General features: G+C 42.4%; 5 protein-coding genes across 7 annotated transcripts; 3 read left to right on the forward strand and 2 right to left on the reverse strand.

The window, feature by feature from the left end:
* Nucleotides 1–1,435: 1,435 nt before the first annotated feature.
* Nucleotides 1,436–5,567, forward strand: LOC124690206 (reticulon-like protein B23; the record flags this gene model as incomplete). The annotated part of the gene is given in 4 exon segments (XM_047223626.1): nucleotides 1,436–1,626; nucleotides 4,519–4,660; nucleotides 4,947–5,016; nucleotides 5,109–5,567. Coding segments are annotated over 4 exon segments (519 nt in total), but the record flags the coding sequence as incomplete, so codon positions are not given.
* Nucleotides 5,568–22,772: 17,205 nt separating this feature from the next.
* LOC124683168 (3-hydroxyacyl-[acyl-carrier-protein] dehydratase FabZ-like) lies at nucleotides 22,773–26,921 on the forward strand. The gene is made up of 4 exons (XM_047217733.1): nucleotides 22,773–22,962; nucleotides 23,040–23,100; nucleotides 25,532–25,676; nucleotides 26,405–26,921. The coding sequence occupies exons 1-4, from the start codon at nucleotides 22,788–22,790 to the stop codon at nucleotides 26,654–26,656; spliced, it is 633 nt and encodes a 210-aa protein (XP_047073689.1). The 5' UTR covers nucleotides 22,773–22,787; the 3' UTR covers nucleotides 26,657–26,921.
* Nucleotides 26,922–27,318: 397 nt separating this feature from the next.
* On the forward strand, nucleotides 27,319–28,825 carry LOC124683169. 2 transcript variants are annotated; one of them, XM_047217734.1, is made up of 3 exons: nucleotides 27,319–27,649; nucleotides 27,923–28,163; nucleotides 28,716–28,825. In XM_047217734.1, exons 1-3 carry the CDS (start codon nucleotides 27,539–27,541, stop codon nucleotides 28,724–28,726), a joined length of 363 nt encoding a protein of 120 aa, XP_047073690.1. In that variant the 5' UTR covers nucleotides 27,319–27,538; the 3' UTR covers nucleotides 28,727–28,825. The 2 variants fall into 2 exon arrangements, with proteins under 2 accessions (XP_047073690.1, XP_047073691.1); XM_047217735.1 differs by having other exon boundaries at nucleotides 28,687–28,775.
* Nucleotides 28,826–33,531: 4,706 nt separating this feature from the next.
* Nucleotides 33,532–37,896, reverse strand: LOC124690217 (ethanolamine-phosphate cytidylyltransferase-like). Its single transcript, XM_047223635.1, has 10 exons — nucleotides 37,775–37,896; nucleotides 36,327–36,731; nucleotides 35,664–35,899; nucleotides 35,336–35,472; nucleotides 34,998–35,069; nucleotides 34,815–34,882; nucleotides 34,523–34,640; nucleotides 34,323–34,382; nucleotides 34,110–34,232; nucleotides 33,532–33,989 (listed from the first exon to the last, which is right to left on the reverse strand). Exons 2-10 carry the CDS (start codon nucleotides 36,695–36,697, stop codon nucleotides 33,918–33,920), a joined length of 1,257 nt encoding a protein of 418 aa, XP_047079591.1. The 5' UTR covers nucleotides 36,698–36,731; nucleotides 37,775–37,896; the 3' UTR covers nucleotides 33,532–33,917.
* A 4,565-nt stretch (nucleotides 37,897–42,461) lies between these two features.
* On the reverse strand, nucleotides 42,462–47,584 carry LOC124690227 (26S proteasome non-ATPase regulatory subunit 1 homolog A-like). Of its 2 annotated transcripts, XM_047223649.1 has the most exons (12): nucleotides 47,418–47,584; nucleotides 46,342–46,511; nucleotides 46,137–46,248; nucleotides 45,889–46,057; nucleotides 45,630–45,764; nucleotides 45,212–45,528; nucleotides 44,989–45,124; nucleotides 44,639–44,887; nucleotides 44,325–44,545; nucleotides 43,948–44,206; nucleotides 43,120–43,848; nucleotides 42,462–43,010 (listed from the first exon to the last, which is right to left on the reverse strand). In XM_047223649.1, exons 1-12 carry the CDS (start codon nucleotides 47,567–47,569, stop codon nucleotides 42,699–42,701), a joined length of 2,961 nt encoding a protein of 986 aa, XP_047079605.1. In that variant the 5' UTR covers nucleotides 47,570–47,584; the 3' UTR covers nucleotides 42,462–42,698. The 2 variants fall into 2 exon arrangements, with proteins under 2 accessions (XP_047079605.1, XP_047079599.1); XM_047223643.1 differs by having other exon boundaries at nucleotides 44,325–44,887.
* Between the last annotated feature and the right edge of the window lie 9,093 nt (nucleotides 47,585–56,677).

A 56,677-nucleotide genomic window follows, 5' to 3' on the forward strand; every position in this document is an offset into this window, starting at 1 on the left:
CTCAACTCATACTTTCCGGATACTTAATCCCACCTTTATAGCCACCCATTTACGCAGTGGGTGTTTGATGTAATCAAAGTACCTTTCCAAGTATAAGTGATTTATATGATCTCATGGTCATAAGGACTAGGTAACTATGTAACGAAAGCTTATAGCAAATAACTTAATGACGAGATCTTATGCTACGCTTAATTGGGTGTGTCCATTACATCATTCATAATGACGAGATCTTATGCTACGCTTAATTGGGTGTGTCCATTACATCATTCATACAATGACATAACCTTGTTATTAATAACATCCAATGTTCATGATTATGAAACTAATCATCCATTAATCAACAAGCTAGTTAAGAGGCATACTAGGGACTCTTTGTTGTTTACATATCACACATGTATCAATGTTTCGGTTAATACAATTATAGCATGGTATATAAACATTTATCATAAATATAAAGATATATAATAACCACTTTTATTATTGCCTCTTGGGCATATCTCCAACAGCTGCCAGCGTCTGGCGCTTGGTGGAGAAGGTGCGGTGGCGGTGGCTGGGTGGCGGCGGTACTCCGGCCGGCCTGCTGCAGCTCGGCAGTGGGGGCTTTACAGGCCTATTTGGGCCCAGCTGGGCCAGTGTGGGCCTGGTTTGACCTCGCTGTCATGTTCGGTCGGCTACCGCGAAGGCGGTGGAGGTAGTTCCCTCCGGCGCGGCTGAGGTGCTGCTATCCCCGGCCCGGTTACTTCTCTCCTCTACCTCCAGGCCCTGCTCCGGGGACCACTGCGAGATGGTGAGGATGGCTTCAAGACCGCGGCGGCGTGTGCTGGTGGGCGGAAGTTAGGTGGAGCACATCGAATCGTCCGGGTTTGCGGGTTTGGTGGGCGGGAGAAATCCTTGTCGGCGTGCCCGACACCGACGCGGTGACGCCTACGGGTGTCGGCATGCCTTCTTGAAGGGTGTCCATTGTACCTTCTCCCCAATCCCTTCCGTGTATCGGGGGAAACCCTAGGACTAGTCCGGGCAGCGGCGGCGTCGCTTTGCTTGTTGAAGGTGTTGCTTGATATGCGGCGCTTCGGTATGCTAGGTGTGTGGTGGAACTATTTAGAGGGCGCAGCAGTTGCGAGTCGTCTTCGTTCTTGTCGAGCTTCTAGTACATTGTTTTCTCTTTTCTTTCTCTTTTGTTTCTTTTGGGTTTGGTTGTGCTGCGTGTTGTATCGGTTTGTTAATATAGCAGGGCGAAAGGCTATTTTGATGAGGAGTTCGCTAGGCCCAGTTTCAGAACTTGCTCACAGCACAGGTCACAGCCCAGAAAGGGGACAAAAGACACGGGACGACAGGTCTGCGCGTGAAAAACACGGCGACGGAATCCTCCGGTAGCCGTCTCCGTCCGTCCGTCCGCCCGCCCAATCCACCGACCGAGAAAGGAATGGAGGCCGCCACCACCGGCGGCGACGCGAGAGGAGCGGGAGGATCCGGGCGGTGGGCCGTGGGCGCGGTGTGCGGGGGCCTGGTCTACTACCACTGCGCGGTGCGGCGGGCCAGCGCGGTCTCCCTCGCCGCCGACGTGCTCCTCGTCCTCCTCTGCTCCCTCTCCATCCTCGGCCTCCTCTTCCGACACCTCCACATCTCGTGAGTGCCTGCCTCCCTCCCTTCTCCCGCCCGCCTTAGTGCCTCCGCTTCGCTTTATACTCGTGTTCCTGCGCTTCCTTTTCGTGATTATGATACTGGTAAATCTTCTGGCCCTGCCAGGATTCTTGGTTTCCTTGTTCGTGGAAGTAATATACAGTAGCGTGAATTAATGTTGAAGTATGTGGGTCTAAACTGCTGATGATGCATTGATGCTGGTGGCTCTAACCTGGCGAAGATTATGATTATCTGATTATTTTCTAAAGATGGCACGCATTTAGATCAGGATGCATGTCTGTTTCCTCGATTATTGCCATACTGATTTAGGACAGGCTCAGACTCGAAATTTTGGCATTTCGAGTTGAAAAGTAAAAGGGGGGTTTCGAGTTGAAAAGTACAAGGGGGTGGGTAGGGAAGTAAAGTAAAGTAGAGTGATTCAACTACAATCTGTATATCCAACTTTTAGTAGTTTTGGGAAGGGTTATTGGTATAACGTATCAATAAAGGCACCAGTGGTCAATCTTCTTCTTCATATAAATGGACTGGAAATGCACGATTTCCCTTTGTGTGTGTGGTTAGTTCAACTGACTTCTGTTGTGTAGAGGTCAACTTCAGTCTGGAGTGAAGAAGACACAAACTAAAAAAAATGAATAGTGCGCTAGCTTTTGCTTGCATCATCATACCGTATAATACAATCAGATATTCTTGAGTTTTGAGATACTTATTTCACCAATTCTACTTGGCATCTTGACTCTAGATAAACTGTTTTGGTTAACTTTGAGAGTTTACTTAGGGAATTAGATGGAAAAGCCATCCGAATTTTCTAAGTGACAGAAATATGGTTAGACCCACAGCTTATGTTATTGGCATACTTTCCAAAGGGCCATATAGAAGAATATGACTATGATACATCCCTGCTTCATGTGATTCAATGTCCTGGTATATGTTTCGCCGAAAGGAAACTGTCCTGAGAACTTCAAATGCAGCATTGATATGTTCACACCAAACCCATGCAGCACAAGTAGAAAGTTTGGAATAATTTGTGCAAGGATTAATTTCATATTAGTTTACTTTGTAAGATACCATTCTCCAAGCAACAATAGTCCGTAAATACCTACTCAGTAAGCTCTTCCACATCTTCGCATTGATATGTTCATACCAAACCCATGCAGCACAAGTAGAAAGTTTGGAATAATTTGTGCGAGGATTGATTTTATATTACTTTACTTTGTAAGATACCAGTCTCCAAGCAACAATAGTCCGTAAATACCTACTCAGTAAGCTCTTCCGTATCCTCTGAGGCATCATGTAGCAAGTTTGGAATAATTTGTGCATTTTTTGAAAGTCCCACCTTTTCTCTGTTACCTATTCACTAATGTGTTGATCTAAAGTCACACACAAAACATATCGACCATCAAGTACGTACTGTGTAGTTGGCATTTTGTTCGCACTGGCCACACAGATAGGTAAAGATTTATTTTGGTAAGAGATATTTTATCTATTTTGGATGGTAATGAGAATGTTGCTGTTATGTTCGTTTTTGTACATCTTAATTATCTGAGTTTTTCGATAACGAATCTTCATTATCTGGTTGATGATAGCAATCACACTGTTGATTTGGTGATTACTGCTGATGTGCATCTTGGGAGGGAATTGCAGATTCCACCACCTCCTACTCCATATGTTGCACAAAACACCATTTGGATAGATTTTTTGCGATTTTCACCATGTACTGCTCTAATTTGTTACAATTTTCACCAGTCGGTGATTTAATCAACCAATTAGCCTTGTTGACTACAAAACATTGTTGGATCTCACATCTTAATGCCTGAATAAATGCGCAAACAAATTAAAACTTAAAATATCCAAAAAAAATATTCTCAAAAATCATGTTTTTTATGCACTCTTGAATGTTATTGACTATATTCGATAAGTATCATCATTTTTTTAAATTTAAAACCCACTTATATATTTGAACACAAATACTTGTATCTCACTAAAATGATCATAGTAAAACAATTATACTTGTTAAAATTATGTTTTTTGTAGATGCTTTACAGGGTGTGATTTACCTATTCATAAATTGTATTATTCATACATAAGTTATACCCTATAAGTAATCGATAGAAAATTCATGAGTTTTGAATGAAAAATTATTTTTCTATGATTTGTTTAGCATGTCAGTAGTAATTGATTCTTAAAACTATATAGGCTATTTTAGAAACCATCGAAGCTTCATGTACTATTGTGGCCCTATACCGTGTCCAGCTCCCCGATGCCGTCTCTCAGGTAAAGGTGGAGCACATGCACTACTGTGACATGATGTTGAAAGAAATCGCCGACTGAATGGCGGCGTCTTTGGCATTGGCGTCAGCGTTGGGACCCTGTTCTTCTAGATTTATTTGTGCCCTGGTTCTGTAATATTCACAGTGATAGTGGGAACTTTGAACTATACCATTTAATCGTGACGAGCCTATTTTGATTTATATTTTTACTGCAAAAAATCTTTTTGGCGACATGTTTGGGAGCTGCGGACGCAGTCTCCCAATCGACATATCCAGTGCTTTTATCGCACGCTATTTGCGGGACACTACTAGAGATGCTCTTTTTTTTGGACTTTTTAAGGTCTAATTTCTTTGTACATTTATTCATGTATTGACAAGCGAGGCCCAACTACTGTTTTTCCATCAACTAGGCTAATTGGTTGATTAGATGATCAAGTGGTGAAAACCGCAACAGATTAGAGGAGTACGTGGTGGAAACCGTCCAAATGGTGTTTTGTGCAACGTATGGAGTAGAAGGTGGTGGAATATGCAATTCCCTCGCATCTTGGTGATGATTATTCCCACTTGTTTCAAAGTATCTCATTTTCCTTCCAACCGGTTCTGCGTGTAGGGTACCTGTGGATCCTCTTGAGTGGCAGATTTCTCAGGAGATGGCAAATAGTATAGTTGCATCCTTGGCTAACACCGTTGGAGCTGCAGAGTCTGTATTGAGGGTGGCTGCAACTGGACATGACAAGAAACTCTTGTTCAAGGTAATCTCAGAACTCTGACTCCAGATGTCTCTCTGAGGAACTATTGAGGCAGAGAGATAATGATCCTCTACTAGTTTTCATGCTAACAACTATTTCTTGTTACTTTATGGAAATTACAATTTAGCACATTTTCTAATGTATTCTCATAGAAAGGGCCCAGAGAAAAGAGATCACATTTCCTTTCTCTTATACCAATGCAGCTCCCGATGTTTGACCTACCAGCTGCATGCTATATAGGACTTTACTACATGTTCATCTTATGGAGGTCTGCATCTTTGCATTGCAGGTGGTTTTTACGCTGTATTTTCTGGCAGCTCTGGGAAGGGTTGTCTCAGGCGCGGCTGTTGCTTATGCTGGTAATTCCACCACACTGCTTGATATTATCTGTGTATGCTGACTTTAGATTTGGCGTAACACCTTTTCTACCCCATTCTTTTGTCATTACCAGCTCTATGCATCTTCTGCCTCTACATGTTTGCGCAAAGCACTGACCTGTTTGATCAGCTCCCTTCTTGGGTTCCTACGGGAAGAGACTCTCTAGGCGGTGCTCAGGATACCACATAGTCCCATGCTTTCATGATTTGGTGATCCTTTTTAACTCTTCGAAATTCTGTATATGGCCCTTTTGGGAGCCAATAGCTTGGACCATATCCATGTTCAGTAACTTTGTTGTAATGTCCAACTGTGCTACTTCTAACCGTTGTGAGCACGAGTGTCACATCCTAGGTTGTACTTAGGGTTCTTCGTACGGGATAGTGTCACAACTATGACTGTGCCTAGCACGAGTTTACTACCTCATTTGTCCCTGAATGTAAATGTAAATGGAAAGTATAGAAATGTTAGTTGGTTTGTCTTGCAGAGTTTTTTGGTAATAAAAAACCCACTCCTGTTTGTGGACGGAGATGCATGTATTAGTCTATTTCCTACTCACTATGTTTTCGATAATAAAGAAACATCTTCCATAATATATTAAGCATGAACACACGGAAAATGTTAATGGATATAATTAGGATTTTGTGTAAGCATCCATTGCAGAGTGTAGTACTGCCTCCGTCCACAAAAAGATATCGAATATTTGTCTAGATTTAGATGGATCTATACGCTAAAAAGTGTCTAGATACATCTAAATTTAGATAAAATTATGATATTTTGTATGGACATGGGTAATATAAATCTTGTCAGACGTCCTTGAACGCTGATGGGTAGGTAATTGTAATTCCTTTGATCAACGTCCGTGGAGATGGCACCTCTGTGCCGTGGCCCTGGAAAGGGCTAACACATCAGGAAACCGGTCTTCCTTTGCGAGACAAGACAATCGATAGAACAAGCGGAGTGTTTACTGTGGCACATCCGATTGCGTGACTAAAAGATTGATTGATGGGGTTCACCCCGGTGCACCTCCACAGCTAAGGGCAGCATGACCACTGCGTACCACACAAGGTGTGAATATTGTTGGTGCTCACCCTACATTACAAGACGTGTCTTTATAGAAACTGCATTGTTGTTGCGCGCCAATAACTTCCGTCACGAGGTAGGCGATTGTGTTCGTGTGTCAATGACGCATCAGGCCCGCCCCTCCTCGCCTCGCTTCGCGCTCTGTCTGGTACGCTTGAAGCGTCTCCAGTGGAGCGGTGACGGCCTCCGAGCGCTGGGCACCGTATTGAGCCGCGCCGGGTGAAAAGGTCCTTTGAGACGCGCGACTGGAACTGGTTAAATGTCCGGTGCCTCCCAAAAAGTTTTGGAAACGCTTTAGGGGACACGACTGAAGATGCTCTAACTAATATTATGCGGCTCAAGGCATTAGACCATCTCCAACGCGGGTGAGCAAATAGGACATTTTTTTATCCTATTGGGTTTGTTTTGGGAGTCCGCATGGACGTGGGCGGACAGAGCGGCGTTCGAGTGACCATTGGGTCGAGACGTAGCCCACCCATTTGGGCGCCAGGTGGCCTCGCCTTCTTGTCCGACGCTATCATGGCATACTTGACGGGACGAGCCATGGTAGACTATGCGAGCAAGCGGGCGCGGTACACGTTCCCGCCATGGATGCCTGCTATGAAATGTGGTCTCCTCCTATACAACCAGTCAACCACAGACGCCCGCTTCCCGATCTTCCTTCTCCGGCGCCCTCTCCTCCGCGCCTTGCCTTGCAAGCTCTAGACTACCTGGGCGAAGCTCACCCTGACAGCCCGTGAGAGGTACCCGATGACCGCCGAGCAGCGTGCGTTGGAGGAACGCAAGGTGGCGCTCGTGGCGGTGGCCGGGGGAGGCAGAGGACACGAAGCAGTGGGAGGTGGACCAGGGCGTCGACGAGGAGGACGACGATGGATGGTATGATGCTGCTGAGGACGCACCGCTGCCGGGCCAGCAAGCCGAGCTAGTTGCCTCATTCGAGACTGTGCATCACGAGTGCGAACTTGAGGAGGTTAACGCCGCCACGAGGCGCACGTGGCCGAGCTCTCTCGCGTTACCACCGAGCATGAGACCGCGCGACCGCCGGGTCATAGGCGACCTGATCACGCGGAGGGCCGAGCTGGTTGCCATAGCGGATGCATGCTACCTGCTCCAGCTCCCCTCACCCGAGCGGCGGGCATGCTAGCAGGAGGAGGAGGAGCGCAGCCGGGAGTGGCACGCGAATCACCAGCGGGGGAACAGGCATATCGCCCCCGATGGGTTGGTCCGGCTCCGCGCACGCCAGGAAGCCGAGTGATGTGGGCATTACCCTTTGGGTACCTAACATCGGCCTACCTTCTTCGGTCCAACAAGGGATTCATGAAGATCATTGCAGGCCATGATGGACCAGTACGTTAGTTGCGATGAAGGAAAGGCAGAAGGAGACGGATTCTTGATGGAAAAGACAAGGAAACGTCGAATAAGGAAAGATTAGATTAGATCTCATTGTAACATAGTCGAATCCGAGCAGGACTCCTGGGACCTGGCCTCCGATATAAAGGCCAGGAGAGGGCCTGCCGGGGACATCGAAATCATCCTACACAATCCCGCATACACCAAACTCTAGAAACCTTGCCTTCCGGCGAGGTCACCGCAATGCAGTCTATCGGCTGCTCCATTGTAACCTTTTTCATCGATAAATCAAGATCAGACAAGCAGGAGTAAGGGTTTTACCTCATCGAGGATACCGAACCTAGGTAAAATCTCGTCTTCTGTTCGTTTGGTATCTGATGTCTCGTGCTAACTTGCAGGATTCCGCCAACCCTAAGCCCCTCATGGTGGGCATTGCCGAGGAGCCCCCTCGTCCCGAGTTCACCGCAAGTGAGCCCATGTCCGTGAGGGAGAATGCGGAAATGCGCAAGGAGCAACGCCACCTCACGGAGGCCTCGGCAATGGGAGAGTGAGTGCTCGCGAGCTCGGCCTGGCACGTGTGGCGGAGAGAGCCGCCAGCGGCGTGGGGCCATCCAGCTGTGGAATCCTCACGTGCACCGCACCCCACCAGCGTCGAGTGGAATCCTCGGCCGCACCGGTAGTGCGGCAGCGAGCCGAACAGGGCTAGCCTATGTAGTAAAAATATTATAATATATATTTTTTTTTTTAAAAAAAAAAGGGTTTCCTATATGACTAGCAGGCTAGGGATGGATAGGGAAGGACGCGAGCCATTTATTTGGATTCTGAACAAGGTGTTTTGTTCAGATAACCCAATAGCCATTTGAGGTTCGCAACTTAGAGGCGGAGATTGATCCAGCAGTGGAGTCTCTAGCTATGGCTATTGATCAGCGTACCAACAAGCCGTTAGTGCTACTAGGTGGTTAGCCGTTAGGCATGTAAAGAATGTGTTATTAGACATTTCCTCCATTCTGATTTAATTTATATTTAAAAAATGAGATAAAATAGCGTTTTATTTATTTGTAGTACTACATAGATTAGATGTGTGAACAACCAATTCAAGCTACATTAAAAATAACAACGTCTAATAGAAAGAGAAAAATCGCTTCATTTTAAATGTTGTTGTTAACTAGAAGCTAGAATGCAAATTATTTTAAAGCAAATTTTAGGTTTAGAATGTAGACTATTTTAGAGCGGATGGAGTAACAAGTAATACCCAGTTCTTTCATCGCACAATGACAAATGGGTGACCAACAATGTTTTATCTCAGATCAAGGTAACGAAGAAGGTATAGCCCATCGGTGATCTCTCAAATGTGGTAAGCAGGCAAATTACACAGGAGGCGCAGCTCCTTCAGCAAGCGCGACGGCAGGGGCGGAAATGACAGGGGAATTACGTACGAGCTTCTTCTTTCTTTCGACAACACTGCTTCATGCAAGAAAGTATGCAGTTCAACAAACTGCAATTATCTTGAGCGTCCTACCGAGTGTTTGGGTTGTATTTTGTCAGTAAGGCATTGAGCCCAACTTTTTTTCGATAAAGAGAATATATTAATATTAAAAGATACCAATTACATCCAGCATCTGCAACAACGCAACACCATAATGGCAGTACGGATGCACACAGCTAAAAAAAAACTAAGAAACAAAAGTCCCGCTACAGTATTCTAGGCCTAGCAACAACAATACATCCACCACCAAGACACACCTGAAATACAGACTCTTCAAAAGCGACGCCTCCAAGAAAAAAACAGTGCACCAGCATCGTCGTTGTCCGACCAAAGATCTTAAGTTTTCACCATGAAGATAGTCTCCACTCTCAAAACAAAGCCTCCAACAAGGTCAGTGACAGGCACAACCAGACATTGAGCCCAACTAACGACCAACTCAAGCACAACGCAAGCGAACAAGATCGGGCTTTTCGCGCTTCTACCTTGACAAATCCAGCTAGCTCTTCTAGTTTGAAGACAAATGGTCGAGCATAGCCAACTCAGTAGTATCGCCGACCTTTAAATTCTCGGCGTCTGCAAAGAATACAGATGTACATATAAATATACTTGTAATAATGTATGATTATATTATGTCATCACCGGCCTCACTGATTTTTTTGTTTTACTAAAATGATGACATAGTGGGGTCGAAATATGTATTTAGATAGTGGAGCAATGTGCAAATTTCAGCCTCATGGGTTCAAAATTATTGGCCACACCCTTGTCTACTACTAAATCATATATGCCTTGACATGTTTCATGCTTACCTAATCGCTGAATATGGTGGCGTGAAAATTTCTGATGCATCCCAAACCTATCTTGTCATGTTGAAATTTACATAGAGGGATTTCCCGTAAATATTCCATAGACATATCTTAGCTTCAGTGTGGTATGGCTCTTCAGCCATGTGGTATTTATATTCGGTCATGGCTTATCGTAGTACTATGAATATTAAAAGCTCATCTAACGAAGGAAATCAAGTTTACAGTCCTTTCATGTTCTAGCTCTCTCACCACCTGCACTTGGTTGATGTTATTGCAGCTATGAGAGGTAGCTAGCTCAAAAATACAACGCATATGTTATTTGAGATGTATTTCCGGTGGTGTGTATTGGCTGGCTTTACAAGAAAATTCACTATTGCGAGCTTGTTGGCTAACTCATGTTTTCCTTACTGACATGGTGACATAGTATGTAATTCATAATCTTTTCCCTCTACAAAACATGGCAAAACCACACACGATCCATCTTTTATAAATTGTCCCAACAGCCAAGTTCAACTTGAAAGCATTTAAAATAAAGAAGTGATGGATGCTCGACCCTGAGTCAGTTGAGAACTGCCTCTCGCTACTAATGGAAGAGCTTGGGCCAATAATCACTATTGTCGCCTCAATGATCCATTGAGTGCTTCTCGTGTGGTGAAAGATCGCATGCCCGTCGTTCTTGCTGGTGGGGACTAGCGGCACTGGCACCCCACCCAAGTTGATCGCCCGACCTCTCGGCACCGACGCCTTCGGCGACGCGAGGATACCATGTGTGGAGAACTCGGTGGTCTCGTAGAAGGACATCATGCTCCTATCCATGGCAGCAGTGGTGAGTGAGAAGGAGAAGGGAGGTGGTAGCGCATGCAAGACTAGCAGATGTGGATCATCGGGAGGAGATATAATATGTGGTTGTTGTGTTGTACGTTTGTCGCCGGAGTTATTTCATCATAGGGAGACACACCAATGTTTTGGGAAGCTGCAACGCCGGTGTCTCAGAAACCGAGTAATTTTCTTTTAAGTTTACCTATCATTTGAAAATGGACAAAATGGCAAAAATCAGAAGAACAAACCAGATTAAATGAGGGTCGCCGTGGGATGATATGTCTTTGAACAAGCGGACATGGGTCAGTCCGTCTGTACGCAGCGCCCCTCGAACGGACCGAAACAAGTATATTTTATGTTCAAAATAGGTCAACGCCCGTTTGAGTTCCCCTTAAAGATGGAGATTTCAGTATCTATGGAGGCCCTAGCTCTCTCGCTATTGATCAACATCCTAACAAGGCTCTTAGGCATATAAAAGGTGTTTTTAGATACTTTTGCTAATTCTGGGCCGACGGAGAACTAGTTTAGTTCTCATTCCACTCTTCGAAAATTGGATTGTATCGTGATTTGGGCTAGCCATGAGTTGTAATATAAGTTGCAACTAAAATTATACTACTTGTGTATGAGTTGTAACTGATATTATACTACTTGCGCATGAATTGCAACTAAGAAAAATGACTCCTAACATTGGATTGCTGCGTGATTTGTGCTAGTAATAAGAACTAAGATTCAATAACGTTAGCTGACTGAGTTAAAAAAAAATTACCTGGACTACGGCGGGCTTACGCCAGCCTGAACTCATATAACAACACTCAAAAGAGTTTTACAAGGGGCATTACAATTGGTTTTAGAGGATAGAGAGGAAAAAAACGCACTAGATCTCAAGGCGGATCATAGCCGTTACACCAAGAATTTAGAAGGGAGGAAGAGGAGGATGTACTACAGCGGTAGGCCCAAAGCCTAGCATCCTCAATGCAGCGCCTTACAACCAAGGAGAGGGGCTCCGCCACCCCATTGAAGGCGAGTGCGTTCCTCCGCTTCTAGATACTCCAGGCGATCGCCGTGTTAATAGTGGTCTTCTCATATGTGCAGCATCGCGACAGCCAGAAGTCGAAGAAGCGAAGAGTGTCGTGGGTGTCAAACTCGCGATGAAAGTAGCTCCAAACCTCTCGGGCTCGAGGGCATAAGTAGAAGGTGGTCCATATCCTCATCTTGGGGGAAAGACATGTAGGTTGCAGAAGAGCTAAGAAGGTGTCAGAACCGCTGCTCATTGGTGGGGAGGCGCTTCTTCCTGGCGAGCCAGCAGAAAATCTGGGCAACACGACTCCAACCAATAGTCGCTATCTCATCGATCTGCAGATTGCTGAAAGAAAAGGTGTAGAAACTTTTGTTCGAAATATTATTATTAGTGAGACGACATACACGGAGATCCGAGACATCCGGGCGTAGGACCACCGAGTTCACGTCGTAGGCAAGGACACGAAGCTCCGCCGTAGCAGCATGCGAGAGGCGAGGAACAAGAAAAAGGTTGATGCCAGCAGAAAGAGCAGTAGCAACACTAAGGTTAGGGCACAAGGAGTGGGAGAACATGTTGGGAAAGCGCTCACGGAGAGAGTAGCGGCCAAGCCAGGAGTCGAGCCAGAAGGCAGTGGCATCCCCTGTGCCGACAGTGACAGAGGAGACGGCACGAAAGTTTTCAATACCAGTAATGATGTCCTTCCAGACCGAGGTATCCAGGTAGTGGTGGTCTCCCAAGTCGCGGGAGGCCCCCCACCCGTACCAGCGATGGAACCAACATGCCCAAGGAGCGGTAGAGTTGGAGTGCAACTTGGTCAGGAATTTGGTGAGAAGGGCGGAGTTTTGGGCTGTGAGGGAGAGAACTCCAAGACTGCCAAGGTGCTTGGGGGTGCAGACCTCAGACCAAGCCACTTTGCAGTGGCCACCGTTGCAAGTTTCCTCCCCGGTCCAGAGGAAAGCCCGACGCCTTTTGTCAATGGCTTCAACCACCCCAACAGGGAGGAGGCCAGCCCCCATGGTGTGGGAGAGCATAGCAGTGTGGATAGAGTTAACAAGTAACAGTCGGCCACCGATAGGGAGGCACCGCCCCCTCCATCCAGAAAGCCGTATGTCACTTTTGGTCATAATCGGAGCGAAGTCAGCGATGCGGAGCTTATGGGTGGACAAGGGAAGGCCGAGATAGGTTTGTGGAAAGGAGGAAACAACGCATCCAAAATTGTCGGCCATGGCAAGGCAGTATTAGTATCAGTTTTGATGGGAACAAAGGTGCTTTCATGAAAGTTTATAACAAGCCCAGTAGCGGCAGAAAAGGGATCTAAAACATTTTTGAGGTTGGCAACATGTTCAGGAATGGCCCTAATGATGATTAGAGTGTCATCGACATACTGAAGGACAGGGCAGAGAAGGTCGTCGACAAGAGGGTGGAGGAGAAGCCTCTCTCGAGAAGCTTGGAGAAGCATCTGCTGGAGCACATCCGCCACGATATTGAAGAGAAAGGGGGAAAGGTGGTCGCCCTGCCGTAGGCCACGGCGGCATTGAATCCCTCGCCCAGGGATGCCGTTGAGTAGAAAGGCGGTTTGGCTGGTTTCGTTGAGCATCTTGATCCAAGCGCGCCAGAGTTCTGGGAAGCCTTTGGTCTCAAGAATTTTGTCGAGGGCCTCCCAGCTGATAGAGTCAAAAGCTTTACGGAAGTCAAGCATGAAGACTGCCGCAGTTGCGGATCTCTTGTGGCAGGCCTGGACAATGTCAGCCGCGTAGACGAAATTCTCGGCGATGGAGCATCCGGAGATAAAGCGGGTCTGATCGGGGTGCACCAGAAATGGGATAAGGTCACGGAGGCGAATGGTGAGACACTTGGTGTGGTGACTGAGTTAATTATTAGTCAACTAGTAAAACCCACTTCTTTCATCCCACAATGACTTATGGGGTGACCAACAGTGTTTTATATCAGCGCACTATGACGGAAAATACCCCTCTAGTATAAATTATTCGATGATGAAGCAATACAAGAAACTAAAAAAGTATGCAGTTTTGCAAACAAAAGTTACCTACAACGCCCTACCTACTGTTAGGTTGTATTTTGTTCCCAACTAACGGACAACTCAAGCACAAGGCAAGTAAATACACTTTTTTTTTTTTTGCATTTCTACCTTGACTAATACAGTCCTAGTAATGGTAGAGCATATATATAGCCAAGTCAGTGGTATTGCCAACTTTTGAATTCCCGGCACCCGCAGAGAATACAAGATACATATAAATATACTTGTAATAAAGTGTGAATATATAATTACGTTATGTCACCACTGGCCTGGTTGCGTATTTTGTCCTTCTACAACGATGGTGTGATGGCGTCAAAAATATATGTGTTTAGACAGCGGAGTAATGTTCAAATTTTAGCCTCAAAGTTCAGAATTAGTGGTCACATCATATCTAATGAACCATATATGTCTTAAACTACTTCTTGCCCAACCGAGGAAACTCTGGATACATCCCAAACCTATGTTGAGATTTCCATTGAGGGATTCCGGTAAATGTTCCATAGATGTATCTTAGCTTCATCGTGGTATGCATGCTGTTCAACTATGCGTTATTTATATTTAGTCGAGGCATATCGCCATACTATACATATTAAAAGCTTGTCTAACAAAGGCAAATCAAGTTTATAGTCCTTTCTTGTTTTAACTGTCAGCCACTTACACCTGATTGACATCAAAACAACTACTAGAGGTAGCTAGCTCAAAAACACAATGAATATATGATCGAGATGTATTTATGATGGTGGATATTGGTTGACTTCACAAGCAAAATCACTATTTATGGGAACTCATGTCTTTTTACCAACATCATATATAAATTATAAGCTTCTCTTTCCATGAAACATGGCAAAAAAAAAATATACTCCATCTTCTATAAATTGTTCCAACAAGCAAGTTCATCATGAAAACATTTGATGATAGGTTTAGTGTCTTTAATTTCCGGGAACTTCATCTCTGCGGTTATGCCATTCTTCCTATGTAACTAGAATGTCTCACGTGGTGCATGACGCGGGCCAGCACATGATCTTGTCTTGTTGAGTAACCTACTATGGGAATGGAAAATAACTGCATGAAAAACTCAGGAAGTTAACCAATGTACGATATATGTGGTAATATGTTTACATGCCCGGATCGTGACCTTTTAATGTAATAGAGCACAAATAGTGTACGGTTTCGCCAACTGATGTTTATGATGTAGAGCGAGGACAATTGGATGGCGTGGCTTCTTGATTGTGTGGATAGGTTCCATTTTTTTATGAGTCAATATGAATGTAATTATTAGTATACAACATAAATTTGTCATTGGAGGATGGATTTGTACCTACCACACCAATGCGTGTAAGTACAAAAAAATATTTATATTTATTATTGCAGTGATGTAAACATATTTTAGGTTTCTTTTTGTGAAATACAGTATAGAGGCTCAAACATACGTACATACACTCGCCCTTATGAAGGCACGCACACCCTACCTCTATGAGCACCTCCGAGAGACTGAGTCCAAGAAATTGATCCGACGGATCTTGAGATTGCTGAAGTCACCACGGGCGCCTCGCTGTCGACGGGAATATCAGCTCCCACTGAATAAAATTCTTCATTTTAACGATACACCAAATATGGGATTTGAATTGTGGTAGGTTGAAGGTGTCACTGCCTTCTAACTATCCAACCAGGTTGGTTCTCAACATATTTTAGGTTCTAATAATGGTTCTATAAAGATGATGCTTCAATTAATTTTTTTAATGAACATCAACTAAAAGTTGTTAGTCGCCAGGATAGATCGCCGATGCAAACCAAAAGAGCTGCAGAATCCAAAACCGAGGGACGCTTTGGAGGTCCGCTGCCCAAGCCAAAAACCATGTCCCTCCCACCCTCGTTCCTATCGCTGCCACCACCGATTTGAAGCACGCACGCACTCGCGAGCCCCCACATCCCACCCCCAATCTACTGCATGTTGCCACCCTCCACCTCACGGCGCCAATGGAGACAAATGGTCGAGCATAGCCAACTCATTAGTATCGCTGACCTTTAAATTCTCGCCGCCTGCAAAGAATACAAATGTACATATGAACATATGCTGGTAATAATGTGTGAACATAGAATTATACTGGCCTCACTGATTTTTTTGTTCTACTAAAATGATGACATAGTGGGGTCGAAAATATATGTATTTAGATAGTGGAGCAATGTGCAAATTTCAGCCTCATGGGTTCAGAATTATCGGCCACACCTCGTCTACTAAATCATATATGTCTTGACCTATTTCATGCTTACCTAATAGCTGAATATGGTGGCGTGCAAATTTCCGATGCATCCCAAACCTATCTTGTCATGTTGAAATTTACATGGAGGGATTTCCCGTAAATATTCCATAGACATATCCTAGCTTCAGTGTGGTATGGCTCTTCAGCCATGTGGTATTTATATTCAGTCATGGCTTATCGTAGTACTATGAATATTAAAAGCTCATCTAACGAAGGAAATCAAGTTTACAGTCCTTTTATATTATAGCTCTCTCACCACCTGCACTTGGTTGATGTCATTGCAACTAGGAGAGGTAGCTAGCTCAAAAAATACAATGTATATGTTATTGCGATGTACGTATTTCCGGTGGTGTGTATTGGCTGGCTTTGCAAGAAAATTCACTATTGCGAGCTTGTTGGCTAACTCATGTTTTCCTTACCGACATGGTGACATGGTATGTAATTCATAATCTTCTCCCTCTATAAAACATGGCAAAACCACACATGCTCCATCCTTTATAATTGTGCCAACAGCCTAGTTCAACTTGAAAGCATTTAAAATAAAGAAGTGATGGATGCTCGACCCTGAAGCGGTTGAGAACCACCTCTCGCTACTAATGGAAGAGCTTGGACCAATAATCACTATCGTATACGTATCGAGGGTCGCCTCAATGATCCAGTGAGTGCTTCCTCGTGCGGTGAAATATCACATGCCCGCCGTTCTTGCTGGTGCGGACTAGCGGCACGACAGCCCTCCCAAGATGATGGCATGACCTTTCGGAACCGACGCCTTTGGCGATGCGAGTATGTCGTGTGCGGCGAAATCGGTGGTCTCGTAGAAGGACAACATGCTCCTATCCATGGCAGCGGTGGTGCATGGTGCAGTGAGAAGGAGAAGGGAGGTGGTAGCGCAAGTGGATCATCGGGAGGGGATATATTAGGTGGTTGTTGTGTTGTAGGTTTGTCGCCGGAGTTATTTCATCATAGGGAGAGACGCCAATGTTTTTGAGAAACCGCAATGCCGGTGTCTCAGAAACCGGGCGACGGTGGTGTGCATAATTTTCTTTTAAGTTTATCTATCATTTGAAAATGGACAAAATGGCAAAAATCAGAAGAGCAAACCATATTAAATGAGGGGGAGCCGTGGGATGATATGTCTTGGAACAGGCGGGCACGGGTCAGTAGTCTGTCCGCATCACCCTTCAAACAGACCGAAACAAATATAATTTGTATTCAAAATAGGTCAGCGCGTTTGAGTTTCCCTTAAAAACGGAGATTTGTGTATCTATGGAGGCTCTAGCTCTCTCGCTATTGGTCAACATACTAACATGCCCATTAGTGCTACTAGGCTGTTAGGCATATATAAGGTGTTTTTAGATACTTTTGCTAATTCTGGGCCGACGGAGAACTAGTTTAGTTGTCACTCCACTCTTCGAAAATTGGATTATGCCAATGAGAACTCATGTCTTTTTACCAACATCATATATAAATTATAAGCTTCTGTTTCTACGAAACATGGCAAAAAAACATATGCTCCATCTTCTATAAATTGTGCCAACAAGCAAGTTCATCATGAAAACATTTGATGATAGGTTCACTGTCCCTTTAATTTCTGGGAATTTCATGTTGGCGGTTATGCCATTCTTCCTATGTCATAATATGTTTACAACCTATATAGATTTATTATCACAGAATGGATTTGTACCAGCCACACCCATGCGTGTAAGTACGGAAAATGTTTACATTTATTATTGCAACGATGTGAAAATATTTTAGGTTCTAATAATGGTTCTATAAAAATTATGCTCCAATTAATTTTTTCTGAACATCAACTAAAAATTGTTAGGGCATGTACAATGATAGAGAAGGCATGTCTTCTCTTACACTTCCACGTCATCTAGAGAAAGCCGTAGAGATAACTCATACAATGCATTATCTCTTATTGTCATCCCTAGCAATTAATGATAAATAATTAATTTTTAGTAAGAAATTAATTTGCTAAGGGAAGACATATCGTACAACGCATAAAATAGCCTTCTCTTATTTCTAAGAGATGGATCTCTTAGCTAAGGGAAGGCAGCCATCTCTTTCTTACTTCTCTCTCCTCCAACTAAGCAAAAATCCTACGTGGCTAGGCTAAGAAAAGGCTGATGTCAGTCCATTGTACATGCCCTTAGCCGCCAGGATCATATCGCCGATGCAAACCAAACCAGTGGTAGAATCCAAAACCGAGGAAGAGGGAGGCTTTCGGGAGGTCCGCTGGGCAAGCCAAAAACCCTGTCCCACCCTCCTCGTTCCTATCGCCGCCACCCCCAATTTGAAGCACGCACTGTCCCCTGCCAACCCATCGCGAGCCGCCCCCACACCGCGTCCCAATCTACAACTCCCACCTCCACCCCGTGGCGCCAATGGAGACCACCCCGCCGCCGTGTCCGTGTCCAGATCCGCCTGCCGCGCCGCGCTCCCTTCCGCGGTGCCACGCCAGGGTCGCGTCAGATTACTTACATATTGGCAAAATTAGATGATCTGGTGCAGGTGATTGAAGGATCCAAGCCAGATTATGGCATTTCAGGAAGAAAGAGCAACTCGTGAAGTGCATAAAGGTTTTGGATTGCCAATCACGGCTTGATCAAGTGGTATGTGCATTTTCATGACCAACACATTGAACTCAGAGACTCTTCAAAGTGGGTGGATGCTTGGATAATCTAGACTAGAAGAGTCTGGAGCCACATGATATGTGAAATCTAATACTCCCTCCGATCCCTTTTAATTGACTCGGATTTAGTACAAAATAAGATAGTTAGGAAAATTGTGATGCTATCTGTAAGTTTCCTTTAGAGGCTGGTTTTGAACTTCTTAGAGATGACAATAGTCCGACAATGTGGATTTCTCTTATAAGTGAAGAGTGACCGGGCGAGGCCCTTTTTTGGTATGTTTGCTACACTAATTAAGCAGATGACATATGTACATTTAGTGATGTCATCTTCTGGTTATATCCATTATGATAGACGTGTACAATATGTACTAATGCAGTTGCATGGATGAAACAAATTAAACATAAAATCAAATAAAACATTGTGCAAACAATTACCTCGTGATCTACAAGAGTGAAGTAAAAGAAAAAAATCAAAGCACATGCAATTGGCACGCTTCATTCTTATGCTGTGGATCCACATGCCCAAGGCTTGTTACAGGAGTTAGCTATCAGTGGTTCTAATGCTCAAGGTTTGACTTTACAAGATGGTATTATCAGACATCATGACAAGGTCTGGATAGGGGCTAATGTTGGCCTCCAAACTCAAATCATCTCTGCTTTTCATGCTTCAGCAATGGGAGGTCACTCTAGTCGGTTTTGGTGCTAAAATCCCACCGGTGAATATTTTCGAGTGTTACAATTCTTGCATTTCTGATTTTGTTGCGGAGTTAGGCATCATGTCACTTTCAGTTAATAATTTTTTCTTACGTGATGAGAAAATCTGCAAGGGTGTACCGTAGATTAGAGTTTACCTTGGTTTGTTTTACTAATGTTTTTCTAGGTTATTTTCCATTTTATTAAGCATTTATGGTCTCAAATGGTTTAGGTTTAGACTACTACAAGAATTTTGGTATGCATCGCTATATACGATTGGTGTTTTGGAAATTGGTGTTTTGGAAATTCATGTTTCTGTTTGTTCTATATTGTGTGGAGTGGTGTGGAGTGGAGCGTGGATGACCAAGATCGTTGTAAGGAGACATGTTATCGACCGACGGTTATAGAAACCTAATTATAAACGCAAATTAGAGTGGAGAATTCATAGTAATTTTGACTCTTTTTAATTGAATTTTTTTAGAGAACATAAATGCGGTATGCTGACAGGTCTACCATGGCAGTCACGTTGTGCCAGGACATCATGCAGACGGCGCGGCGAAGCGTGCTTTTTCTTCTAGTATGTCTTAAACTACTTCTTGCCCAACTGAGGAAATTCTGGATGCATCCCAAGCCTATCTTTTCATGTTGAGATTTTCATCGAGGGATTCCTGTAAATACTCCGTAGACATATCTTAGCTTCACCGTAGTATGCATGGCTGTTCAACTATGTGTTATTTATATTTGGTCAAGGCATATCGTCATACTATAAATATTAAAAGCTCATCTAACAAAGGCAATCAAGTTTATAGTCCTTTCTTGTTTTAACCGTCATCCACTTACACTTGATTGACATCAATACAACTACGAGAGGTAGTAGCTCAAAAACACAATGCATATATGATCGAGATGTATTTATGATGGTGGATATTGGCTGACTTTACAAGCAAAATCACTATTTGTGGGAACCCATGTCTTTTTACCAACATCCATATATAAATTATAAGCTTCTCTTTCCATGAAACATGGCACAAAAAAACATATGCTCCATCTTCTATAAATTGTGCCAACAAGCAAGTTCATCGTGAAAACATTTGATGATAGGTTTAGTGCAGTGGCGGAGTGTGACTAAAATATTAGTCAGGGCCAAATATCAACTGCCGTGGTAGTATGGACTAGTGAAACTAAATCTTCTCATTAGATCATTATGTAGCAGATCTGTGAATGAGATAAGCTGATAAAAAATGATTTTCACTTTGAGAAGACTAGTCCATCTCCCAGGTTGGCCTCCATGACGCGCCACCACTGGTTTAGTGCCTTTAATTTTTAGGAACTTCATCTCGGCGGTTTTGCCATTCTTCCTATGTAACTATAATGTCTCACGTGGTGCATGTGACGCGGGATGGCACATGATCTTGTCTTGTTCAGTAACCTACTATGGGAATGGAAAATAACTGCATGAAAAACTCAGGAAGTTAACAAATGTATGATATATGTGATAATATTTTTACATGCCTGGTTCATGACCTTTTAATGTAATAGAGCACCAATAGTGTACGGTTTCGCCAATTGATGTTTATGCTCTAGAGCGAGGACAATTGGATTGAGTGGCTTGTTGATTGTGTGGATATGTCATCGACCAACGCGGTTGCCATGTCATTGCGTTGTGTGTGGTTTCTCAATTACTTTCTCACCATTTTACTTAACAATTGTGACTTGTGAGACAACCTCCTGCAATACTTCTTTCCCGTGAATCAACAATGTCCCACAAAAATAATCTCGGTAAGAATCTTAAACCAAAAAAAAGTAAGGGAGAGGTGACCGGGTGGTAGGGCTGGCTACCGGGAGAACCCCTCTCCTCGGCAGATAGCAACATGGCCATGCATCCGTATGGAGGCCCATGAATGTGACAATTTGTTGTTTCCTCACGTTTCAACAAGGATGTGTGTGCCAATGTGGCATTGATAAGGATGATAATAAGAGGAGCTCCAAGCAGATCAATATAATGCTCGTTAATTACGTACTTTAAAATAGACATCTATATGCATTGATTACCAAATGTTCACTTTATCTTTGCAAAGTGACAAAGAGGACAATACCCGGATCTAAAAGATGTGTTGGGAAATCGAGAGACCTTGCTAAAAAAAATTAGTAATCATCACAATGTTTGCAAAGAGGAGAATTTTAGTACATGAAATCCAAATTCAACCGCGAGAGAGTACTTATTGTGCGGAACTTGCATCTCAAATTTCTTCCCACCAAACAAGAAAGAAGTTTTTTTTTCTTTGATCTAGGGTAGACTCACTTTAGCACTTGCGGGTTGATGTTATCTTAACTATTTGAGCCGACATCTCTTCTAATTATGTAATTCTTGTTTAGTGGGGTTCCTTTTTAATGTAAAATATGCTATACATATAAGTGCGCATGTAATAGTGTAATCTTAGCAATTTCATGCGAGATGATGGCTAAGTCGGAACAAAGAGAAATGACACTTAGCAATCAGGAGATTGCTAAGTTGAAATAGAGAAGCTAAAAAAAAGGGGGGATTGTCTTCTACGACCATTTTACGTGTACTAGAGAACTGCAGTATAAAGCAATAAAGATCATTCTTCAAGTAGAAGTTGTTAGTTGTAAGGATTAGATTTCTGTTCCAAACCAAACAACATAATCAAGACATATCAATAAAGATCATTCTTCAATTAAAAGATATTTTAAGCTGCAATTAGAAGTTTTTAGATGATTGTAGTCCTACCTTGAGTATATATATCAACAAAGATCTGGGTATACCAGGATCCCAGATGCAGAATAGTTATTTTACATCCACTCTATTTCTTTGCAACCGTACGTTATTTTGTATATCACGTAAATTTTATCTTACTTTGAAAGTTGACAAGAACATAAGAAAATATAGATATGATGTAATTTTTACGTGATATATTAAAATACGATGTAAAATAAGGAGTACCTATTTATTGTGTTTTTACACTGTAATGATTCATATGTTGTGTTTCTTCTGTCATTTTTTGTGAGTCAGTATGAATGTAATTATTAGTATACAACATATAAATTTATTAGTGGAGAATGGATTTGTACACACACATGGATGTCACCGTCGATTTATTAATCGAGATTTTCGCTCGCCGTGATAGATGGAAAAGTAGCTCCTTTTTTTCTCCTTTTGTTTGAATCCTAAAGCAAAACGGTCGGTGATGGAACTAGCCATACCCATGCGTGTAAGTACAAAAAATATTTATATTTATTATTGCAGCGATGTAAAAATATTTTAGGTTCTAATAATGGTTCTATAAACATTATGCTTCAGTTAATCTTTTTCTTCTGAACATCAACTAAAAGTTGTTAGTCGCCAGGATCAGATCGCCGATGCAAACCAAAACAGCGGCAGAATCCAAAACCGAGGGGAGGCTTTGGGAGGTCCGCTGGCCAAGCCAAAAACCCTGTCCTCGTTCCTATCGCCGCCACCCCCGATTTGAAGCACGCACTGTTCGCTGCCAACCCATCGCCAGCCGCCCCCACCCCCAATCTACTACTCCCACCTCCACCCCGCGGCGCCAATGGAGACCGCCGCCGCCGTGTCCGTGTCCAGATCCGCCTGCCGCGCCGCGCTCCCTTCCGCCGCGCCCCGACAGGGCCGCGTCGCCTTCCCCCGCGCCGCGCCCAGGCAGCGCCTCGTCGCGCGCCGCGCGGCTGCCGGCGACAATGCGGAGGAGGAACTCCCCATCGAGAAGAGTCGGTCCCCTTCCTCCCTTTCCCTCTGTTGTCACCCGCAACGCCGTCTGACCGTGTGTGTGCGCGCGCGCTTGCAGGGATCGCTGCCTACCCGACCGTCATGGACATCAACCAGATCCGCGAGATCCTGCCCCACAGGTGAGCTGATGGCTCGCTCAGAGCACTCTGATGGCTGCTCCTGCTGGATATATTTCCAGGATTACTTGCTTATGTTTCCTTCTATATTCACTTAGTTGAAATCGCTTGCAACATATCTGCATATTTGCATTTATGCAGTCCAGACTACTCCAGGTGACCCTAGGGTCAAATACAACTATATGACCATTCCTCAAAACTTAAGCTACATCTACATGAGCATTCCTCAAAACTTAAGCAACAGCTATATGAGTATTCCTCACAGTTCAAGCTACAACTAATGTTGGCCGAAAAACATTGGTGCCCCAGTCAACCGCCATTGTAAGTGCAGCATATAAGGTTCTCGTACATGCACAGTAAGTGACAAATTAGCACACGTGTTCCTCTCTGTCTAGCTCATGTAAATTCGTCTAAATAACTTCAACTACCCAGTACAACTTCGTCGTTTTTTCTCAACCCCTCCCTGCCCTCTATATGAACATATGGTTCGAGGCTCACACTGCTTTGTAGTACTACCTACTGCAGCTTAACCAAACAATGCGAGTCTCTTCTCAAAACTCCTAGTATATCTGTGTAGAGTGTGTGCGAGTTGATATTAGTCACTACAAGTTATATAGTCGTAGACTTGATATCTATTTTCATTCAGAACTTGAATGGTTTGAATCCTACTCCATAGGCAACTAAGATAAGGAGATGATTCAATACGTAGGCACAGACACAGCTGGTTCGAATGAGCGGCGTTGCGGAAGTAAGTTGAACCGTCTGGCTTCGTCCTGCGAAAAAACCAAGTACGGCATCTACCTGCTGAAGTGTGGGTGGTAGATCGACGTAGTGTTTGGTAAACACTTTAATTCCTCGATGCCCAATACTCCTAGATCACGCTTCTTTGAGTTTTGTAAGAAGTAATGCGTGTCAGTATGTCGGGGTCACCTAGCTGGCTCATGCCCCTAACGTCCTAGTATTTTACAGATGATGATGAGGAATATGGATACTCAGCTATGTCGCAAACATGCATGTTATCTCTTAGGCTATGTTTGACACCACAGTATTATCGAAGTACTCACAGAATACTTTAGTTTCTAAAAATACTGAAGTATTAAATTTTTCGATAAAGGGAATATACTAATATCATGAAGATACCAAATACACCCAGCCTCTGCAACAACGTAATACCCTAATGGTAGTACGGATGCACGCAGACAAAAAAACAGAAAAAGAAACTAAGAAATAAAAGTCCCTCTACAATATTCCGGCCCTAAGAACAACAATACATCCACCACCAAGACAACACCTGAACTTCAGACTCTCCAAAAGCGACGCCTCCAAGAAGGGAACAGTGCACAAGCGCCATCGTCGCTAGATCAAAGATCTTAGGTTTTCACCCTGAAGATAGTCCCCGCTCTCAATTAAGGCACAACCAATTAAGGCCAGACAATGGATTTTCACCCTAAGAGGTCAGACTCTTGAAGTTCACCTGTGTTGCCGCCCCTACATTCATATTGCTGCTGCGAAGTCCAGAACACCAAGCAAGTCCCTCATCAGTGTAGAGACTTGAACCTCCATTTTTAGTCCTCCAATCCGGCCTTCATGATATTCTCCGCCTCTGACTTCACTATGGACCAAAAAGTCACCTGATGGCAAGAATGGCAAGAAAGAACCGAGCTTCGTGCCGCTCCCTCCAGAACCAAACGGCCGGAATAAAAGCATGGGTGCGCACGACCGAATATACCACCCGATCCAGCAAACTCCAGGCAAGAGGTGCACGGTTACATTCGCCGGCGGAGCCTTCCGGAACTCAACACTCTGGCCAGATCAAGAAGGACATGCCTCAGGCAGGTCTTCATCTTCGGCATACATAGCGTGTCAGTATAATTCTTGGAAAGGATTCTGTTCATGTTGTTGCGTGTGCAATCTGTGATCAATATATTGAAAGGAACTAATATCATATCAATAATTTAGGATGAAGCCACCATGGATCTTTGAGTTGGCGATCTGCTGCATTGTACTGGTGTTACTATTACTACCTCCCGTGCCATCACTAAAGATAGCATTTTAGGTGTTGGCGTGGTTTCCAAAAACAACTTTGACTTCGAATGCACTTTATTCAGTAAGAATGAAATTATAGTATTATCAGCATTTTTTTCAAGGAAAATCTTCTCGTATAATTTTTGTAAGGCTGGTCTATATGCGCACAAAGGTATTGCTGGCAAAGCTGAACTCGTTTGACTGCATGCATTCCAGGACACCACCTTTAATTCAATGTAGCATGATGCTTTTGGCTAATTCATAATATATGCGCTATGGTAAAACCGTAAAAGCATTATATTCTTGACATGTTGTAGCCTACTACCTGAGAGAAAATATGCTTACGTGAGTATGCAACTGTTCTGCTACTCCTTTTCTAACTTCCTATGAATTTTGATCTGCATGTTAGGTTCCCATTCCTTTTGGTAGATAGAGTGATCGAGTACAAGGCAGGAGAATATGCTGTTGCAATCAAGAATGTCACGATAAATGACAACTTCTTCCCTGGGCATTTCCCAGAGAGACCCATAATGCCTGGTGTTCTCATGGTTGAGGTATGCACTGAATCTCTGTATCGCTGAATCTCCATCCCGAGTCATCTTGTCTAATCTCTTGATTTACTGTTTCTTAAGGGATAATTAAGTTGTCTTTACATCACCCATCATGATACCGGTACATTTGTGGTCGAGCAAAGTATTTGTTTAATTTAGAATCCTGCAACTTAGTTCGCTTTTACCACATTCTATCTTAGTTTAATAATTCTATCCAACTATGTCATGGTATATGATAAACATGGTTTATCCATATGACCATATCCCTGTGCAACTGTTTTTTTCTTCTTAATACATGTTTTACTAATTTCATGTGTATACTTTACTGAACTCAATGAGGAAACCGCCATTTGTAGTAATCTTACTGCATAGATTGGTTTGTTCTCTCTGATGAGGAAGGAGTTGATTTCCAAAAGGGTTTTCAGACACAAACTTACTTATAGTGAACCATAAATCCATAACCATCATAAGTGATATGTAGCATCTATATGTTTTATTATAAAGATTTAGCTACAGCTACAGTGTTCTATACAGATGATGTCGATCTGAACCAATACCTGATGATATGTATGGACTATGGTTGTTTCAGACTCTCAGTAGTAGTATGTATTCTGCTGAGCAAAATGGCTAGATCATCGATAGCTGACTCTGAATTTATTATTGTTGTTCTAGCATCATCTAGACATGTTCTTAATTGCCCTCACATGGGAGACTTGTACCTTTATACACAGGCTATGGCCCAGGTTGGAGGTATTGTCATGTTGCAACCTGAAGTTGGCGGATCCCAAGACAATTTCTTTTTCGCAGGGGTTGATAAGGTGAGGTTCCGGAAGCCAGTAATTGCTGGGGACACTCTGGTCATGAGAATGACCCTGACCAAGTACCAAAAGAGATTTGGACTTGCAAAGATGGAAGGAAAAGCTTATGTGGGTGGCGACGTGGTATGTGAGGGGGAGTTCCTCCTTATTAGCGCGACCGGGTAAACACAAAGAGACCTGGCAGTGTATGATCTTCTCGGGAAATCTGATTAGAATGGGACATGGTCCATTTATTGAGAGATTTGAGCTGTCAACTGAACTTACAACATGTGAGGCAATCTTTTACATTAAGGTATAGTTGTGTAATGCACCATATGCACGTAGTTTTGGCCTGTTGGGGCCGAGTCGAGCTATGTTGCTGTTGTAATGCAAGGTTACAATCTGTTCTATAGTCGTTTGGTGGAATAAACTATGATTGTTCGATTGTGCTTGGTGATTGTCTATATGCATTGTGGCATGACATGGTCTCATGGATCAAAAACTCTTCTCCATTTCTGTCATATTTATGGCATGTCAACTGACAGCACTTCCTGTTGAGCTTTTCTGTGGTAATATCAATAACAGTTTCCATGATTTTCCTTTCAGCTGTCACATGCTTACTTCACATTATGTTGTATAAATAAGTAAGGCAGAGCTCGGCATTAAAATGATTTTTAATCGTTTATTTATTGAGCATAGCGATGGTGGTGCTAAGCTTCTTGACCTTATCTTCTAAGCTGCATCAGCATCCAGGTAAGAGGATGTTCTCAACGAGTCAGCATCGTGTTTATGGCATACCACTAGCACCGAATTGTCATTTGTTCCCTCTGCTGCAGAGCCGTCTTTATTTTATCAAGAGGCCATTAGAGGCCAAATGAACACGCAAAATCGGCAACTAGGATTAGTCAATTGACGGGTGTACATCAACATGGTAGTAAAACTATTCTGGCTTTGGGAAGCTAACTCGAGGATCCAAGCTTATCTTGCTCAATGGTCATCTCTCTTCCCCGGGCGCCATTACAAGGTAGTAATACCTTGAATTGAGTTCGTCCTGACTCCTGAGGAAGAATGGCTGACCTTGCGGCGCCGATGAACATGAAGAGGAAAGATGCTGAGGTGGTGGGCGGCCATGGATTCTCCATCTTTCTTGATCCTAAGAGGATCAGACTACATCTTCAGGTATGGTATGGTAGATAGTGTCCTCTGTTGAGCATATTTACAGTTTTGTTTCATGAGTTTAGGTAGAAACAACTGAGTTAAATTATGTAAGCATGGAGAACTATATATAATCGGACTAATTAGCATTAGTAATACCATATGAGATGGAAGATGATCCTAAGAACTTGTTGGCCTTGCACCTTACAGCTGATTAAGTCAACTTCATATCTAGCGAGCTAGCTAGGATTAACTCAACTCAATTCATCATAATAGTGCATTAATTTGTATTGAAAGGACAGAAAAACCCTGGACATGATGGAAGAGGATGAACCACTGGTGCATGCTCCAACTTCTACTGCTACTGCGCCAACCATCATCCATGACAAGGTGAACATCGTATCCGTGGGCATATCTTCAGAGCCACCATCCAAGGTCAGTGAAGATCAGAGCGCTGCGGCACAGGCACCCATGGACATGGAGATGGACACAGATGGCCAGCAGCACCAGCCGTGCCAGAACGTTTCCTTCTTTTCAGGTTTGCGACAATCATCTCAAATTTCAACATTGTTCATGTTAGAAATTTGAGGCGTATGATCATATAAAGACAAGCAATCACAACACGATAAAGAGATTTATTAGCGAGGTTTGGCGAACTCGCCTACTCCGTACGGGCTCTCATCTCCTTGTACTAAATGGACATCATACACCGACTACAAAGCTAGGTCATCAGACAACATGTCGCAGGACCATCCCCTCGCGATCTCTTATCAGCTTTTGTCTAGTCCGTTTTTACCCATTGTGTCTTCTTCATGTATTAGACCCAGATTAAACGTGTTCGACTGAAACATCAAACCTTACGCCAATTACAAGTCTTGCTGTAGCACAACGTATACACATGTTTGACATATATCTAACAATCCATGAGAAAAAATATAAGACGGTAGCATGTTGTTTGCATGTCTAGTGCAGTTTATCTATAGGTATGTTGTATCCTAGATTATGCTGGATCCTGATCCAAAAATTCTTGGAGAGTGAAAGTTTTTTTTTTCCTTGGCCAGGTGAATTCTGAATACCCTACTAATTGCAGGTTTCTTCTGACTTCTGAATGGCACTCGACAGAAAAGAAAATATCCTGCGGAAACTGGATCCTTGATGAGATGTAGCCAGAATAGATAGAGCGTAGAGCATGTATATTCATGTTATTGCAGTGTAATGCTACATTTATATAGTGGTAGAGATTTGTGCTCTATATTTTTTTTTTTTTTGCTGTATAAAAATGAAAGGACTCCGGAGCTGATAAAAAAGACGAATCCCTCATATTACAATACATGATTGTGAGTAGCAACATTGAAGAAACACAAGCTGTTATGGCTGACTCCATGTTATTTCACGTTCAATTCCGGCACAGAAGTTACCATACTGCCAAAATGTAAAACAATAGAGTTGGCTACAATACCGTTACTATAAGAAGATACACTACCATGCATCTTGCAAAAGTAAAACTAAACATAAAGAAAAATGTCCAAAAGAATAGACGAATTCCTGAGATCTTGTAGATTCGAATTTGACAGGAAATCATCTTAGTGTTCTCGTCCATAACCTTCTCCTTACTTTCAAGCAAACACAGAGCATGCAAGAAACAACATATAACTTCTCCAGCTTGAAATTTCATCAGGAAAATATTGCAATTATCTGAAATCTTGTAAGTTACTTCTGAACTGATACTAGGATAAACTGACGTATAACTTGATTGGAGCAGTGTTGCTTCCAGCAAATTGGTCATTAATATGTTCCACCCGAGTTTGAATTGGCAGAATTCTTCACCAAGTTTCAAACTAGAAAACAACCTTGTCTTAATGTTCTCAAACTCAATGTTGATCCACCCTGAATTTAAGGAGGCTGCTAAGAATATATCTAAAACTACAAGTTTCAAACTAGAGAACAACATTGTCTTAATGTTATCAAACTCAATGTTCAGATATCCACCCTGAATTGACGAGGGTGCTAAGAATATATATAAAACTATGTATACAACCTAGACTTGTATAGCTTTTAGGCCCAAGGCTCATGCTTCATCTTGTATATGTACTACTCCCTCCGTTCCTAGATATAACGTGTATAGTTTTTTGAGAAAAGACTCCGAAATATAAGGTATATTGCCTTGAACAAACTGTATGGATATTTTTTTAGAGATTTGCTTGTGTTTCCTTATATTTTGAAAACTCCTCTATTTTATCATGTCAATTAATCCCGCTAAAACCTTGCGTAGCTCTCCATGTGCGTTTCTTAATTTCCGTACCAGAAACTATACACCTAATATCTAAGAACGGAGGGAGTAGTTCGAGAGTGGGATTATCGGGCCATCTCTAGTTATTTGACACTATTGAGGTGTGTTGTTGTAATACTAGTGTCAATTTTAATTTTTTCATCCTCCGCAGAAAAAAAAACGGTCTTTCATACTGTAGCTGACATGCAACCATGTGAGAAGCAATCAAGAACAGTTAGTCAATGGTTTGCCTTTCAACTGCCACATGAAGCATCCTATAATATTGAGCAAAGACTAAAGAAGTTAGTAGCACTCTGTTTTCGGGGGATTAGGGAACATAAATGGCACTTTCGCCAATTTGGAAGCATATAAGCAGGGAAGAAGTAAGACAGTGCGACATGATTGGTGAAATAGAATTTTATTCATTCATGAGTATAAGGAGTTTCTGTAGTTAATACAGTATAATTATAAAAGGTGAGTTGGTTTTGGAGAATTGGGTGTTTGACTGTGTGCATAGGGTTCACGAAGCCTGTTTATGTCCAGCAATGACTGCGTCCGGATACAATATTTTTGCTCTTCTCCTTCGGCAGCTTCTTGACTTCATCTTCTACGCTCACATAGTCACATAGCATCAGTGCTAGGTAATTTTTCTCTTCTTTGGTTACACTTCAGCACCCAGAGAGGCTTCTCAGCAAGTCAGCAGCATGTTGCTGGCAGACAAAAATAACGACCACTAGCACCAGTTATCATTTGACCCATCGACTGCGGAGAGGTCTCTATGTTAATCCGAGAAGATTAAAGGGAAAATTAATCACCAACATGGAAAACGTCAACTAGGATTAACCAATAGACGTGTGTACATCACATGTTGCCTAAATTTATTCTGGATTGGCAGAGTGACTTCATGATCCAAGTCATCTCGGTTCCATGGTCAGCTCTTCGTTCTCGGACGCCATTACGAGCTAAAATCCTGTTATTAATTAGGAAGGATAGGCTATAACTACCCCATATATAGTATCTCGAGTCCGTCCAGCTGAGGAAGATGACTGACCTCGCGGTGCCGATGAACGTGAAGAGGAAGGACGTTGAGGTGGTGTCTAGCCACGGATTCGCCATCTTTCTTGATCCTAAGAGGATCAAACTACAGTTACAGGTATGTTATGGTAGACAACAATGTCCTGTGTTGAGTTCTAGCTAGGAACAGGCGTTCAGTTTTCCTGCCGTTAGATCCCCCAGATTCAGCTCTTCGGCAGCGGGGGCAGCGGCGGGAGCAGCGGCGGGGGCGGCGCCGTTGTCCTGCGGCTCTCCATTTCATGAGTTCTAGTTAAAAACTGGAAGTAAACTGGCCTGCATCACCTAGCTTAGCATTTATTTTTACCTTCTTCATTTTGCTATTTAGCTTTGCTCGTCTTTTGGCCCTCGGCCTTTTGTTCTTGGCGCCTTCTTAGCTAAAAAGTTTTGATGCTTGTTCGAGAAAAAAGAAATCCTAAACTGGTAGTAACTGAGCTAACTTATATAAGCAATGGAAGACCTAGATTCTGAATATATCAAGGAAAAAAATAGCGGGCTATTTGATTTAGCGGACACCTCGTCCAGAAGCTATTGAAGCTATAGTGGAGCTATAGCGGAAGCTAAACCATTTAGCGGTTTTCTCTATAAAAGCAATATATGTCATAGAAACAAAAAAATTGCAGCATACATATCATGGAAAATAATATTTGTCTTTGTCTTCAGGATTATTGCATTGCTTATAATGTGCTACGGATCTCCAAATCTATCTACAATCCTTATTTCTAAAAAAATTACATGGGATGGAATGAAATGGAATTGAATAGGCAGGGAAGTATGTAACAGGAAGGAAAGACGTAGCAGTTCTAGTGTTTGAACAGACAATCAAGCTTCTATATACAAATTATTTTTGGCGATTATAGTGTCTGACAGCTGAAACAATTCACCGTCGAACATAGAGTAAATGAAAAAGGAGTAGAAACAATCCAGCCCGAGTTTCGGACGTGGTCGGTCGTCTCGATTCAGCCCGTGACTCCCAAGCCAAGGCGTCGTGTCCTGGACGCAGCAGCCCGACGAAAACATGTATTGGGCTTCAAATTCTAGTGTCATGGGACAATTATGTTAGCGACGCTCTAGCTCCTCTAGCGGCTACACTATTTAGCGGTAATTAGCGGCGCTTTAGCGGACGTAGCGCCTATAGCGGAAGAAACATGCTTAGCGTCGCGGAAGGATGTCTGAGAAGCTATAGCGGTGCTATAGCGAAGCTATAGCCAGCTATTTTTTCCTTGGGAATATATAGCCAAATAGTTAGGAACTAGCAGTCATTGACCTGAATAACAAGAAGTAATTAGCACGTAATTGTTAGTGCTAATACCATGTGAGATGGATGATGACCCTAAAGAACTACTTAGCCTTACTGGACCACTACCCTACGGCTGATTTGTCAACCTCATATCTGGCGAGCTAGCTCCAGGATCATAGTGAAAGATACCAAGATTAATTCAACCAATTCATGATAAGATTGCATCAATTTTTTGTTGCTAGGATGACAAGGTCGTTGACATGATGGAAGAGGATGAACCACTAGAACATGCTCCAACTGTTACTGCTACTGCGCCAACCATTGTCCATGACAAGGTGAACATTGTATCCGTGGCCGTGGGCATATCTTCAGAGCCACCATCCAAGGTCAGCCAAGATCAGAGCATCACGGCACCGGCACCGGCACCAGCACCGGCACCGGCAGCGATGGACATGGAGATGGAGGAAGATACGCAGCCCTACCAGCCGTGCCGGAATGCTTCCTTCTTTTCAGGTTTGTGACAATCACCTCAAATTCCAACATTGTTAATGGGAAAAAGTAAGAAGAGGGTAGCAGGCTGTCTGGTGCAGTTTACCTATAGAAAATAGCCTAGATTATGATGGATCCTGATCCGAAAATTCTTTCAGAGTGATTTTTTTCTGTGGCCAAGTAAATTCTGAATATCCTACCAATTGCAGGTTTCTTCTGACTTCTGAGTGGCACCCTACTGAACAGAAAATAGCCTGGATTACATAGGATCCTGATGGAGCCTGCTGGGATGTGGCCAACATAGATAGAAGCATAGAGCATGTCAGTTTCATGTTGTTGCAGTGTAATTCTATCAGTACATGTTGTTGGTCTAATCTAAATATACTGATGTAACAGTGTAATGGTTACTAGTATATCTTATAAATTGCATCGGCAGATTTTGATTGTGGACAATTATCCTTTTGTAAGGTATACAGGATTTGGGAATTTTTTTTGTTATTGACAACCCAAAGGTCCTAGCCTCAACTCCATTCGCCACTATAAAAGATGTGCGTTTTAACTGATAAACTGTTTCAAATAGCTTAAGCTATCTTTTGCTGCTCTTTTTTACATTGAAAAATATCAGCACATACAATGTTGTCCACCTTATAGAATATAGAGCAAACAATTTAGTTACTGTCCTTCAGCAGAGAATAACAAATATTCATATTGCACCAGAAATAAACAAATTGTGTGTGCTCTGCACCCGCATAAACAGTAAATACCAAACATAACAATTGTAAGCAAAGAAAGCTGAACAAAACCTTCTCTAGTCAGAAAAGTCAAACAAATGCCAGGTGATCGTAGTTAGGCTCTTCGTCTCAGCACTATATATAATGGCAGTACAGCCTGCTACAATTAGGAAATATACAACTATAATCTCTTCACAAACTCTTAAGGAATAGCTTACAAGTATACAACAATGGTCTGCTGAAGCCTCAAGGTGTTCAGCCATGAATATTTTCCCTCCAGGGAAAAAGGTAAGAAAAAGAATCATGTATGTGAATTCTTGCTATTAAGTGGACATTTCAGCCGAAAAAGGGCAGCAGTAGAAGAAGTTTCTCCGCAAAATGGCCACTAAATTATCCCTGACTACTCTCTATAGCTGAGTATGTGTTGCAGCTTCTGTTGTAGATTAACTTTTAGTACAAGGAGGCGCCATGCCTTTCTCTCCTTTTGCAGCACTAGTCTCCAGAGACATATTCCTTTTGTGTGTAGTACTTGTCTTCACTCGCCTTCTTTTTCAAGTTTCTTTTCTGTTTACAGAAATTCCCAAGAATAAGAATGTTTAGTAGGAGTAAAATGTGTTTAAGCTAACTAAAATAGAAAAATGAATTGTGTATTTATCAAGTCCCTGGGAATGTAGTAATGTGTACCTTGTATGCTTCGTGGTTATCAATTATTCTTGTAGCCACTGAAACTGATGTTATTGTTTTGGGGCTTGTGACTGTTTGGAAAATACCAATACTCTTTGGAAGGGCATAAGGATCAACTTCAACCTGCAGAATGAGTCCATCAAGTTTTAAATTTGTACAACTAATTTAGGTAAGTCGCCATCAGGATACATTAGATTGTGATTAAGTGCTTACTACAGAACTGCCCTCGGCTACTGTCCCATGCACAACCAATGAAATGTTGAACGTAGTGATCTGCACCATTTGACAAAAGAGAAGATTTGAGGGTCTGCTAACAGCAATCGCTGCACAGTATACAATGTAACCATTCTTGAAACTTAACCATTAAGGTATGAGAAATATACTGAATCAACTCACAGAAATTTATAACATACCATATCCCTTGAAACTTCTCGTGGTGCGCCTATTATAACTTCGTCAACATAGCGACATGCAAGCACACTAAGAGTACGCTCATGGAGATGCATGATAGGACGACAGCCTCTTCTTTCCCTGGACAATTGGTTCTCATAAGGATGGTATATTTTTTTGCGAAGAGAAGCTAAGTAACATGAACTGTCTGTTCTTTTATTAACACAAATAACAGGAATTCGTCTGGTACATATAGTTGATCCATTGATGGTGAACAACTTCAACTGATAACTGCAAAAGATATTAAATACGCACCTGATGGCCTGGTCATCATGAACACCCACAAGAAGGAAGTCACCAAGTTGCCTAGCACTTCTGAGGATCTGCATTAGACAATAACATGAAATATGTTCAGCGGCAAGATATGAACCACACTCAAGACCAAATTTAGCGAATTACTTATGAGAAAATAATTTTCATCAGAATCAAAAAAGGTACCTCAACATGACCAGCATGGAAAAGATCAAATGCGCCATCTATATACACGACGCGAGCACCTGGCGAAGGAGCCTGAACGCACATGAGAATATTTTTCAACAAATGCAATACAAGGTCATCATCACAGAAACATGCAAAATTGAATTGTCAACTTTCTACTTTCAATGTTAGCATTAACAACACCATGAATGTAATGGTACAGTGGAGGCGTTAAATGGTAATTTTATGCTTAGTTGGACAATATATAGCAGACCAATCTTTCTGCAAATGCCATAGAACGCTGAAAAAGAAAAGCAGTAAGGGTGACAGCTGGGGATGAGTTCCTTAAATTCGCATACCTGCCCATTTGAAAACTGCATGATTCGGCGAGAAGTTGGAAGAAAATTAGATAGCTGACTTTTCATTTGGTCACTTGATTCTGCTCCAGCAGTCTCAGTAACACCATCTTTATGCTTGAATGTTAGCAATATCCTCCCTGTGTGGGATGAAATTGTTCCCATGTAAGATTTTGAATGCATAAAATAGGACACTGTCTAGAATGATCATGTAAAACATTTTCAAATAATTCATGATATGCTTTTTCACAAACTTCAAAACGGTTTGCAACAAGAAAATATCTGGTGCCAAAATTAATAATGATGTTACTAATCCATATGATCATCTTACCAACTATATCGGTGCTTGAGACACCTTCAGTACGCTTGATTTGCTTGTATCGTCCAGCCTTCTTTGCTAAGGCATAAGCATCAGTTCCATCAGGTAGAAGACAGGGATCATCTCCATGTATAATGTAATCGATGTTGTATTTATTGAAGAGGGTATTCATAAATTCTTCTGTAATCTCATAGGGTGCATTGGGAATGACCTCATCCACCCACTTTAATCCACTAACAAGTGTTAACCTAGAAATAAAAAACATACAGAGAAAATTGAGAGCTTGAACATTTATCAAACATCAGTATAATTTCCAGTTATGGTAAAAATAAGATAGGTTATGCCATCTCTATTTTAGCTTATCAGGACCATAAGTCTGAAGTTGGTCCCCTGAAAGGTAACATAACTTCACCAATCTCATAGTTGAGCACTGACACACAAAATAGATTCAGCAGATTTTTGTAGTATGCATCAAAAATAGTAGAGAATATTCCCAGCTCTAATGATGAAGACCAGGAGTCATATATTTAGATAAAGTTAAGAAAAATCGAGGACTCTTAACAAGTTTTCAAGCTAATTTGCAATCCTGCAGCTAACAATGTCAACATATGCTTTGTAGAAAAATAACACGGAGTAGTGTATTTCATAGGATAAAGGAAATAGTGTCTATAGTACCTCTCTTCCATGGAAAGCACTGGCGGGCCCTTATTCGCCACAATTTCCTCATCACTGACAACTCCCACTACCAGTTGATCTCCTAACAGCTTGGCCTGTCGCAAGGCGTTTGCGTGGCCGTAGTGCATGAGGTCAAAGCACCCATCCATGTACACTCTCACGGGCCTTTGCCGTTCTCTCTTCCTGGGAAGTTGATCCAAATATGGCCAAAAATATGGAGCAAAAGGCGCACCGATTCCTCCAAAATAGCCAGTGGATAAGCAAAGAATCGCCACAGTGAGCATAACTCCCCCGATCCCGAAAAACTGCGAATAGTATCCGCCGTTCCATAGCCCCTGGTTGTTCTCAAATGCTAGCAAACCCATCATCATGCTGAGCCGTAGATGTATCGTCCTAGCGGTGCTTCTGGAAAACAGGAGTAAATGGCCAAAATGAGACTCCAGAGTCGGTCGACGGATCGTCACGGCAAGAAAGGGTAGGCATATATATAATAGAATGAAAAGGAAATGGAAACATGTCATTGTCCAAACTATGGGGACGCGAACAACTCCTTACAGATTAATTTCTCTGTTGTGTTCAGAACAAGAAAGGGACTTGATGGTCAGATGGGCCTTTTTGGCTAGTTTGTAAATTACAGTACTATTAAACGGTTGACAGGTATTTAACGTACTGCCGCGATCAAGTGTATTTCTGAAGGTGCTTAGCTGCGAAGCAACGAAGTCTTGTTGACCTAATCGTAGCCACGAGATATTTCAGAGAACTACAGTTTGGGACCGGAAAAAAAGGTTGAGGATCCAGAGCTGAAGAATCCATGCTAGTACCAGCAGATATTATTTATTCTATATTTGTTGTTTCCTAGGAAATATTATTATTCAATAACGTCAATAATTCAGACGACTGCGATAATAAAATAAAACAACTCGAGGAAGCAGGAACATGCTGACAGTTGACAGACATATGGCAACTTGGCGAAGCAGCAAGAACGAAACCAAGTGACTGGTCATCCGAGCTTTTAACGAGTGGAAATCTGGCGGGGGTAGAACCACGATACTTCTGAAACCTCGAATCCTAACTCACCGAAATCAAGCGATCGGAAATACCGAAAAGGTAGCACCTAATTTTCCTGCTGCAAACAGCAAGCTCAAGCTTTGCGCTTCAGCAAAGTACGCCCAGGCCAGCTAACTAAGCAAAGCAGGCAAGCAGCAGAATCTAACTGAAAGGCGAGGGCACGGCCGACACAGCCGAAGCGCGAGCGGCCGAAGTTCCCCAGAATTCAGGAAAGCGGTGTTCCCATTGCCGGAAAAAACAGCAGAATGCGATCAGATGCGTGCGTCCGCCCGGCGCCGATCCCGTCTTGCAATTGGAGGTGGCAACAAACAAATACCGAAACAAAAGCGGGGAAATAAGAAAGCAGCTGCTAGATGCGCAAACAGGGAGCAGGTACGCACCGGAACACGGGGCCGGTGAAGGCCGGGATGAGGCGAACGGCGGCGCGATTGTGCTCTGCTGCAGGGATCTCCGCCGCGGCGGGGCTGGGCGGGGAGGAGGGAGGAGTCACGAGTGTGGGTGGCAGAAGAATCTGTCTCGGTGTCTGGCTTGTCTCCTTGTGGTTTTATGGAAGGAGGAGACGAGAGCCGCAACTTGGCTCCAGCCTCCTCCACCAACTGATTCTCCGGCGGGCCCACCTGGATGGAACCTTCTCCTTTGCATCTATACCTCCTGCTACTGTACAAAAAGTTTGTGCCTCCTTGCCGCGTCGAGAAAAAGAAGATTAGGAATTTAGGAGTCCATGTGCTCGGGTGGATGGCGCGATCGAGTCGACATGTTGTTATTTTTCCAGTATTGAGAAATCAGTTTGCGATATTTGTAGCTACTTGACAAGGGTGCCATGTATTTTCTTGTTTTCAGAATCATTATATTTCCAGCTTTTCTTTTCTCTTAGAGGAGGGGAACGGAGTCTCGGCCTTTGCAACGAGCGATGCACATGCATGGTTTTTTCTTTCATAATGCAAAATCCAGCAATCTAAAATGTTTGTCTCGGAAAAAATCTAGCTAAGGAACTGTAACTTTTGCTGGGTGACCGTCTCGACTTCCCAATAAAAATACCTCTTGCAAGACAGATATGTCAAATTAAGGGTTCATTCTAAATCTCCATATTTGAAATGGTTCCTCTCACGCATCTCATCAAAGGTTTTTCCACCCAAATGTTTGGTTTCCCTTCTTCTTGAGTATGCTCTGTATTTGCCAATTGATTTTGTGACATGTTTTGCAGCGATTAACTGTATCACGTGTTGGTACGTAATACCAAAATTACACAAAGATAATGTTGTTTACCGTATTTCTGCTTATTGTTCCCCTATTCATTCAAATTAAAACATTTGAAGCAAACTAATCGATGCTAGTGCCACCATTCCTATATATCTCGCGTACTAGGTTTGCTAAAACATCCTTCTTCTATTAAGAATTGTTTCTGTTAATATAGGATTTTATACGACATGGTTACCCCACCTCCGGCTACGCGTTGAGTTAATATGATTACTTTGGTTCGATTAATACGGCTTTTCAGTAAATATGATTTTAATACTTCGGTAAATACGGTTTCATATAAAAATACGGTTCGGTGTCGGTAATAACCATATAAATTCGGTTCGGTTTCGGTAATAACTAAATTAACCAGAGTTGACACAAATTTTTGAATGACGCCTATTTTTTATGGACATATATTTCGTTTATATATCTTTAAAGACTAAAATAATTATGTTATGGGAGAAAGAAATGATAACTACTGAAAATGCGGCCAAAATAAAAATTTGCAGCATTGTTAGTCTATTTAGGACTTGAACTAACAACCTATCCTCAAATAAGTATACTAACTAGTCCATAGCATCACGCTGGAGTGCTTTCCTTGAACAATACGCACTTCTAGACGAATATAAAAGGTTAACGCGCATGTGTGATCGGCCTGGAAAGCGAAATTGTTCGTAGGGCTGGGCTATTCGGTTTTCTTCCGGTTAACTATGTTTTCTGGTTTTTAATTGAACTAACCGAGTTGTGTATGGTTAGCACTTTTACTACCTGAAACCTAACCAAAAAACCATTGAAACTGGAATTCGGTTGCGGTTAGGTTTTTTTTTGTGCGGTTTTTAGTTTCAGTTCGGTTATGTGCAACTGGTACCCACTCCAACCGCTCTACTGCATGCAAAGTGTTAGGGAATGTACTATCGGCCTGTTTCTAGGTTCTCAGCTCGATTAGCTACAAAATGCCTAACTCGACACATAGAGTAGCAGGCATGTAAGTTGTAATATCGAGCTAGCCAATTGTACGCTAATTGACTATGCAAACTGGTCTTAACGGCATTTTGACGTGTGAAGATATGGAGCTTCGAAACAACACAAGCAGACATTCGAAGAGCTCTAGATTGAACAACACACATTGAATGGATAAAAGTGCTTCCAAATGCCCATGTTTCTAATTAATCTGGCTTTAGCGATTGCTGAACCTCTAGTAACATACAGTAATGTATTTACTACATAACATTTCAACCTAAAACACATCATTATTTATATCACCATTTTATATCTTTTTTGATGTGATGGGGGGGAGGGGGGGCATGGCCCCCATACTCCCACGAATAATCTGCAAGAAACAAAATGGTCTACAATCCTCGAGGAGGAGCAAACACAATTCACTCTGATAATGATGGACACTTGTCAAGTCCATTAGAGTACATAATGCATCGATCGAATCGCCAAGACGTGCCCACCAATAATGATAATCACTTTTCAGCTCTGCCATAAAAATCGATATAAAAAATGAATACATCATCAAATCGTCAAGCCATAATCCACCGATGGGTACGTGGTGTACATATTTTGTCACATGTAGACATGACCATTATCGACCAAGCCACTTCTGTAGGAGTTCTTCACGATCCAGAAGTGACTATCCGTGTTGTGCCCCTTCGCCTAACGCAAGAAGGGCATGGTCTAGATTTGTAATTAATGTAGTGACCAACAAAGACTTCGTTGCTCAAGTGTTTAAACTCATGTGAGATATTGTCAACAAAGATGATCACCACAACTATTGGATTTGAATCCAAATGGGGTGGGGCAATACCCCCCCCCCTCCCCAACAACAACAAATCATTTGCAAAGTTATAGAATTGGCTTGGGCACGTGAGGCACCGGATCATCTAGCGTAGATCAACTTAACAGTACTGAGATTGCAATTCTCTTAACCTTATGTTTCGGGGACGGTGACAAGATGGCTTATTTTTTATTCGGATGGGAAACGTTGTGTTATTTTTATCCGGTGCAGTTGGAAAGATGTCTTATCTTTAATCCGAATGGATGAACTATAGTATGTTATTTTTATCCGGTATGGTGGGAAAGTTGTCTTTTTTTTATCAAGATGGAGATATGTTATTTTCATCCGATATGGTTGGGAACATTTCTTATTTTTCATTCGGATGGAGGAATGACGTGTTATTTTTTATCCATTATGGTTGGAAACATGATTTTTTTTATCCGGGTGGAGGAAGCGTTAAGGCTAACGGTGTTAGCGGTGCGTCCCCGTGTTGATATATTTTTCAGGTATACAAAATCCTAAACTTTCCACTGGTGCAGCTAGTTAGAGCAAACAGCAAAGAGAGAGAGGAGGAGGAGGGAGAGCAGGACACACATCAGACAGACGCGGTATTCTTCGTACGGTAGCCTTTGACACGAAGGAGCTTCGGGCCGTAGATCTGTGCGCCAATCGAATCGACGCGGGGGGAAAGAAGAGCGAGGGAGGAAAACGCGATGGATTCGCGGCCAAGGAGAAGAGAATGACACGCACGCAGAAGCGTACGCGGTGAGCCGGTGACACTGACGCATGTTGGCTTCACGAGCAACACGCGTTAAAGACGGACATACGATCGTTTCGTGCCAATTGGAACCCAAGGCACGGGCTCGGGGCATGGATTCAAGCAGGAGATCTAAGAGGTCGTTTGGTATCCATCATTTAGGTCTGGAATGCTGGAATTCATTTTGGAATTTCATAGGTGGGTTGTTTGATTGCCACAGAAATGATCCATCATTTCATTTAAGAATTCTAGTAAAATGATTCCATGGGTAAACATGATTCCAAGCTAAGATCTGTCATTTGCGATTCTTTATGGAAGCCTCTACAAATTCAATATTGAATTCTGCTGTCATTTGCAATTCTTGTGGCAACCAAACAAGTGTCTATTTCTATAATTACAATGTAAATGAAATGAATACATGTATTCATTTCAAAATGCTACAAACGAAATGAAAGCCTGGCTTCCAAACGACTTCTAAATGATTTGATCATGTTTATTTGGGTTGCGTCGCGGTCCTCGCGGATAGAATTAGGATCATGGTCGATGTGGCCCATTCAGTCCGCTGCCAGAGCAACTTGCAAGCAAGATCTAAATTTTTAGCTACATCAATATGCTGCATACATATTTGGAAACCGATACAATAAATTACAAACATACTACGAGCCTGGTGTTTTCATCTTGCCTTCCTCTAGTCATCTTTATTGGAATGGTAGTGGTGGCGATACATGATCTCGTCGAAGACACGGTGAGCATGCCATGATTGTCTCGTACTTGAAGACGAGGACGCGGTACGGTCTTGTGGGGCTATTGCCCATCAATGATCGACGTGAACTTTGAGGAAGGCACAGCTTGTCCTAATCCATACTCAAGTGGATGATGCCGCCAAACTCAAAATCGGAGAGGTCGATGGCGCCAAACTCATAGGCTCCATTACTAATGGCATGGAAGGTTTGCCCGTGTCATATAGGTTTCAGAACCCATGAGGTTTCTTTTGACAAGCTACCGAACCGTGCTACTGTTACCGATCCGTGCGCCACTGCTTTGATGGTTCAAAAGAGGAAGCAAGAAAGAGGGTCACCTGGGTCAAGCCCTGACCGTCACGAGGAGCAGTACCAATATTCTGCTGCCGACAGACTGCCAAATTCACTCTCATCAAAACTGAAAAACGACGCTCGCGAATTTATTCGTACAGATGTGCAGCACAAGGGCTCCCTCAAGCAACGCCTTATGAACAGCATAAACTTCACAGAGCTGCACGTGCCCAGCAAAGGGGAATGTAATAAAGGGAGACTAGAACAAAGTGAAATTCTATTTAGTCCAGCCCCACGGTGTCGACACAAAGAATCAAACAGCAAAAATTCCGAATTTCCAATGCACTAAATGATGGGAGAGCAAAAGGAATTATACAAAGACATTCCTGTAACGACTGAAAGAAATGAATTAGCCGTAACAAAACATTCAGTTCCTGCCAACAATTACAAACAACCCAAACATTTCATGGGGGGGTGAATCAATCCATCAGTCAACATCACGGGCTGTACTCAAAAGGCTGGGGCGGCTGGGGCTCCTCCTCGACGGCCGGGCTAGCAGCTGCAGTGCCGCTGACATTCGTCGCCACTGTCGAGGGGGTGTCAGCGAGGACTAGTTCCTCGGCATCTTCTGGCCTGAGGTCCCGCAGGAGGACGAACCCAGAGGGAGCACCCTTCACAGGCTCGTATCGGCTGCTCTCCAGGAACTTTATGAACTTCTCCTGGGCAGGGAGAACCCTGGCTGGGTTTGCCAGGATCTGGAACGTCGGTTCTGGTTCAGGCGCCTTCTTCTCCGCAGCAACACCGTCAACCTGAGATCATGGATCAAGTAATACAAGTTATATTTACAAAACACCTAGAATCCATTATAAGGCAGAACTACGGATTAGAACTTGTAAAACACTACGCTTGAACATTTACCTGCATGGACGTAGAAGCGTCTTCGCTGGGTGGGGCCTCTGCCTTTCCCTCGGCTGCCTCTGCCTTCTCCTGAGCTTTCTCCGCGTCCTTCTTCGAAGCCCTAGATTTTGCCTTGGCATAGGTTGACAAAATGGCTGTCGGCAGCTTAACTGTTGCAGTTGCAGTTTGCTGAGTTGTTGGCTTGGGGTAATCGAAGAGTGATGGTTTAGCATTCGACAGAAACTCGAGCTTTGGCATTTGCAGATCAGAGTTCAGGCCAATGATGGCTGTTGGAGAGAAGGCCAAGCTGATGAAGTAGGTGAGCGGGTACCAGTACCAGAACTGTGTGAAAACAGCCAGGCCAACAACAGCAGTGAGCTTGTCATGCTTTGACCTCGACTTGAGCTTGATGGTGACGTTCCTACCACCGGCATCGAGGATGCCAGAAGCCAGTATGGCACCCATCTTACTCATGGTGTCCTCATGTTTGTCAAGAACGATTTTTTCCAACTGACGCCTGAATGTTCCAACACGAGGGTCATACGATTCATTAGTCTGGATCATGACCATTGCCATTGCAATGAGGGCGCCCTGACGCACAAAGTCCACAACATCAGAAGTAAGAGGCTCCAGCAAGGAGATTGCATCGTTTAACCCTGTTCCTGCACAGGAGATTCCGACCGCTAGAGCTGCACCATAGCGGACATGTGGATTGTATGACTCAGAGAGCAGGGACACAATTCTGGGAGTCTGCAGTCCAGAGAGTAGACATGTCAGATGTTGATCAAGCACCTTCCAGATTTGTTTATACATTTTGACAAAAAAAAACATCAATAAGGTGAAACTAACCTGCTCAGGTTCATTGTACAGGACGAAGCCAAGAGCCAATACTGCGGTCCTCCGCACATCATCGTTCACATCCGACACAGCAAAATGCAAAAGCTGGTGGATAGCTTTGTTATTTGCGGTTCCCCTGTATGCTAGAGCCAATGCATACATACCACCATAGCGAAGTATGGGATCTTGATCTCTAGTCATTTGTTCAATCAAAGTGTCAGCTTCCTCTTCCCTTCCATACACTGTCAATGCAATTCCAAGTGCCAAGCCCCTGGATAGAGAGGGAAAGCGTATCAGAACAGGAACGTTTCTATCATCTCAGGAAAATAAGTTGCATGCAAGTAAAAAAGTAGTTACGCAAATTGATACCTATTGCAACAAAGTCTTACCTAATAATCTTCTCATGTTGTGTATCATGTGCATAGGCAAGCATTTCTCCAGCCTTCTCAGTGGCTGTTCCAACCATAAGCAAGCCCAGACCAATACCAGCTGCCTCACTAGCCACAGCACTGTCTGTGTAGAGAACATTCTTGATGTCCTCGAATATTTCCTCATCAGCTGTGCCTAAACCGGCAAGCCCAAGTCCTAAACAGGCACCATGCTGGACAACCTGTATAATATGGTATGGATTCAGATATATATAAAAAATAATAAGTGAAACAGTTACAGAAGAAAAAAAAATAACAATGGTCTGAAATAATACCTCAGAACTAGTATTGCGAAGGCTCTCACGAAGAAAATGTGTGATTCCCTCTCCATGGTTGGCATGAATCAAGCCCAGAGCATAGAGGGCACCACCTTCTGAGTATGGACTGCCACCGCCTGCAGCACCACCCTGTGGCAGATAGGGAGCCATCAAAGCTCTGCCTTGCTGAAGGTGGCCTCTATGAATAACACCTAGTCCAGCAGTGGCACTGAACTTAGCCCAATTGGTTGCCCTACTTAACCATTCCTGCAATGTGAATACAATGAGAAAGTCAACAAGGCAACATACGAAAATATGAAAGATAAAGATGCAATTGACATCAAGTAACTTGAGTATAAAAAGTATACCAAGTTTTCTCTGAGGAAGGTATCAACTGTTGTTCCTGCATGCATGATTGCGTTGGAACATATAGTTGCACTATGGCAAACACTGTTCCTCATTTCCAAAGCCTGCTTTATAGTCTTCAGGATCAAAAGATCAGACCTGTTGAATCGAATAACCAAATTAATAAGATATGGAACTTTAATACATGATCCTTTGCTGTGATAAAGTCAGTTTGTACCACTTTACCTATTATGGCTATATAAAAACTGTAACGTCAGCTGAATAGATGTCTCCCCTGACAATATCCCCCTAATTTTTGTCAACCTATCAGCACGTGCTTCTTCAATTGGATCCACAACCCGAGGACTTCCATTCATTATGTCAACATCATCTCCCATCTGGGTATCCCCAGATGGATCTGTAGCATTACCAGTTTGACCACCTGGTAGAGCCGATTTAGGAATACACAATGTATCAAGGTGATTCCGCACATTCAGGAGAAAAGCCTGATTTTCATTTTCAACAAGATCAAAAGCAATTTGGTATGCAAGGAGAGTATCGTCCTGTAGATTCAACACAAGGTTTTACATCAAACATGAGTTAATTACACATTAACGTGCAGATCAACGTAAATGATTTTCAAACAAAAAACAGCAGTGCATACCGTGCTTCCAGAGAACAGCGTGTACAAGATATTTGCAACAGTCTCATGCTCATCCAGAAACATGAGACACTGGCAAATGCTTAAATAATCCGGATCTGACAATGTCTGGTAGATTTTTACAAGACAACGAAGAATCTGGAAACATGAAAATATAAAGTTTCAGTCACTACGATATTTATTAAAAAAAAAAACTGTGCGGTGCTTCTAGCTACAAATTAGGCAGGATTCATAATCCAAATCTGCCAGATCATGCTCTTACCTCACAGCGATATTCACGATGGCCAACATATTGATGAGATAGATTTATGCAGTAAGAAAGAGCTCCATGAAGATTGTCAGATCGAGTGATTGCTTCCTCCAGTTTATCAAGCCGCCTGCATTCAACGGCCATACCCATAGCCTGTTGGTATTTGCCATCGAGAATACACCTGAGAAAAACATTTGTGATATATTGAGATGAGCACTTCATTTACTAGAATTCAAATGATAAGGAGGATACTATCATACTTGTCTAGCATTCTCTCCACAATTACTTCCAATCTCGGATCCATCATTTCTTCCTCCCCTGTAGCTTTGGAAGCCTTAGACCTGATGCTGGCATATTCATCTAATGCTCGTGCTGAAGAACGAAATGAGCAAATTAGCATGTGAACATGCTATATTTTAAACAATAGAAACCAGAAACTGATCAGAAATGTAGGCAATTCCTCACCTAAAAGCGTATTAGCATAATCAGAATCCTCTGAGACATCAAATAGGGGTCCAGCGCCAAGTGCATATGACAGAGAATCATTTAGCTCGCCCAAGTAGTAAAACACCTTAGAAACAACCAGTGCTGCAAGCTGCCTTTGGTCGAACTCCTCATCTTCATACAAACTCTCACTACACAAGAACAATTATAAGCCATAAGTTATCGAAACACAGGCACAAAGCATTCGTGCAGTAATCATACTTATACTGAATGTTCAAGATTTTTTTAATCAAACTTAAGGGAAAGAATAGTTAGGATGATCTGCCATGGACAACAATCACAGTGGACAAATAATTATTCTTCTAGATTGCAGATAATTGTCAGAAAGTAAATCACAAGTACTAACACATCCACATGAAAATCCTTCACCAATGTAATTAGATATCACACTGAACTTCGAACGAAGAAAAAACAACAGTCTAGTGCTCAGAATTGCAGTCCCACCTACAACTTTGCAATTCTAACATTTGAAAATTGAAAACTTTGCATCCTTAGAACAGATCAAACAAATCTAGGTTGAAGGTGCGGGCAGACTGAAGCTAGGTTCAGTCCTACTACTGGAATTCTATTTCAAGAGTTTCCCTCCACCGATAAGGTTTGTAGATCCGAGTCTAAATTTCAACTAGTTCGCAAGTTGGCATGTTTTTGCCACCACAGTACCCACCAATTCAAGCACATGAATTCTAACAAGGATAAAGTTGCAAAATTGCACTCTAAAATTCTAGGATTTTGGGCCATGAACGTCACAAACCGCACACTGGGCCCTCCCAAAATCCACATCCTACAGATCAAACCTAGGGTTTCCGCCAACAAGCGCCAGATCGAACATGACCGCACAAACTCGACTAAAACGGATGAACAAACGCAACGGCGCAGCCGCCGAATCTCTCCGCCGCCAAAACCGAGACTTGACGAAACGAATCGGGCACGCGGCGGCGGCGGCGGTTCGTCCGGCGACGGCGCCGGCGGAATCAACAACTAGAGCCAAGCGAGAGGGGCCGGGCGAGAGAAGCGCGCGGGGCGGAGGGGGGACTCACATGGCTGGGACGCTGGTGGAGATCTCGGGCCAGAAGACGTGGACGAAGGAGTTGAGGTTGGAGAGCGCGTGCAGCTTGAGCTCGGCCGCCGGCTCCTGCAGCATCGCCAGCAGCGCGCTGGCCGAGCTCACCATCACCGCCGCCGCCGCCATGGCGCCCTCGCTCGACTCCGCCCGCCTACCACGGAGCTCGATTCCGCCGCCGCCGAGGTCGTCTGCGCGTATCTGGTTCGTCCGTCGGGTTTCGTCTGCTCTCGATTCGCTTTGCTTGGAGGCGAAGAAGATCCGGGCTGCGAATATATGGACTTGCAGAGGGCCGGGCCGCGATATCTCCACTCTGTACGTAGCCGACTAGGATACCCTGTATTTCTCCGGCTCGATTACGTATTTTTCCCTTTTATTTTTTTTAGTTCAGGCGTCGTGTCGGACTGCTATGAACAAGGGCGTACGTGTACCACTCGGATTTCCAAGTGGATGGATTATTGGTCATACTAGTATTTTCTCTTTTAAGTTTTAAGAGCATGTTTTCAATCATGAGGACTTCTCTTCATTACGATCCTACAATGAGGACTTTTTTATACTATGTTTATATGACTAATTTTAGTTTGGTTGTAACTTTCAAATTTGCATTTGATCCATTTTCTATTTGTTCCAGGTAGGTAGTACAGGGGACCCTTATCCTCTCCCCCTCCCTTATCCGCTCCCTCCCCTTGAGAGTTGTCGGAGAGCCCCCGGCGATGCTCCTAGGCCAAGCCGGTTGGAGAATGTAATATCCCAGGTTTAGAGGCAACAAAATGAGAGAACACCAAAGTGTGCATTGCATTCATGCATAGAAAATTCGGGGAATTTTCGCGCTTTCAAATAAAACTTACCACGATGGTCGAAGTTTCACTTGACTTGCTGGAATTGAAGTAGATCATCAAGTCAAGCGCTATAAACTTCACTGTGATCTTTTCTAAAACCTTATTTTGGGTAGACATAATTTGATCCATAGGTTGAATCAAAAGGAACTAGAACTATCACACCACACTTAAAAGTTAGCAACTACCTTTGTGTGTAATTTAATTCACTTATAAATAAGGTAAACCACAGGGTCTAAAGTGCATAAAAGCCACACATTCTTATTTAAATCATAACTTATTAAACACATAGAATATCATAAAACTAAATCCATTTACATTACGAATTATAGTCCAAACTATTTAAATAAAACTAACTATGAGTATTTTGAAACCCATATGACCATGCCTTAGTGAAATCAAACACAACTATCCAAAATTGAGGAATAACCTTCAACCTTAACCTTTTCACCAATATTATAATATAAATTCAATCAAATATAATATAGTGACTCATCCACAATAATAAATCATCCACATGATATTTAGTAGCAAATGCCACTTGGCTATCCAAAAATAAATCATATGAGAGGATAATCTCTATGCCACATGGGATGAAAATATCTACATGACTTGCTTCCCAAGCTATGCCACCTCATGCTCAAAGGATTGCTATGGATGAGGGCATGACAACCAAGCACCTTACTCATCAAACCAACACAAGAGTCACCACTTATGTGTCATGATACTAGAGCTTGCCCAAGCCTATAAATAGAGCCACACCCTCCATTCATTTGGTCATCTTGTAGCATGATACAAGGAAACACACACATAGAGCCACTCCATGTGAATTAGCTAGGATCAAGATGAAGAAGCTAGGAGGTGGAGGCATACCACAAGATGCATGTTTATTCAGATTTCCTGAAGAACAAGCTACAGAAGATACCAAGGTAGAATTCCTAGGGAAACCATATATTTAGAGGATCATATCATCATCTCTTGAGTAGGACCTTAGGATATTTCAAGACATTGATAAGTGAGAGAAGTTATAATACTAACCATAGCCATGTTCATATATACAAGAATATTAGAGAAGTACTAATCCTAGTTGTTCAAGTCAATATTTGATCTTAGAAGTGAGAACCCTATTCCAATAGCAATACCTTAGGAAACCAATTCATAATCATCACAACTTGGTATTAATTATAAACCCTAAGAATCTAGGATGAGTGTGATGAGAGAAATATTAAAAAGGGATTAGTGAGGAATGAGTGAATCTTGTCTAATGCATGATCATACCTTGTAGACATAGATGATAAGTTAAACATATATGATTAATAGATCTCATCTATCACATAAAATAATAAGTATATCACTAGTAGTTAATCCCAAACCAATCATCATGCCTTGTATGGAGGAGTTAGGGCATTAAACCTAAACCTTGTTTATCCAAACATTAAAGTCAAACCTAGCATTGCCTTTATGTATGAGTCCTAATTAAGTGAGGAGTAACCCTAGACAATTTAGCATAACCCTAGCTTATGCCCCTATCCAAATACTAGTTGTGTATCACATGGGTGATCACCACTAAAACCCTAGATTACCTTTGCATTTCAATCCAAGTATCACTTTGGATTATAAGTAAAACCCCGCCATGCCTTATGCCTATTTATATTTCAATTAGTGAAGCATCATCAAATTCTTAAACCTTAGAAACCATTCTCCACATAAAATCATAAACCAGTTCCATTTCATTACCATTCATTCTAAAATTTAGCTATAAATAAAATATATGGAACAATTAATATTATAAAGTTATAACAAAACCTAATAACATGTTTACCATGCACTGGTTATAAATTTCCAATCATTCAAAATAGGTTTGGTTCTTAAATAAAAAGAATTGAAATAAACACATAAACCCTATATATTTTCAATTTAGAATGACCTCACAAAATATCCATCTAATCAATATTTCAATACTTGTTACCACAAGCAAACTAGGCAGTGAGTATGATTATCAAATGGTTTTGATATTCAAATAATTTGGAAGCTGCAAAACAAAACAGAAACCAAATTTGAATTCAAATCAAATTAAAAACAGAAATAGAAAAGAAGAAAAAGAGAAAAGAAAGAAAAGAAAGAAACTCACCTGGTGGACCACGCAGCCCAACGCAGCAGCCCACCATCGGCCCATCCTCGCGCAGAACCAGTCCAGATACCGTTTCGGTGTCTTTAAAATTCGTGCAAGGGAGAGACGTCGTCGTCGTCTACCTCTCCGAGCTCGACACCGCGGCAGCGTCAGTAGACGCCGTTCTCGTCGACGATACGGATGCCCGAACGCGGCAGAAGTTTCCAGAACCTTGCCCTAATTGTTTCGCGTCCGAGTCTATCCAAGGGGAGAAAAGATCTTCGCCAGACAACCTTCCAGAGACCGCCACCTCCCGACCATCGCCGTCGTCGTGTCGAGGCTTTAGAGCTCCCCTCGGCCTATAAATAGGGGGAAAAGCACCGCCGAGCACTTCTTGATCTTATCCAACCCTCCAGATCTTCTCTGTCCCTCTCAATCTCCCGCTATCTTCCACAGTACCTCGTCGGAGTCGAGCATGAATTCGAAGTTGTAGGCCACCCCAGGGTCCAGGAGGTAGCTGAGCAGCACCGCCGTGTTCCAGAGAGTCTCCTGGCAGAAGGAATCGAAGGGGGAAGCTTCCTATCAGCGAAATCGACTCGATCCCTTCCGCTCCGGTTCGTCGGAATCCATGGACTTGCCGTCGTCTCCAACCATCAACGCCTCCGTCGAGCACACCATCATCCTCAGGGTGAGCTTGCGCATCTCAGGAGCCCCTATTTGTGTCGTTTCATCCACCGTAGCTTGAGTTAGCCATTTGGCCGGAGTGCGCCGCCGCAGCACATGGTTGCCGGTGATGCTCCGGTGAGTTTCTCGGTAAACCGTCACCACCGTCGTGCTCAGTATAGCAAGGGGAATCGATTAGTACTAGTCGCGCATCCCGGGGAGCCCAGAATCGGCGTCGCCGTCACGCTCTGACTCGCCGGCGTCAAGGCGCCGGTGATGTCGACGTGGCAGTGGGACCCGATGACCTTTTTGACCCAGTCAACTGCCAACGAGGCAGGTGACCTGGCACAGGACCCACCTGTCTGTCTCTGTGTGTGTAATCGAATCGGTATGTTTAGTATTTAGGTTAATTTCAAATTCCAGTAAATAGCTAAAACTTTGCAAATTGTATAAAATTCATTTCAACTCAGAAAATACGAATAATATATCAAAATGCTCACAAAAATAAACTCTATTCAAATAAAATATAAAACAAAAATGTGTGTCAAAATAAAAATTCACTTATTTGGAACCTTATTAATTATGCCATTTCATTTATTTAAAACACTATTTGAATTCAATAATTAGTGAAGTTTCAAAATTAAATTTTAACTCCTTAGTAACTAATTAAAATGTTAAGATTAATTTTCTTTATCATAGTTGTATTACCTTAATTATTAGTGGTAATTCATAAACCCTAATTTTCAAATTACCATTTTTTATTTTATTTAAATAACAATAAAGCAAGAGAATATTAAAATCCAATATCATTTTGGTAGCTCAACAATTAGTTACTTAAACATTCTTAAGTTAACAAGATAAATACTTTAAACCTAATAACAATTATTAAAACCATGATTCTTAATTAAACCTAAATAGGAGTTACTCTAATTATTAAATCTTGTGAAAATTAATAAAATGTCAAACCATCACTAATTTTGATCCAAAGTAATTAGTAACCACAACTCTATTACCAATCATCATTTTAGGAGTTGTATCATCATTTAGAAACCCTAGTTTCAATTTGAGTAAGACCTTGATCCCATTATTCTATGTGATCATGTCAAAATGTTTTAAACCCTAAGACCCTAGTTGCTTATCACATGTGATCATGTGAATTCCCCCTTACATAGAGAACCATAATATGTGACCAATGAATGCATGCTTATGATCTACTATCATAAAACCAAGTCACATGAGATTATCATTTCATGTCTCTATTTCTAATTTAAAACCTATATGATTCACTAGTATCACTTAGGAGCAAACCCTAACTTGTTAATTGGATTAGTCCCATTGATCACCACTCCTATATACCAGACCATTAAGACCAAACTCAACTATCAAACCCTAATAGAACTATAATAATAAACCCTGCTTGACTTCATAAGATAGAGTTTAGGGATAGGGGTAGGTAGATACATGATGTTTCTGGTTTGAATACGTCTAGACCTTGTTTATCAACTTAATTGAATGCTTACTAGATGACATAAGATGACTATGTGCATTGGTTTTTCATTTTTTTTGAATTTTTATGCCCATTTGAATCTTGGTCAAATCCTAGGTTTGACCATGATTTAATCAAGTTTCAAACATGAATATGAAAAATTAAGCATCTATCCTTCTTAGTCACTCCAATATGTAGCTCTTGGGAGGGTTTTTGAAATTTCCATGCTTGAAAACCAAAAACCACTTCTCTTCATGCATGCTTGACTTCATAAGACATAGTTTAGGGGTAGATACAAGATTTTCCTGCTAGTTAATTTGAATATGTCTAGACCTTGTTTATCAATTTAATTGAATGCTTACTATATGACATGAGCAGACCTTGGTTTTAATTTTTTTATACCCATTTAAATCTTCATCAAATCCTAGGTTTGTTGACCAAGATTTGAACAAGTTTAAAACATGAATATGAAAAGGTAAGCATGTATCCTTCTTAGTCACTCCAAAATGAAGCTCTTGGGAGGGTTTTTGAAATTTCCATGTTTGAAACCAAAAACCACATATCTTCATGCTTGACTTCATAAGACAGAGTTTAGGGTTAGGGGTAGCTAGATACTTGATTTTTCTGGTTTGAATATGTCTAGACATTGTTTATCAACTTAATTGAATGCTTACTATATGACATAAGAAGACTATGTGCCTTGGTTTTTCATTTATTTTGATTTATTTTGAATTTTTATGCCCATTTGAATCTTGGTCAAATCCTAGGTTTGACCATGATTTAAACAAGTTTAAAACATGAATATGAAAAATTAAGCATGTATCATTCTTAGTCACTCCAAAATGTAGCTTTTGGGAGGGTTTTTGAAATTTCCATGTTTGAAACCAAAAAACCGCGTACTTACGGATAGGGGTAGCTTGATACATGAATTTTCTGGTTTGAATATATCTAGACCTTGTTTATCAACTTAACTGAATGCTTACTAGATGACATAAGACGACTATATATGTGCATTGGTTTTTCATTTTATTGTTTTTTTTTGAATTTTTATGCCCATTTGAATCTTGGTCAAATCCTAGGTTTGACCATGATTTAAACAAGTTTAAAACATGAATATGAAAAATTAAGCATGTATCCTTCGTAGTCACTCCAAAATGAAGCTCGATCTTGAGAGGGTTTTTCTGTTTTTTTTTTGAATTTTCCCTCCATTTGAATCTCTGTTAAATCCTAGGTTTGACCAAGATTTAAACAAGTTTAACACGTGAAAACGAAAAGGTCAGCATGGATCCTTCTTAGTCACTCCAAAATGTACCAATTTATAGATGTGTTATCTTTGCTTCATGGAAAAAATAATGTCATGTAAATGAGTTAACTTGGATTTCCTACCCTTGAATCCATAGGAAACTTTGTTCTAATGCACTATAATAATCAACCGAGGTTTTTACACCAACGGGTCTGTCACTTACGTGTGGTGCCCATGCGTGAGGTCCCACACTTCAGTGAGCACAAGTCACGTGCAATAGGTACGCAAACTCCCAGCCATTTTCTTTGTCAAGAGAAGACGCATCGGGATGCGTATTGGAAGTCTCCGGGTCCTTCAGGATCCTTCGGTTGTCCCTCTCACAAAAAAAAAACAAATCTCTCTCATTCTCGGCCTCGCTCGACTCGCTCGCTCGCTCGCACCTCCTGCTCACTGACAAACCCCGCACAACGATCAACATCATCGCCCGAAAAGGGGAGACACCATAATGCTCTCCCTCCTTCTTCTCTCCTTCCGAGTTTCACTCGACGGGCAAACACATATGTGCTGCATAGTAGAGTAATAATAAAAAGGTACGTAGAAAAATCGACCTACAAATCTATAATTAAATAGGTTAAACTAGGGTTTTGCCCAGTACTACAGATCAAGGTTCAAAAAAATCCAACTACGGGGTTCGAACAACCCCATTTCTAATCGAAGAATTTTTTCGACGTCATCCAAATGGCCTCAAACTATAGCATGGGCGGATCCAGACTATAGCCAAGGGGGGCAGCCGCCCCCACTCAATTTTCTGAAACCTTGTACTTAGAAATATGTTAAGCTAATTAAAGGCTGGTTTGCCCGCACTTAGAAATGATATTTGCATCACTTATCATATGTTTGCCCATTTGAATCTTGTCAAATCCTAGATTTGACCAAGATAATTTAAACAAGTTTAAAACATGAAAATGAAAAGGGAAGCTTGTATTCTTAGTCACTCTAAAATGAAGTTTGGGGAGGTTTTTGAAATTTCCATGCTTGAAACCAAAAACCACTTCTCTTCATGCTTGACTTCATAAGACAAAGTTTAGGGTTAGGGGGTGATGTCTACGGGAGCTTCTATTCTTGTAGACAGTGTTGGGCCTCCAAGAGCAGAGGTTTGTAGAACAGCAGCAAGTTTCCCTTAAGTGGATCACCCAAGGTTTATCGAACTCAGGGAGGAAGAGGTCAAAGATATCCCTCTCATGCAACCCTGCAACCACAAAGCAAGAAGTCTCTTGTGTCCCCAACACACCTAATAGGTGCACTAGTTCGGCGAAGAGATAGTGAAATACAGGTGGTATGAATAAGCGAGTAGCAACGACAATGGCACCGAGAAAAGTGCTTTGCCCGGGACGAGTAAACAAGCAGTAGTAACGCAGCGAGTAGTAACGCGATGAAAACGAGTAAACAAGCAACGATAGCAGTATTTAGGAACAAGGCCTAGGGATTACACTTTCACTAGTGGACACTCTCAACATTGATCACATAACGAGAATAGATAAATGCATACTCTACACTCTTTTGTTGGATGATGAACACATTGTGTAGGATTACACGAACCCTCAATGCCGGAGTTAACAAGCTCCACAATTCAATGTTCATATTTAAATAACCTTAGAGTGCAAGAAAGATCAACACGACTAAACCAAGTACTAACACAAGCATGCACACTTGTCACCTTCACACTATGTAGGAGGAATAGATCACATCAATACTATCATAATGATAATTAACTCCACAATCTACAAGAGATCATGATCATAGCATATGCCAAGTACTAACACGGATGCACACACTTGTCACCATTACACCGTGCGGGAGGAATAAAACTACTTTAATAACATCACTAGAGTAGCACATAGATAAATTGTGATACAAAACACATTGCAATCATAAAGAGATATAAATAAGCACTTCACTACGCCATTCATAACGGTGAGTAAGTATTACGTGAAATATAGCCTAAGAGACCCACACGGTGCACACACTCGTCACCTTTACACACGTGGGACAAGGAGTCTCCGGAGATCACATAAGTAAAACTCACTTGACTAGCATAGTGACATCTAGATTACAAGCATCATCATATGAATCTCAATCATGTAAGGCAGCTCATGAGATTATTGTATTGAAGTACATAGGAGAGAGATGAGCCACATAGCTACCGGTACAGCCCCGAGCCTCGATGGAGAACTACTCCCTCCTCATGGGAGCGACGGCGGTGATGAAGATGGCGGTGGAGATGGCAGCGGTGTCGATGGAGAAGCCTTCCGGGGCACTTCCCCGCTCCGGCAGGGTGCCGGAACGGAGACTCCTGTCCCCGGATCTTGGCTTCGCGATGGCGGCGGCTCCGGAAGGTTTTCCGTATCGTGGTTCTTCGTATCGGGGTTTTTGCGACGGAGGCTTTAAATAGGCGGAAGGGCAGCCTCGGAGGGGCCCGGGGCCACCACACCATAGGGCGGCGCGGCCCCCCTCCGGCCGCGCCGGGGTGTGGTGTGGGGCCCCCGGGGCTTCCCTCCGGCGGCTCTCGGGTGTTCCGGATGGTTCCGGGAAAAATAGGAACCCGGGTCTTGATTTCGTCCGATTCCGAGAATATTTCGTTACTAGGATTTCGAAACCAAAAACATCGGAAAACAGACAATCGGCTCTTCGGCATCTTGTTAATAGGTTAGTTCCAGAAAATGCACGAATATGACATAAAGTGTGCATAAAACATGTAGGTATCATCAATAATATGGCATGGATCATAATAAATTATCGATACGTCGGAGACGTATCAGGGGGTAGATACATGATTTTTCTGGTTTGAATATGTCTAGACCTTATTTATCAACTTAATTGAATGCCTACTATATAACAT

Source organism: Lolium rigidum, chromosome 1 (genome assembly GCF_022539505.1).
Source record: "Lolium rigidum isolate FL_2022 chromosome 1, APGP_CSIRO_Lrig_0.1, whole genome shotgun sequence".
NCBI classification, from domain to species: domain Eukaryota; kingdom Viridiplantae; phylum Streptophyta; class Magnoliopsida; order Poales; family Poaceae; genus Lolium; species Lolium rigidum.

What these genes read in the sequence shown, in the direction of transcription:
- LOC124683168 (XM_047217733.1), top strand. Translation starts at nt 22,788, where the DNA reads ATGGAGACCGCCGCCGCCGTGTCCGTGTCCAGATCCGCCTGCCGCGCC. An exon ending in GGAACTCCCCATCGAGAAGA is followed by an intron (nt 22,963 to 23,039) that starts GTCGGTCCCCTT and finishes GCGCGCTTGCAG; the next exon opens with GGATCGCTGCCTACCCGACC. An exon ending in CGCGAGATCCTGCCCCACAG is followed by an intron (nt 23,101 to 25,531) that starts GTGAGCTGATGG and finishes TCTGCATGTTAG; the next exon opens with GTTCCCATTCCTTTTGGTAG.
- LOC124683169 (XM_047217734.1), top strand. Translation starts at nt 27,539, where the DNA reads ATGGCTGACCTTGCGGCGCCGATGAACATGAAGAGGAAAGATGCTGAG. An exon ending in GGATCAGACTACATCTTCAG is followed by an intron (nt 27,650 to 27,922) that starts GTATGGTATGGT and finishes TTGTATTGAAAG; the next exon opens with GACAGAAAAACCCTGGACAT.
- LOC124690217 (XM_047223635.1), bottom strand. Translation starts at nt 36,697, where the DNA reads ATGATGATGGGTTTGCTAGCATTTGAGAACAACCAGGGGCTATGGAAC. An exon ending in GTGCTTTCCATGGAAGAGAG is followed by an intron (nt 35,900 to 36,326) that starts GTACTATAGACA and finishes TTTTATTTCTAG; the next exon opens with GTTAACACTTGTTAGTGGAT. An exon ending in ATAACCACGAAGCATACAAG is followed by an intron (nt 33,990 to 34,109) that starts GTACACATTACT and finishes TTCTGTAAACAG; the next exon opens with AAAAGAAACTTGAAAAAGAA.
- LOC124690227 (XM_047223643.1), bottom strand. Translation starts at nt 47,569, where the DNA reads ATGGCGGCGGCGGCGGTGATGGTGAGCTCGGCCAGCGCGCTGCTGGCG. An exon ending in ATCGTGAATATCGCTGTGAG is followed by an intron (nt 45,765 to 45,888) that starts GTAAGAGCATGA and finishes TCATGTTTCCAG; the next exon opens with ATTCTTCGTTGTCTTGTAAA. An exon ending in CCTTCCTCAGAGAAAACTTG is followed by an intron (nt 44,888 to 44,988) that starts GTATACTTTTTA and finishes TTCACATTGCAG; the next exon opens with GAATGGTTAAGTAGGGCAAC.